The 72,089-nt window shown below is 34.5% G+C and overlaps 1 protein-coding gene and 1 long non-coding RNA gene across 4 annotated transcripts; one reads left to right on the top strand and one right to left on the bottom strand.

The window, feature by feature from the left end:
* Nucleotides 1-13,753: 13,753 nt before the first annotated feature.
* LOC129003951 (uncharacterized) lies at nt 13,754-49,820 on the bottom strand. 3 transcript variants are annotated; one of them, XM_054432303.1, is made up of 6 exons: nt 49,599-49,820; nt 27,854-28,008; nt 24,588-24,804; nt 22,509-22,611; nt 21,432-21,598; nt 13,754-19,426 (listed from the first exon to the last, which is right to left on the bottom strand). In XM_054432303.1, the coding sequence occupies exons 3-6, from the start codon at nt 24,767-24,769 to the stop codon at nt 19,222-19,224; spliced, it is 657 nt and encodes a 218-aa protein (XP_054288278.1). In that variant the 5' UTR covers nt 24,770-24,804; nt 27,854-28,008; nt 49,599-49,820; the 3' UTR covers nt 13,754-19,221. The 3 variants fall into 3 exon arrangements, with proteins under 3 accessions (XP_054288278.1, XP_054288276.1, XP_054288277.1); XM_054432301.1 differs by having other exon boundaries at nt 27,918-28,008; nt 49,599-49,818; XM_054432302.1 differs by having other exon boundaries at nt 22,509-22,599; nt 27,918-28,008; nt 49,599-49,809.
* Nucleotides 49,821-53,979: 4,159 nt separating this feature from the next.
* On the top strand, nt 53,980-60,407 carry LOC129003955 (uncharacterized). Its single transcript, XR_008491661.1, has 4 exons — nt 53,980-54,182; nt 55,367-55,595; nt 57,547-57,685; nt 59,993-60,407. It is a non-coding gene; the product is annotated as an uncharacterized LOC129003955 (long non-coding RNA).
* Nucleotides 60,408-72,089: the final 11,682 nt, after the last annotated feature.

The raw sequence follows: 72,089 nt of genomic DNA, 5'->3' as shown, positions 1-72,089 counted from the left end.
CAGATGGAGAAAGGTTTGATGTGAAATCTTGAAATCTGTCATTGTTTAATTTAAACAGTAACCTTTTTAGTTGTTGAGTGGCCCTGTTTAGATTTCTTTTATCCGTCTGGTCTCTAGAGTTTTGCCATATTCTACGGAGTCGGCGTTTTTCGGCAATTTTCCTATTAATTTCAATTGGATAGTGTATTCCTGATTTTAAATTATGTTTATTCTGGTCTGGAGTTGCTCTCCAAGCGGAGTCTTGAACTGTTTTGTTGAAATGTTCAACAGCAAGATTCAAATCTTCTTCGCTCTTCAAACACACAGAAATCTTTAAATTTTGATCCATTAATTCACGAAAATAATTCCAATCTGTATTTTTGTTGCATAAATGTGGTGGAATAGGTTTGAATATAACATTTGAAGCGATCGTTAAAATTACAGGTGAGTGGTCTGAGGAAAGGTCCAGAGATTGCTCGATTGTCACAAAATCTCGGGATACACCTTTTGTAACAAAAAAATCAAGAAGGTCTGGTATTTTTTGACGATCAGAGGGCCAATATGTCGGCTCGCCTGTCGATAGAGTATCAAGGTTCCGTTCTTGGATTGACTGCAATAGTTGTCGACCCCTAGGAGTTGCCAGACGGGAGCCCCATGTAGGATGTTTGGCATTGTAGTCTCCTCCTGACAAAAATTTACAGCCTAAAGTGCAGAAGAAATCATTAAACTGTTGGCGTGTAATGTTGTGTCTAGGTGGGCAGTAAATAGAACTTATAGTAAGTGGGCCTGTCTCAAACTCCACTACAACAGATGAACTTTGGATGAAATCGAACTGATATTTTGGCAATTCATGGTGCTTGATATGACTTTTAATCAAGATAGCACAACCTCCATGAGCTCTATTGCTAGGATGGTTAGTGTTGTATAGACTGAAATTTGGAATTTTACAAAAGTTTAAATCAGTAAAGTGAGTTTCAGAAATAAGAATAATGTCCAACTTATGTTTAGCAATGAACAGTTTTAATTCTTGGCATCGCTGTGCCAAGCCGTTAGCATTCCACAAGGCTATCTTCAAGGTTTTCACCATTAATTGAGCTTTTAAGAACAGTTGTAAGTAGGTCAAGTAAGGAACCTATTTGTTGAGATTGTTGCATAAACAGTTTTTCAAACCGATCAAAGAATGAAGTTATTGTATTTGATAACTTTTCTGTGGATGCATCACTAGAAGCATTACTTGACGTGCGTTCATTCACATTATCAGAACTTGTGCTGGGTTTAGTTTTGTTACTTACTCGTGAGTTGCTAACTGCCTCCGCATACGAAACGTCAGGACGTGTTAGATTGTCAGAAGAAGCAGAATGTGATGATTGAGCAACTTCAGCTTGTTTTGGTACGGTAGTTCTTCCTCGAGCCTGGGGATGTGTTCAACTCTGGATATTTTTGAAGACCATGCATCCCCTGTAATTTGCTGGATGATCTCCTCCGCACAAGGCGCATATTGCAGGAGTAGAATTGTCTTTAGTGCATTTGATTGTATCGTGTTCTTTTCCACATTTAACACATCTAAATGGATGCCTACAGTAGGTTTTTGTGTGACCATATTGTTGACATCTTTTACATTGAACAATTTCCCTCTTCCTATAAGGGGGTTCAAAAGTTATCTTAGCATGTAACAAATACTGAATATTGAAGACGTCTTTGTTATTTGAACTCGGCTCTAAATCAACAAAGAACATTGACAGTGGCTGTTTGGTGGTTGAATGAAGTACATTAGAAATATTTCTTACCTCATGACCCATCTGTCGTAGTGCTTCTTTTAGTTCTTCTGTATCAACTGAATAGTGCATATTCTTCAATACAACTCTGTATGCTCGATCTTGTTTAAGCTGAAATGTATGGAAGCTGACATTACTCTCGTTAAGTTTTCTCACTATTTTTCTATAAATATCAGCAGATGTTGGAAGAATCTTAACTGAATTGTTATTTATGCATTTGTAGGCAAAAGCAGTAGTGTCAACGACAGATTCAAATGTTTGAATCATTGCCTTCACATTACCCACATCAGGAATAAAAATAGGTGGAGGCTTAGGTTCTGATGATTTTTTAGAAAAATTTGTTGGGATGTTAGAGTCCATGTCTTCATTATCTACATTTAATACTTCAAAACTGTTGCTAACTTCAATAGGCGTGTTCATGTCTTGTTTGGCTTTTTTTTTGTTTCTATTAGAAACTTCTCCAACGTTTCTGCGTTTGGGAATCGTTTGCCAGTTGTCTGTATCGTCTTCTGACGTGTTTATCTTGCTAGGAGAATCAATCATAGCATCGATGATTTCAGATGAAAGAGAACCCTCGGTATTGGAGTAGTTGTGGTCAGAGAGGTGCGAGTTGGTGTAATTCACACCTTCGTCGGCCATTTCAAAAGAGAAATGATAGATAAACGTAAACAAATCAAACGGTACAGGTTATGAAATTTCAAAAGTCTAAATAGTTACCACGTTACACATCAAATCAAGTCTGAAAGTAACTGAGCATAACGGAATACTAACGCACATTCATTTATGACTATAAAAACAAAAACTAACTATAAAAACCGAGCTTTTTTTGAAAAATAATCAAGAGAAAAATAATTTACAACTATGGTGTAAAACAATACACAGCTGACTACTTCCCCTTCTTAAGTGAGCTTCATAAATTGAGTCTATCCACGGGTTTATGTGTCCTTTTTGAACGTCTCACTGTAATAGCGGGAGTTGGTGCCACTGGAACATCTGATATGTTGTGATCGTTGGCCTCTGGAACATCTGGTATGTTGTGATCATTTGTTATGTGGTTTTCGGTTGGTATGTTGTGATCATTTGTTGCGTGGTTTTCGGTTGGTTCCTCTCTGACTCCTCCAAAATGGACTCCTCCAAAATTTGTTGGCATGAATACTTGATTTTGCTCATTCCTTAATGAAAACTCACACAAGTTTCGCCCTGAACGTCTAATTTGGTCTTGATGACGTCTGATTGTGCCACTGCTTGTGGATATTTCATAATTTCTTGGTCCTTCTTTTCTATTGATCTTTCCAAAGCCCCATTTGTTGCAGGTCCCATATAGGCGGTAAGCAACAGGGTCTTGAGCTTTAAATGATTTTTGCCTGTCAGAATATGATTTTGAGTCAAAATTTTGGTTCATTTTTTGTGACAAATCAGGATACAATAAGTCAAGTCTTGATCGAATTTGACGTCCAATAAAGAGATGTGAAGGAGACTGTCCTTCACATAGTACTATGTGGAGCTCTTCGATAGGCCATTAAATATCTCTGTAATTTCAACTCAATTGAGCCTTCCTCAAAGTGCATGGCTCTGATAGTATCTTTCAAGTCTTGTACATAGCGTTCTACTTGGCCATTAGTAGCAGGATGGTAAGGTGCTGATCTCTTGTGTCTAATTCCGTTAGATTTAAGAAATTTTTCAAACTCTAACGAAACAAATTGCCTTCCGTTGTCTGACACTAATATGTCAGGGATTCCAAAAGAGCAAAAGCATTTCCGCAAAGCCTCAATGGTTTTATGTGAATTTATAGAGTTTGAACTAATTCAGCATAGGATTTAGTTATAGGTGATACAGGATGCAATATATCCCTAAGTTTACTGTAAGTGTCTGATCCAATACAGTGAAGTAACGTAATTTTCTTTTTATCTTCCGAAATGTTGTTATAATTGAATGATATCTCTAGTCTTTCCATATACATTTCCCATGTTTCATATCTTTCATTAAAGGGTCCAATCAATGCTGAGTTAATCATTTGAATGTTTTGAGAGGTATTTGAATTACTTGTACTCACCTCCATCGTCGCCAAATTGTTCTGTATGTAATTAGAACAATAATAATAAAGGTATTTGTAAAAGTACAATAATTTTAACCAACTTTATTCAACACAAATTAAAAACAAAGTGAAGAAGTAAACATTATAACCAGCTGGTAATAGTTATAAAATAAATAATCAATAAGTAAAGATAAAAATTTAGGATGTAACAGGTTATAGTAGAGTGAACATTTAAAAACGTACGTTTTCAGGAGAAGCACTTTTTATTTCATTGACATTTGAAGTTTCATAAAATTGTACCGTTTTACTTAAAATGTCTTTTAAACCAGTACAAATTTTTGTTAGTGTTCTTGTATAGTTGTATTCACACAGAAATTTAACTATTCAGGTTTTGGTTCTTGTAAATAATCAATAGTCTTTTAATTTCATTCCCATTTATTGACATTTTGCTCTCTGGTAGTTGAACCCCACAAAGGGGACTATGTGCACTAAGCAATTCACATTATACATAACTACTACACTGACCAAATGAGACCGGGCCACGTGGTCCGACCCCTTTTATAAGCTCGGTTGTGACGTAGGCACTCTGACTATCTTTTCATAGGATCGAACCCTGAACAGCCAATCAGAGAGCACACGGTGGTTGCAGGCTTACATCACGTTTTGACAAAACTAATAAGTTAACTGCTTTACTAAATGACAAAATTTTAAAATACAAATTTCTTAAAATTGTTACAAATTTCCCCCCAAAAAACAAAATTTTGGCATTTCTTTACAAGTTTAACATTTCAAATTCAAACTCACATACCAAGAAATTAAATTACATATCAAAATAAATCAAAAAACTTTTACATCATAAGTAATAAAATGTTAACAATAACAATGTGAACAATTGCTCATTCTTCGCCAGACTTGGTTTAGGACACGGGATCATCCTTCAGTGTGCAGTCTTTACTCTTGGCGATAACAGAGATAAGCGGTCGAGATTAGGGAGAACTGGAACGGTCCTTGCAAACCCTGGCCCAGGTCAACTTATTGGAAGTACATGCAACAAAATTCCAAATATTTTTTAATAATGAGGTCTAGTACTATAAATATAGATAACAGCTGCAAGACAAATCAGGATACCCAAATTTCTTGTTTTTTGTCAAAAGTTTGTAGTGACAGTCGTGCGCGCATTGAGTTATGTTCTAGTGAAAAAGTCTCGTAAAAAGTAAAGTAAGTGCAAGTGTGAGGGAAGTGTTTAGTGAAGTGCAAAGTGTCAAAGTGCAGTGTAAAGTGTTGTGTAGTATTTGGATATCCATAACAAGGTATTACTCAATTTAAGCAGGTGATTGTTATCTTAAACCATTTATTGACCTAATAAAATTTCATTATCTCTCTTCAATGATCTTACTTTTTCTTGTTTTATTGCAAACCAACATTCTCACATCGTTACTTTAAAATGTTACAGTAAAATATTAAAACTTTGCACTGTAACGTAAAATAAAACACATTATTCAAAGCTCTAAATATAAATAATGAATTGCAGCTTACTTGACAGCAAAATTACTCCATTAAACAAAATACAAACCATTTTTTTACTTTAACAAAACAAAATAACCATTTCAAAAGATATAATCAGACACAAAGTCAATCATCAATTTCTATTAAAATTGATTACCATAATCTTTTTTCATTACCACCATACTTACGACTTACACCTCTTGTCGTTTAGTATACATACTAATAATCATTTTTCCCATTGGACATCATTCATAAATCCTTTTAACTTCAGGTTTATTACGGTTAAGCAATTATTTAAAAACCTGTACCTAGAAAGGATTAGTTGCAACATTCTGAAAATACACATAAATGATAGCATATAAAATCATGAATTTCAATTCTTAAGTCTAACAAGTTTTAATAAAATCTTATACTAACTTATTTACATATTTACAAACTCAGCTATACAATAACAGACATGGTTTTGATCATTGATTTACTCATCCCTGCAAACTTCATTTCTTTAACTTCAACTGTGAAATATGACACCTCTTAACAATACTTAAATCATTGAGCTTTTGAACCAAACAAGTAACTTCGGTTATGAAGTATATTATTCTATACGGTCCATCAAACCTTAAAGCCATTTTCTGCATGAAGTTTTTACTTTTGTCACTTAAATGATAGGTTTTGACAAATACAATACTGCCCTTTTTAAAAGGATGTTGTGAATTCTTATCATTATACATTTCACGAGCAAGATTTTTATTTACAGACTTTTTAAGATTATCTACTACTTTTGTAAGCTTGGTAGCAATGTCATTAGATTTGATTTGTTTGTCATCAATCAAATCGTTTAACTTCCACATGTTAGTTAGTGTTAAATTAGGAGGCCTGTTGAACATAATCTCAAAAGGTGTACAGTTTGTAGACTCATTAACAGCTGAATTAACTGCTAATTGTATTTCAGAAAGATTTCTATCCCAACTACTCTGTCTATCATGAAAATAGATTTGAAAAATATAGATTTTAAATTTCTCAAATACCTTTCTGATTTGTTGCTCCTAGGTACATAAGGCGTAATTGTTTTTTGCAATATACCCTTATTAAATAAATAGTTTTTGATTTGATTACTAGTAAAATACTTAGCATTGTCCGTCACTATTTCCTTGCACAAAGAAAAGTTTTTGAAAACAACATTTTCTAATGCGTTTATAATAGTTGAGGATGTTGCATCTCTAATGGGTACAATCCACACATACTTACTGAAGTCATCAACAATTATGAGCACATTTTTATTCATTGCCTTACCCCTAACAAGTGGTCCATTGTAAACCTTCTGAGCTGGTTTACCTTGGTAACACATGTCACAATCTGCAACTCGTTGTCGTATTTCTTTAACCAAATTCGGTCTGTAAAAATACTGAGTAACTCGTTGAATAGTTTTTAAGCTACCCATGTGGCTTCCTGCTAAAGAGTTATGGAAATATTTAAACACCATGTCTATTAGAGTTTTAGGCAAATAAACTTTTGGTGAACTACAGTCCCTCTTTTTATACATTAAAACTCCTTTGTTTAAATAAAAACACAGTTTGTTTTCACCCTTTTCAATGCTCTCAATTATTTGTTTAAGTTCACAGTCTGCTTCTTGGTGCACTTTAAAGTCGGTATACGCTACTGGGAAGTCACTAATAGCATTTATTGACTTTATAATGCCTAAGTCTCGGATTGAACTCTCATTACTCTCATTACGCTTATTTACAGGTTTCTTTAGCCTAGAATCATTATTTACAACACTACTAAACTCAACTTTCTCAGACTCATTGACAGTACTAAAGATTCTCGACAAATAATCTGCTATGGCGTTATCTTTACCCTTGATATGTTCTATAGTAAAAGGAAGACTAAGCATTACTTCACACCAACGCCCGATTTTTCCTAGTTTCCTAAAGTTTGACAATACCCATGCTAAAGCACTATTATCTGTTTTGAGAGTAAAAGGCTGAATTTCTAGATAAGATCTAAACTTATTTATCGCACACACAACCGATAAAGCTTCTTTCTCGTATACAGATAAACATCTCTCTGCATCATTAAACTTTTTTGAATAGTAAGCTATAGGTTTCATTTTATCACCAAAGTTTTGAAGCAAACAGGCTCCACAGGCTTTATCGCTTGCGTCACAATGTAGCGTGAAAGGCTTACTATAATCAGGTATACCTAATACAGGTGGATTTGCAACACTATCTTTAAGCTTATGAAAACTAGCATCACATTCGTCAGACCATATGAACTGTTTGTTTTTCTTTCTTAATTCATTAAGTGGACTTGCAATCTCAGAAAAGTTAGGTATAAAAGATGAAAAGTAAGATACCATTCCAATAAACCTAGAAACTTCTTTAGCATCTTTAGGAGCAGGACAATCTCTAATTGCTTGCGTTCTATCTGGATCAATCGACATAGTATCCTTAGAGATTAAAAATCCTAAATACTTAATCTCCTTAAATACAAACTTTACTTTCTGTGGGTTGACAGTTAGATTGTGTTTACTAAGCCTAGACAAAACTTCGTCTAAGTGTTTGACATGTTCCTCATATGTTTTAGAAAACACAATGACATCATCTACAAAATTAATTACATAAGAGTACTGAATTCCATCAAACACTTTGTTCAAATATGAACTCAATAAACCAGACCCTAAATGTAATCCATAAGGGATTCTGTTCCATTCATAGCTTGAGAAAGGTGTTGTGAATGCAGTTATATGCTTACTCTCTTCACACAACTTGATCTGATGAAAGCTATTACATAAATCAAGTACTGTAAAATACGTACAACCCTGTAAATACTGACATATCTGATTACAATCTCCAATAGGATAGTTGACTCTTTCTATTTTGTTATTTAACTGACTGTAGTTAATTACAAGTCTAAATTTCTCAGAATTAGGCTTTTTTACTAAGAAGGTAGGACTTGCATAGGGAGATAGTGAAGGTCTTATTATGTTTTGGGAAAGTAGGTCATCTAGGATTTCTTTCATAGCAATCATACGAGGAGGGGATAATGGATAAGTTTTCAGGGATACTGGTATATCATCTTTAAGCTTAAGCTTGAATTCAAAGTCTAAACCTTCTCCAATCTTGTTTGTAAATACATTAGGATATTTAGCAATTAGCTTAGCTACATCCTCCTTAGCTTTATACAACCCTACTTGTACATTTTCATTGATATTACACACAACCTTGTTTGAATTACAAACAAACTCGACTTTACACTCTTTATCAAACTTAAAATGACAGCAATCATTGTTTAGATCTATAATCATACCAGACTTCTTGATAAACTCACTCCCTAGTATTACATTCCAAGTTAGATTTTGACCTACAAAGAATTTTACATTCCAAGAATATCTGTGTATTCTTATTTTTACTTCACAATAACCCAGAATATTTACATTTGTGTTATTAGCTGACCTACACTCGACTTCAGAATTGTAAACTCTTTTAACTAACCCTTTTGATTGTAAGTTACTAAGCATTCTGTCACTTATTAAGTTAATACTACTACCCGTATCAATCAAAGCATTTTCTATACAGTTATAAGAAAATTCAGCCTTTAGTGTAGGTAACCCATTACTACAGTTAGTGTCAATCTTTAAGTTTAACCAATCATTATTGTTTAGCTCAAATTGATTTGCTTTAAATTTAGATTGTTTCTTAAACTTGCGTCTTTCAAGTAAGTTCAAACTTCTACCAATCTTTTTATTACTGTTCCCGGTGTGAATGTTTCCATGGGATGGAGCCCTGATTGGAGCCTTAACGGGTCCATCCCTCATCACGCGTTTTTTGGCGGACCATTTTTGGAATAGTGAGTTTGATTTGAATGAGTATTTTGATCTTGAGTGCGTGATGGGTTATTAATGCGTTTCCTACACTCCCTCGCCATGTGACCATAAATACCACAATAGTAACATTTTCTAGTAGCATTAGTATTATGTGTCCAAACCGGTTTACCATGATTACCTGGACTAGATGATTAAACTGCCTCTTCGCGTATCCTCATAGGCAACATTCTGCTCATGTACACACAATAACTCTAGTTCCTTAAAACTAGTGGGAGTTTCTGTTAATGCAAGACGGCTTCTAGTTGATTGATTCAAACCAATTATAATCAGTTTGACAATATCAAGTTCAGAATACAAACAATTCAACAGTTTAGAATTTTCTCTGATTTCTAAAATGTAACAACTTAGAGGCTCGTTATGTTTTTGTGGTCTATTTACTAGTTCTCGTTTCAGGTTTTCTCTTAACCCTAGAGGTACAAAATAGTTTAACAATAGGTTATGTACTTCTTCAATTGAGTGGCCTAACTGCTTAAATTCTACAACTTTACTGTACAGCGGTCCTGTTGTGTAACCTAGTATTACATCTAATATTTGGAAGTCTGAGAGCTCGGATTCTTTTTTAAGTTTCAGCATGACTTTAACAAAGTTTAGAAGTTCCCTAGCTTCGAGACCATCACAAGATTTTACATTTTTCAAATGTCTCTCAACAGGATTGGGGAGTTTAGCGTACACATTCAACTGTTCATTACAATGGGGCCTCTCATTAGCTTCATTAGAAATATTCAATTTAGACATTATATTCTGTTCAATTTCTTCGTCCTCGGCAAAAGAATCGCTTAATCTACGTTCTATCCTAGATTCAAGGTCTTTATCTACTTCAACTAAACCAAACATTGTTTCACATTCTGATAAGACTACTTCCAACTGCTGAATATCCTTCTTTTGTTCATCGTTAACTTTGAAACTAGATAACACAGTTAACCTTAGTTTGTAATGATTAATCTTGGCTTTACGTCTCAAAGAATCTACTACCCTCTTCTCTTTTCCACATTCTTCTATTTTTAACTTTAACTCTTCTAAAGCTACTTTAATTGTCTTTATTTCATCGTTTATAACTACCTTTTTAGCTATATTATACGCACTTGGTTCAATATTTAATTTTAAAACAGAACGTAATCGCTTTCTTAGGTCTGCAACAGTTTGATTAGTTTCTAGTTTAACATTCCTAATTGTAAGTTCATATTCAAGTTCTGTTTTAATTAATAGGTCCACATGTGCACCCATTTTGGACACAAAATACACTTAGTCCAGTTTATGCACTTTAAAACACATCTTCATTTGAAATAACTAGATATACTAGGTAGTTAGCAGAGTGGCGCATTTAATTTGTACCGTTTTACTTAAAATGTCTTTTAAACCAGTACAAATTTTTGTTAGTGTTCTTGTATAGTTGTATTCACACAGAAATTTAACTATTCAGGTTTTGGTTCTTGTAAATAATCAATAGTCTTTTAATTTCATTCCCATTTATTGACATTTTGCTCTCTGGTAGTTGAACCCCACAAAGGGGACTATGTGCACTAAGCAATTCACATTATACATAACTACTACACTGACCAAATGAGACCGGGCCACGTGGTCCGACCCCTTTTATAAGCTCGGTTGTGACGTAGGCACTCTGACTATCTTTTCATAGGATCGAACCCTGAACAGCCAATCAGAGAGCACACGGTGGTTGCAGGCTTACATCACGTTTTGACAAAACTAATAAGTTAACTGCTTTACTAAATGACAAAATTTTAAAATACAAATTTCTTAAAATTGTTACAAAATGTCCATGGTAACGCAATATCTTTGGTGATTTTTACTTTCTCCCCCTATACCATAGTATATGGAGAAAGTATTGTTTTGTCAAAATTTTCGAGTTTGAGTTTTGAGTGGATATATTCGTTTTGGGTCCCCCTGGACCCAAAAAAGTGGTTTTCGAAGTGATGTCTGTGTGTGTGTGTGTGTCTGTGGGTGTGTGTGTCTGTGTGTCTGGATGTGTACAGAGCTAGAGACTACACCTGTGGTCCGATTTCGATGAAATTTGGTATGTAGGTTCTAATCCATGGTATCTCCAGGCATTTTTTTCATTTTTTTGAAATTTTGATTTTTAATGGGGATTTTCCCATAAAAACCCATAAAAAACCGGAAAAATCGGATTTTCTCAAAAATGGCCCGAACGATTTTGATACAAATTTAGTATGTTGTAGCCCTTTAAATTCTGAACAAAATGGTACAAATCCCATTTCTGTAAAAATTACGGTTCAAAAGTTATGGTAAATTATGTTATTTTCCCATAAAAACCCCATAAAATAACGAAAAAATAGGATTTTAGACAAAAATCCGATTTTGATTTAACATTGTATGTTAAGGTCCTTACAATTGTGATAGTTTTTTCATTTTTTAGAAATTTTTATTTTTAATGGGGATTTTCCCATAAAACCCCATAAAATAACGGAAAAATAGGATTTTCCCAAAAATGGCCTGAACAATTTTGATAAAAATTTAGTATATTATAGTCCTTTATATTCTGAAGAAAATTGTACAAATCCCATTTCTGTCAAAATTACGATTCAAAAGTTATTGTAAATTATGTTATTTTCCCATAAAAACCCCATAAAATAACGGAAAATCAGATTTTTCCAAAATTGGCTCGAACGATTTTGATAAAAATTTAGTATGTTATAGTCCTTTAAATTCTGAAGAAAATTGTACAAATCCCATTTCCGTATATTTACTCTCACCGCTTACTTACGATAAAGGTTGTTGACAAGCTTATGGGAGAAAGTATGTGTCAGAATGCTGATACCGTTTATTTATTAATAGTGCATCTTTGATGGAAAAACACAAAATTTTGACAAACCATTACAGACATAAAACTGAATATTAAAAATAGTTAATATTATTTTTCTAACTGTGTTTTATATTGCTATAAATTAATTTACTTTTATGGCCATATTATACAATAAACTGCTCACTAAGCTCTTGGTATATTTGATCTTTCTAGAAAAAAAAAAACTAAAAAAATTGAAAAAAGCCAATAAAATCTTTTAAGTTTGTATAACTCTAATAAAAAAACTTACCTGAGACCCGAAAAATCGTTATGTTTTTATGGAGGTGTGCTTCTTTTGCGTACAAAACATTGAAATATGATGATATTTTAATTTTTTAAATTTTTATGATAGAAATCATAAACGTGATGGTCAGGGACAAGCGGTACGGTCGAGAATTGTCTGGAATAATCTAAATCTTTCTAAACAATCCTTCAATTGTACTGATTTTATTAGGTTTTTCGTGTTAAACCGACATCCCCAAAAACTCGTTAAAACGGACCACTTAAATGCATGCAACCCAAATATTTGACTTAAATTTAGGAGAGCATTGTGTTTATACATGTTATCGCTGGTCTCAAATCTTTCCCACGAGAACAGTCGTTTCAGTACCGTCCACCTCATACCGATCAAGTCGGGTTAAACAGATGTGCTGATAAAGTTGTCCGGTTAAAGAGATGACATTTCCGCCGAGTATAGTCCGGTTAAACCGATGTCCGGATAAGAGGGAGTCTACTGTATATCTATTCAAGAAGTTGTAGAATATTGATAAATCAGTGTAGCTTTGACTTTTATACGTTTAAACATTAGACTGGCAGTTTTGCCTTCTACGTTTGGTAAACTTTCAAATAGTGAAATTAATTAATCTCCTGAGAGAGAAATATAGCTTTGAAAATTGGGAATAATTATTGGATGATGGAAATAAACTTCCACTTGACTTGTTCTAGCACTTTATAGAAGACTTAACACGTTCACTGCTGAAAACCTTTACACAGGCGCTTCTAAACTGCCGTGAGGCCCGGGCGGAGCCCCGGCACGCTAACTGAATAAGCGATCGCTATTGGCATTGAAATATCCCAGTAAGACGAATCACAAAAGAGCAGTGGTGATTGTTCTGCGTTACCCTGAAAGTGGACGTAGTTCACTGAAACACCCAAAGGTAACATCACTGCCTGGATCAATAACCAGAGTCTTTGTAATACGGCTCGAATAGAGATAATCCCCAAAAACGGGACAAAAGCATTGCCGGTCTGGATTTGACAGGAATGTTTAGTACCAACCTACACCAAAATAAAGCTTGAATTCTAAGCTACAGGCTGGCAACAATTACAATGTTCCCCGGCAATGGTGAAGGACGACATTTCCCGCCCCTCGCACTGAACGTGTTAAGCTAAAAAAAACTTATTTTCTCCTAAACAAAGTAATCTTGAAACCAGTGTGTTATTTCAATGATCTGTTAAAAAAAATTAATCTCAGGCTTTATGTAGGGATTCGAGCCGCTTATCAAAATGGTTAAGGTTCTTACCTGCTGCTGCAACATAACCACTACAGCTACGTACACATGGAATCTTTGCAATGCACAACAGTATTAAATAAATGACTGAGTACACATCTAGTGGCGTGATTTGGCCAATGTGTGTCTCATAGGTCTCATAGACTTACAGAATATAAAGGGACAGCAAAATCTTACCAACAAATATTTCAAAACTATTTTTATTTTATAAATACTAATTGTTAATAATTACTATACATACACACATTTTATTTACAAAAAACTTTAACAATCATTACTTTTGAAAAGATAATGCAAAGTGCTTAAAATTGTATATATAGTGTTACATAACAAAATTATACAACATTTAGTTTAATTGATTGAAAAATTACAATGTAACATAAGATAATTTAGTTTCTTATCCTTAGACAGTCCTATTTAAAAAAATACTGGATATTTGTAATTGTGTCGACTAAACAATCTTCATAAATTAAAATAGTTTGGGTGTAGCTTCAGACCTACTTAGTTTAGGGCTCAATTAATTGTGTTAATGGTAAATAAATATATTCAATACACTTGATCGGTCTGTATAAAAATCCTAAAATTGGAAACAAATATCAGTGAAAGTAGAATATAGCACCAAATAAACTATAGATTGATTCTAATATATGTCATCTCTAAACTATACTGTAAATAAACATTAGAAATGCAATTTACAAATCTTGAAACTTTAAATGCAAACGTTTGAAAAATAATTAACAAAATGTACATTGAAGATTATTAAAACGTAGCACAATATCTACAAAACCACTACAAAACTGAATATAAGTATCTAAGGGTACATCACAGATGTTTAAGAGCACCAAATATGAGAAGATTGATCCAGAAAATTTGATAAACCCAGCTACACTTTGACTGTGTAAAATCGAGACACAAGTTATTTGAATTTATTTATATAAGCCTAAGTGTTTCCTAAAGGTAAGTTTGGGAAATGTATCTCTAACTGTTCAGTCTAATCATTTAATGTTTTGTAAATTAAGGGATGGTATTTAGGTGGGAGTAAATAATGATATTCGTTTTAATATCTATTTCCAACTTCACCGTGTAGCTGGGGTTGTCAAAAACAGTCATGTAATTGTTAAAATCTATTAAAACAATTAAATACACAAAAATAATTTGACTTATCTTTATTCCATTATTAATGAATAGTTATTTGTGTAATTAGTGTGCGTAGTGGTACTTTGCTGCCCATGTGTGGACAGTTTCTTGAGTCCAGCAAAGGCACTTTGCACTCGCGTTACACTTACACATTATATTTTTCCTACAGTTACTATATAAAGCATATAAATAATTATAGTCTTTCAAACACTAAACAACACGTTTTTAGGTTAGCAATAAAAGCACAATGTTTTGTGTTGTTTGGTTTGAATACTAGAGTGTGAAAAAAATGAGTGCGGTAAAAATTAAAATGAGTGGGGCAAAAGTAAGTAGGTACATGCAGCAATTAGCTACCTACTTTGTGTTTTATTTGATGCAGGGCTGTGCGAATAGTTCGAAAAACGAATCGAATCCGAATCTTTTTAGAGATTCGATTCGGATTCGAGAACGAATCTACTGTTTCTAACTGGATTCGGATTCGGAATCGATATTCGAATTTACTGGTAAGAGATCCGGGTTCGGATTTGATATTCGAATTTCTTGGAAATAGATCCGAGTTGGGATTCAATATTCAAATTTACTAGATTTTGATTGAATATAATTTTCAATATAATTTTTTAGACACTAAAAAACTACTTGTGCACTCCGATTTGCTTTTGACTGGTTCATGTTAGGAACCTGACCAACTTGGTGTTAGGTTTTAGGCACATTAGTGTAGGTCGCATTTGAACCCTATCTTGGCTATCAGTAAACTTAACCTCACAGTGTTAGTTGTTACTTGTAATAGTAATGCAGACATAGGCTTGTGTGGAGGATTAACACCGAGGTGTATAATAGGCTGGGCCTATGTTTTAGACTACACAAATTGGTAGTCCATCACTTTTAGCGAGTAACTTAGGCCTAGGTGGTATGCCTAACTTATGCCCAATTTTTTAGTTTCAAAACTTCAAATAGGTAGGCCTAAATTTTATAACTATTTTTATTTGGCCCATTTCAAGAATTTTTTTAAGCAATTCCCTAAGTTATTTCAGCCCCAGAAAATGTGGTCTAAAAATGTGAAAATTGGTACTGCTGACTTTCCTCGGATTTGGATTTGAATCTGAACAGGTTTAAATATTCGGATTCGATAACAGCTTTAAATTTCAGATTCGGATTCGATCCAGGTTCGATAATGGCTGTAAATTTGAGATTCGGATTCGACCCAGATTCGACACGGGATTAATTAAAATATTCGGATTCGATCCGGATTCGATAAAATCTGTACAGCTATGATTCGGATTCGGATTCGAACCAAAATTTCTGGATTCGCACAGCCCTGATTTGATGCAATGAAGGCACCTTAGCCCACTTTGTACGCTAACTGTAGGAAAAAAACATTATGAAAGTACAGTATACTTTATAAGGTAATTGACAGTTGTACCACAGTTGATTCCTTGCTTTGCTATAAACTGAAGTATTTTTCACAAGATATAGAGAAGAATCAGGTAGACCCAACAAATTATACTATAAGGAAACACTGGGCTGTGAAACCGAGACAAATCCCATTGTTGGCTGTATAGTTTTGCAAGACAAAAAGAATTTCAGTGTAAACAGTGATGTGTTGTAAATACACTGTAATATAATTTTTTTCGTCTTACTGCAGCAAAAACAGCCGTTTTTAATGTATGCGTTGCGGTTTTAAAAGTATCATTTTTACGCTCTAGGGAGTAAAAATCAGCTGTTGTAAACGGTAGTAAATTTCGATTGTGGCAATCGTATCGATCAAAATTATTTATCAATTGATTAATTATTAGGTAAGGTTTTAGGCTATTGTTGTCGATTGCTCGACATATCAATGGTATAATTTACTGTAACACAATCATAATTGTCTAAATGATGGAATCACTTACTAAACAACTACTTATTTGCATTAGCAGAATTGAAAACAAGCTGGAAGATGTTTTGAGAGGTTATCTTTACATAAAAATTATTTTGTTTTCTAGCTTTGTTTGGATGCAATATAACAAAAAATATAGTTCACCACACCGGAAAAAGTGTCTTTTTAACCCTCGATCGTAAAACATTACCTCGGGTCAAAAAGAGTCACCCCTCCTACTATTTAGTCACACTACAGCAAAAACAGAGGTTTTGAATGCATGCGTTGTGGGTCTAAAGTGGCATATTTACTCTTAAAGGAGTAAAAATCTGCTGTTGTCAACTAAGTTGTAAATTTTGATTTTAGTTAGTCGTTACATTACAAAAAAGTGACTTTTTAACCCTCGCTCATTTTCCGACCTCGGGTCAAAAAGAGTCACTTTAGGCCCTAGTGGTGAAATATACTATTAATGCTCTATAGACTTGTAACTAAAAGTAGTGGCAGGTATTTTAAACCTTTGATTTGTTTTCTTGTAGTTGATGTACAATGAGTATTTTAATTGGGCCATTTTTCTGCTGTGTACATTTTATCCATTAGTTTTAACACTGCAATAGTTGTATTCATTTGGGCAGTTTCGTGATGTTAAGGGATTACTTTTTTGTTGTTGTAGAACATTAAACGAAATATTAATCATGAAAAAGCTGTCTTACGTCAAATGAACAAATAATTTACGACCAACCAATGACAAGTCATAGTTTCTTCTCCAATATAAAACTTCAACAAAAATTAACAATTGTTATGGCATTATATTTGAAAATAAGACATGAGGTTTAAAACATTAACCAAATATTAGACATAACTAACCCGTTATCTAGAGTTTGAACATCAAATAAGAGATTAACTCAAAACTCCTCTATCATTAAATGTGCACATTCAATTCTGTTGCATTGTTGAATAATTGCAAGATTGTAAGAAACAAAAACATCTTTATTTTTGTTAATTTGGTCTTACCTCCATAGTTGTCAATGCATAAGGAAACATATGAGATTACCAAGAACTTAAGAAATCCTGAATATTAAGCTTGAAATGTTAATTAACTTAACATTGGTTTTTTACCTTTTTTCTAGTGCAATTAGATATTTTACAACAATACCTTTATGTTCCACAAGGATTGTCAGGACTGGACTGTAAAATCTCACAATGATTGTATTAACATGGCAGTGAAATGTTTAAAGTCTACAGTATCTATTGCTGAACTTGTTGTTAGCTCTGTAGCATATCTCAGGCAGATACATGGGCAGATCCAGATAGGGGGCTGTATACCTCACCCCATTTTTGGGGTAATAAATATTAAAAATGATCAAAACTATGAAGTGGACATGGTGAGGTTTGAATTTTACTCCTTGTATGCCTCCTTACTGTCCCAAAATGCAAGTTTAAAGTTACTTTGTTCAACATTTTCGGCTGCAGCCCCCAAAGATATTTGAAAGCAGCCCAATGACCGTTTAAAATCTGGATTTGCCCATGGCATACAGTAGAATCCCGCAAACTCGGCACTCGATAACCCGGCAGTCTGAATAACTCGGCCATCATCTGGCTCAGAAAATTTGTGATTTTTTGAGTCTGAGTTAAACATGGACTCAAGCCAGCTCAAGTCAAATCATTCACAACTCATACCAAGGGTTTGTTGTACTATATCTGATGACTTAATACTGACTTGTAATATAAATATAAATAAAAAAGGCGGTTAAAAAGCTTAAAAATGTTATTGTTCTTATTTTTAACCCTAGTTCCTGATAACCCGGCATTTCACAAACTCGGCACCCTTCCAGTCCACATTACGCCGAGTTTGCGGGACTCTACTGTAGTATAAAAATATGTTGTCAAAAATAGTTTATAATACCAGAATATAGTTAGTAGTCCTTGGTTGCTGTAGTGTCAACTAGTTTCAGTTTAGGTTGGACCATCATCAGGCTTTCAAGGAGTCAAACCTCCAATCTACAAGTTTAGTTTTAGGTTTCTTTCTTCTTTTCCACAATCAATAATTTTAACCGTTGGTGCCCCCAACAATAATTCACAGTCACTGCGCCTCAGTGCTGGTTTTGGTTGATTCCTGAAAAGTCCCCCATCTGATACACAACCATCTGGAAACTCTAAAAAATCTAAAAAACTAAAAAATAGGCATGGAGAAGTTTAATTGTACTCTACGTTGAACTCCCAAACAAAAATTTTGCTCAAAAAACATCTATTTGGCTATAGCATCTAATGAAATTATTTAAAAGTAGCCCCCCCATTCAAATTCCTGGATCCGCCAAGGGACAGTTACAAATGTTTTGCTTAAAGTGGTTTACAATACCGACATATAGTAAGTTAACCTTGGTTGCTGGTTTAACTAGTGCGAGTGGTCTGAACCACGAGTGTATTGTGACTTAAGGTAATTTGAATTACAATCAGTATTCAGTATTCAGTATTCATCACATTTTTTCCAGATGGTCGTGTGGAGACTCTTTTGAAATGGGCCAAAACCAGAACTGCGACACAGTGGGAATGACGTGTTGAAGGCACCATTGGGTATGAAGTGTTGGAGGCACTATCGGTTAAAATTATTGATTGTGGAAAAGATGAAGGAAACCTAAAATGTACAGCGCACAACAAAACTTGGAGGTCTGTTAGATCAACCTGATAACCGAAAACAGTTTAAACTCTTAATCAATGTTTAGGTCTAATATCTATCGCTGAACTTGTCATCAGCTCTGTAGTGTATCTCGGGCGGAAAGCCGATGTTTTTGGACCAGTGCCTCGTCCAGTAATGGTCCTCGGCAGCTACTTGTGCTGGCGTTTTGGCGTCCCTGCAGATAGCGACACAGTAGATCAGACTCCCAACTAGCGTCAAGAAACCGAAAATCAGGAACACTATCCCCAGGATCCTAAAACATAAATGCTCAAGTTAGTTGGTTATAAGTTATAACTATGACTCCTAGTTTGAGAATATCTGAAGACGATTTTAAAATATGTCTCTGTCAGGTTTATAAATGTCGTTTGATTTTATGCTATTTTTCATACAAATTTACCAAAATTTAAAGCATTCTAACCAAAATATAAAACAATATGCTACAACAGTCATCACCTGTGCAATTTGCTCAATCCTAGACAAATTTAAAAGCTTTTGTTTTTTTCTAAAATAATTTTGCCAGGTTTTGTTAGTTGAGTAACTTTTTAATGTCTGTTAGACAAACACATTTGTCGTCCTCATAGAACAGTTCCAGATGATATAAAATAGGGGTGTGCAAGTACTCATTTAATTTTCATGCAAGTATTTCAGCTCGACTCGAGCTTTACAAAATAAACTCAAAGAGTCAAGCTTTTTGATGAGTTTGCTGGAAGCATTCATATTTGCACAGCATAGAAAAACCAAAGAAAGATATTAAAACGTTTACATTAGCTCGCTTTCTTGTACGGTACAAATTTTGCAATCAATTTTAACTAACTTCCTCATGAGCTAGAGACTTGAAACTTGAAACATAGCTCACAAATGGATGACAATGCAATATTAAATCATTTCATTTTCATATTTCTCTTGGATATAGGCTCCCTAAAAAGAAATTATTGTTTACATTTTGGAAGAATGTAAATATATCAATTGAAGTCAGCTGTAAATACTTTAATTTTACAGTTTTTTCAAAGAGCAGAGGTTAAGAGGTACAGGTTCTGCTCCCGAGAGATTCTAAAGTTTTATGATTATGAGAGTAGTAGCAACAGCATCTGTTTACAGTTAAAAAGGTTTTGGTTGTGTATTAACAGGCCATTTATAAAATAGATTTACACATTAATGACAAGGGAAGAAAATAATTTGGAGAGATTAAATACTTGTAAGATTTAAAACGAAAAACGTGAGGCACATGCAATAGCTAATTTACAATTATCTTCACCTATTAAACTAGTATTATCTATTGCATGCATCCCACGTTTTTCGTTTTACCACCTCCCCCCTGGTAAGTTGGATAGTTGGAGGGAAAAAGCAGGGTCCAAGAACACCATCAAAAATACCTCAAAAAAGGTGTGAAGTACAATTTTGAGGTTAGGTTCCCCACACAATGCTACACTACAGTCATTATCGTTATTCTATTCCATGTCACTAAATCCAAGCCAAAACCCCACAGTACACTGTTCAAAGAGCACTTATACAGTAATAAGATACAAATATAACTCATTCAAAAACAAATTGTACCTACTAAAATTACATACAAAACTGGCACTACACGCGGCGTGGATAACAACGTTCCCCGCCGAATGCTGGGAGCGCAGTGCTTCATTTATAGTAGGCCACGTGCAGTACTAGTGTTAAGGTACTACAATTATAGAAGCCACAGCGTGTTAACAATTATTTCCTAAGGTATGTGTCTCAGACATAACAATTTTGTTGTACGTATTTCAAAACTAACTTACTTATATGATATGACTATATATCTTATCAATACCATTTTTAGTCTTTCCAGGGCCAAAACAGCTTGCAGAGACCTGATACTATATTCAAGGTAGGTGGAATGAACCTCCCACCCAAACAGTGGACACTGAGGTGTGTACATATCAAGTAGATCTCTCATATATTATATATGAAATTTTCAGTTATATAGATCATGATTAACATAATTTAATGATCACCCTTTATTAAAATCTCTTCCTAATGGATTGCCCAGTCTTCATAGTTTAAGCTTTGACTACAATAGTCAATGGTTTAAGTAAAGGTCTTCCACGGCTTAGAACCTTATTGGATTCCTCGTCAAGGTGAATAAATTTTTGTTATTATTTCGGACAAATAATTAAAATAATGAATTTACTTAAACTATCTTTTGCCTCTGACTGAGCCACCAACTCACCAAAGTACACAAAACTTACCACGACAAAAAAACTAGCCTTAAAAACAAAACCTACCAAACAAAAACTGGTTGGAAGAACTGCACCACTATGACGATGCCTAGTGTGACGAGGATGAGGCCAAGGTTCAGCAGCAGCATGAGGCAGCACATCCCTCGAGTGTGAGGACAGAACGGGTTGGGAGCAGACATCGTCTCAATCACCAAACCCCGCTTGTGGTCCACCTGAGGAAACATTTGTGTTCAGCTAATGCTGTAAGTTAAAAAAAAAAACAAAGCAAATGTCCAGCATTGTATGTGTGACCGCAGGAAACGAGATGTCTACAAGTCCGAGGAAGATATTAAAGATTTGGCCACAATCACGGAAAACGATGATGAGTTTCCATGACAGCAAGTGACAATGATGATTTCTGCAAGACCGTGGAAGGTGTGCAAGATTTTGCCACACCGACCATTAGATATATTTGTCTGCGATTACAGAAGACAATAATGATGTTTCCGTGACCGCAGGTGACGATGATGATTTCTACAAGACCTTAGAGGGGTGCAGAATTTAACTGCTATCGCAAAAAACAATGACGATGTTTTTGTGAGCGTGGGAGACAATGAAAAAACAACCCCACGAGAGTTTTTGGCTTTTGCCCCGATCACGGCTCCTGCCTTCTTTAACAACAATTCGTATTACTGAGCTTTTAGGTTTTTTTATTCATTATTTATGAGATTTGGGTAATCAGCGATTCTAGTAGTGAAAATCGGATGACTATTTCAATTTTTCTTTTTCCAACAAATTGTATTGTATACTAAAAGGTTTGGTAATGTATGTGGTACTAAATTTACCACAATTTAGGCAAGGCTTCTCTTACCATTTGAAAGCCATCAAGTTGGTTTTCCTAATTTTATTGCCTTCAAAGCAAAAAGGGAGGGAGATAAAAACGTCATACAACTACAATATAAACTGCAGCTTCCTATCAGTAACATAATCATTACTTATGTTTGGTTTAATCTCCAAAAGCATTGTATATTTTGGTCTTAATAATGATTTCTACTAATTTTATAGAGGTTTTAGTTTTTAATGAGATGTGATAGTTTTCCAATTAAGAGGGTTTTATAAAAAGGAAAAAATATGCTACTATACCTTGGTTTTGATGGTAGAAACTTCTGATGGAGCTCGGTAGGAGTAATGACTTGGCGCATGTCTGCTGTAACGGCTGTGACGGGATCCGCGACTGAAAGAGACACTGACATCGTAATTATATAGTCATTGGCTTGACTGCCACTGAAACTTGTTTCTTCAGATTAAATTAAAGTTTTTATGAACATAATTTCACAGATTTAACTCTATCATGAACTCAATAAATGTTTGTAAAATTGTATAATGTTTGTTTTACATTTCTTCTGGACTATAAGAATCAATTTGAGTTTCATCATAGCATAGACTCAATTGTCTTTTTGTAAAGTTTGGTAGTGATATTTCTTTTATGCGTACTGTACTTAAATTTTTAACTAAACTTGAACAATTCCCCTTATTTCATTTACACGATCAAATAAAAGCTTAATAAAAACTTCTATGAATAATTGGCAGCTTTATCCTTTCTGCCCTGAGGTAAAGCAGAAATTATGAGGAAAAAACATTTGAGTTTCAAAGTAAAAAGAGGGTATCATAGAGAGCTAGGGATAGCACTATCCCACTAGTATCTTAGATGATGCACTATGATGCACTAGTATCATAGATTGCAGATCAACACTAAGAATGGACTAACATAGTTTGAGTGCTTCACTTATTGTATCTGTAATAATTACTGATTCCAAGAAAAACAGAATCTATCTATCTATATTATTAATACGCTACATGAAACTTTGTAAACGATAAGGCTTTTTCGTTTTAAGATTTAACACCATATACCAAAATGCTCCTCTAGGTGTGTAGATTTGCAAACTGACCTTAATTTTTTTTTAAAGTCCCTTGGGCTCTGCCCCAGTGGCTTTTAAAGTCCCCATGTTATCCTTTAAGAAGAACATATTTTCTGTTTAAATTATGATCAGCTGGATAATTTAATTGCTATTACTGTAATATTTTACTTGCAATTTAAGCAAACGTTTGCTACAAACATTTACTGACCGGGTTAAAATGAAATATTTACTATTTTAATTTGGGTTGTAAATATTCCAATGGAAAAAAGCCTGGACAATTTGATATACTAAAGTGGAAACTAAATTAACACTGTGCTGCATTTCTTGAGCAATCATTGAAACAGCCGATTTGCAAACTATGAAAACATAGGAAAGTCATAGAACACCACCAAGTAGAAGAAATAGAAAAATATTGTTTAAAAAATTTTTAATCATTATTATGGACAACCTAATGCGGCTATGAGTGGGAAACATTTGTAGAAAACACTAAAAAACAAGATCACCTTTTGAAAAATTTAAAGATATTTACAAGATGTTGATTATATTGTTATGTACATTGTGAGTATTTCCATAATCTTTGAGTCGACTCTTTTAAAGTAAATTATGACTGCCATTTGTTTTAAAATAACAACTGTAATACATCGCAATTGCTCGAATTCGAGCAACAGGTACTCTAGTCTATATTATTGAAAGAATTTGTTGAATTTTTGTGTGCAGAAAATCGACCCCTAAATATTTTTAAGAGGGATACCGGTATTGGGTATCATTTTAAAGCTCTTATCCTCTAGATGTGCCTTGCGGGTTTGGATGATATCCCGTCAAAGCCCTTCATCCTATAGGCTTTTAGAATTTAATAGTTTGTGCTGAATTCTGTTGTCAATCATCTGAACTTTTTCCAGTATGATACTATTTTGTTTTTACCATACAAAAATGGTGTTATCTGTAGTTGGTGATGTTTCAGTGAATTCTAGTAAAATGTTGTAATGTATTTGTATAAAATGTAAAGAAGAAAATGACTTACGTAAGATATTGTGTTGTGAGAGGATTTTGTGTCTTCATAGTATGATTTATTGATGTTTTAGAGAATTTAAGTAAAATATGATAATGTTAGTTGTGTAAAATGTAAAGAAGAAAATGACGAAGGCCTACATTAGATTTTGTGTTTTCATTAGTATATTAGGTCAAAATTAGATTTTTTGACAGAATAAAATAACCACTTCCAAAACATTCCCTCTCTGGAGTTTAGCCTTTTGACTCCCCAATGGATATGTTGACTATGATGAGTTGAGTGCAGAATATCTACCTGATCTCAGAGGGTGGTCTATAGGCAGCACTAGTGACATAGATGTCTGAACCTTCCTCAGGGTAGTAACGCTCCTCACTCCGCGTGCGCCGATCCCTCTCTCTGGAGCGTGATCGAGGCCGGTGTTTGCGCGGTGGAGGAACCACTCGCGCACGCTCGTTGGTCACCGTGTACTCGGACATCGTCCTCTCTGAGGCTGCTCTCTGGCTGTCTTCTCCTGAAGAAACAAAAGCTTTTAATTACAACATCAACTCACTGGGGTGCGTATGTTTAGGCCAAGATGGTTGAATGGAGTTTTTACAGCTTATATAGTCAGTTTAGCTTATGGAAAATCAGCTATATAGTCCTTTGGACAGGACCATTTTTATTAAAAGGAGGGCAGTTTTAAAACCACCAAAAAGCTTCAGACCTTTCTTATGGTCACACCGGTGATATTCTGATCACCAAACTAGCACCATAGCTACTCAGCTACGAGTACCCAATTTTATAGAGGCAAAGGGTTTAAGTTTTCATAGGCTAACAACTTTTTTAATTTTCAACAATTAATTTACACTCTTACTCCCTATAATCATAATCCTATCCTATACTCTAATATGAGCAACGTTTGCTTGTATGTATGTATGCTTGCACCAAGATCTCAAAAACTGCTCCGACGATTTTCTTTAAATTTTGTAAATAGTTTATTTTTGGCCTAAAAACGAGTTTACTGCAGTTAGAACTGCCGACAAAAATTTAATTACGTCGAAAAATTAAACAGAAAGTCACATTTTTTTACATTAGTCTTATGGGTTGCTAAGTAACCATCTTGGCTGGATTAAATAACAAGGAAAAAGTAAACAAAAGACTTGTAAGTAGTCTATCCACAGTATACTAGCAAATTACAAAATATACAGTACAAAAGGAAAAGCATCAGTTGTTACGATTGAGAAAAGATTATACTGAAGATTACTCAATACATTGTAGCAGGACTTTTTCTATCGATGATTGTAGTAAAGGCTAGCAGTGTGGAGTGTGGGAACTGCTTATGACGATTAGATTAAGGTTTCTGCAATCCTAAAATGCTGCGGGAAGGGAGGTAAACAAGTCCGCGAGTTAGGAAGTGGTAAAGGAAGTAGTAAAGGTGAGCAGTCCGGAGTGTGGGAACTGTTTAAGACGATTAGATTAAGGTATCTGCAATCCTAATATGCTATGGGAAGGGTGGGAATCAGGTCCGCGACGTAGGAAGTTGTGAAGGGAGTAGTCAAGGCGAGCCGTCTGGAGTGTGGGAACTGTTTACAGTATAACAATTAGAGTAAGGTATCTGAAGTGGTTTTAGCTCGTCTTCAAATCTGATGGATTCTGTTCGATTCCAAGAGCGGTCGATTCTGGACAAAGATGTCACTTATCACTGGGCTGTCAATTAATTGTGCTATCTAACAAAAGGTTGATGATAGAGTTGGATGGTAAAAAGATCAGGGCTCAGATTGTTTGTGTCTTATAATAAACGTAAAAAATTCTAATTAAGAAAATAAACTGATAATTACTTGTGGAAAGAACCAGACAACTCAATTTCTCGTTTGTTTCTGAACACTCTCTACATAGCTTACGGGCTTAACAAGTCAGTTTTGTTTTGTAAACTAGAAACTAGAGTAAAGAAATTTTGTTTTACTAGATGCTACTAAATTGTTAAGGAGGGTAAAAGTAATTTGGCTGTAATTACGGTGTTTGTGTGTGTGTGTTGTGTAGTTGTTCCATAGATAGAAAAATAGAGACACGTTTTGACATTGTAATGCAAACTGTTTTCCCCTTATCACCAAACTACTTGAAAGTACAAATAATATCAATATAAAAAACAAACAGATAGGGAATACAAATAATGAAGTAGTGTAGATTAGGTACTAATTTACAGACGGCTTTCCCAACCACAATTATTTCAAACCAATTTTCAAACATTGTTTAGTCTACCTACATAAAAATAATCTATAATAATTTAAATACTGGTAAACAAATGGTGGGCTTGTAAAAGGAATTATGTTAAAACATAGGAATAGACATTAAGAGGAGAAGCCTTTTTTACACAGAGTTTCCAAGCTAAAGGTCAAATTATACCTGAGGCGTTCTTTTACATTCTTAACTAAATAACAAGTTAAATATATATGTTCACTGATGAAGACACACTTTACAACCTGTTGGCATTTCTGTAAAATTCCATTAAAAATCACTGAAACTGACAATTAGAATACATATGGTACAAAATATATGCAAATTATCAAATTTATTATTCATCACTTGAGTTTAAAATTATTGATAAAATACTTCTATTAATTAATTGTAACAACTTAAACAAAAAATGTATAAGAAAATAAAGATAAAAGTCTTCTTTTTCAGCTGTTAAATTTAGCCCAACAAAAATGTGTTAAATTAAGGCAAGAGTTACCAAGGCCCAACTAGAAAAAACAGGCCATGCTGCAGCACGGACAGCGCAACACGTCACAGTGGTGGATAGTTGTACTAAACTCTTACCATTAAAATCTTACAAACAGCCATTGAGATTAGCTCAGTGCAAACAGCCAGCTAGTTTATTTACCTAAAACATATGGGAATGGTGATGGCAATTAATTTATCAATGAAATATATCCGCTAGTGTGATGTCATGGATCCTGCAGCATGGCCTGTTTTTCTCGTGGGGCCTTGGAGTTACACATTTGCCTGGTTTTGATCGCTATTGAGCAATTTAATTTGTTTTTTCGTTATGGTAAACTGTTTACTGATATAATTATGTTCATATGTTGTGTGTGATTACTGCAACCTTTGGAGTGATCCAGATGACTTACAGCCACAGCACACAACTCATTTACAATGTGTGTTATTACACCACTGAATACAAACCCTTTGTATTCATTGGTTATACACATTCCAAAAACGCCTGTAACCCTTCAACAAATGACTTACCTGCCAGTGTTGAACTTAATTAGGTACTTAATTATTCGTTACCAAGTTGCCCTCAAATTGCAGATTGCAGTGAAATAGGAAATAGAAATTTAAAATGCTAGTTTAAAAAAGCGTGTAAAACCCATACAAAAACTCTTCAACAATAAACACTTCTCAAACCTTCAAAACCCTGAACCAGACTATTTAAAACAAACTCCAACAACACCTTATCCCAAAAGTATTGAAAACTAATACCACCCTGGATGTCATATAACCCAAAGTCATGCTGACACACACACAAGTTGTTAGTGTTGAAATAACTGTGGGTTAGTGTCCAACAGATAATAGTAACCTACAAAGATTCAAGTGCCGGAGTAGAGGTGCAGAAGTAAAACTAATAGAGAGAGATGGATATGGTACCATCTGTGTAGTATCCCCTCTCGTGGTAGTGAGGCGAGGGTACATGAGTGGCCACGTAGTGATGCTTGCCGACCTTACGGACCATGGCATCCTGCAACAAGCATTGCCGTAAATTTCACTTCACTTAATCCCGTGGTTAAGACAATTACGTAGTTAGTGTATGTATATTTTTAGCTGAATTAAAGTAAGGATTGTACAGATGATTGCAAAGAAGGAGTCAAATGATGGCTGTGTGACATTGTTGCTGACTTAAGATCAGCTGCTATGTTCTAGGACCATAAAAAAAGACCAATGAATGACCCAAGAAAGCGTGGTCCAGGTTTGAACCATCAAAAAGTTAAATTGGTTACCTTCTGATTTTAAGTGGAGCACTACAACATAGAACCACTCAGCTGCCCTGCAAGTAGGCAGTAGACTTATCATCGTAATGCAAAAATCTGCTCACCTGCCAATCTAAATGTGTTGATCTATACCAAACAGAAAAATTGCATTCCTTAAAATTGTCTTCAACTGATCAATTAGAATGTTTAAAAGGGAGTATTTTATGTATATGCTAATGCTATATCCTACCACCAGTACTATCTAGCATTTATTATCTGTTTTATGGACTTGACCAACATAGCAAATGACAGAACATCAAAGTTTTGAGGCAGTTTTGATGCAGCAGTGACTGACAGCTGTGAAGCTGACTCGGTGACCCGTGATGTCACACTTGGTTGGTTTCCCTCTCCAACAACCAATGTACCTGTTCTGTTATATCCCAGTGCAGCTATAAAGCCTAAGATGAGTCTTTTTAACTAAAATCCTATAACGACAATACGACAACTTATATGGAAGGTAAATGTGTCGCTAGTCTTAAGAGAGTACGCTTATGACTTACTAGCTGTTGTACCTGTACTTTGCAATGGGAAGAGGACACAAAATGGAATCATTTTGATCTTTACATCTATTGTATAAAATATACACATCCACCAACGCTTTTAGAAACAAAATTCAACCTTAATTGCCTTTATAGAAACGTTTGTGGATTTTAATACTGGCAAATAGTGATATCCGTCATTTTGCTTTTAATTTGCAATCTTGTGTAGGCTCTATAAAGGTTTTTAAATAACCTACCACCATTAATAGTCAAATCTACCACATAGTTGTGTAAAATATTGTATTTAATTTCTTTGGATCAGCTGTCTGAAACTGTGAAATATGCAATTTGGCAGTTCTTTTTGTTTACATTGAAATGTCAAAGCAAATGTAAACAAACATATAAGTGTTCTCATTGCAGCCATGGTGACAAATCAAAATTGACTTTTTTAAATCCTCACCTCAGAACTTTTAAAGCCAAAGGGGCAAAGTCCATGGTCTCAAGGTCAGTATCAAAGTGTGAATAGTCCTATTACCATTCTTGGTATGGTAGCTATATTTTTGTAAAATTAAACTGCAGTCTAATTAGCCCAGTTGGTTCAGTAGTTGTTGTACCTAATAAGTATTACCATTGACTATGTATTAATAGTCAAAGGTATTACACATACAGACAGATACCATTAGATTTTTATAATAGTATAGATATAAATATAGAAGTATAGATAGATGTAGTAAAAAATAAACTATCAATTAAAATACATGTGCTTTAAGAAGATGTAAAAATGAAATCATTTCCCTACTTCTCCAAAGTTTAAAAAAAAATTATGTAAATTAATTATGTGAAATAAAAATTAATGTACAGATAGTCAGGAGTCACTACACCAACCAAATTGCCATTTCATTAAACCACTTCCTGATTTACCCTGAGCTCACCATCACAACTTTGTTGTATTGCGCCAACACTAAAATTACTGTATAACAAAACTAACAAGAACTCAATGCGAAAATGTTTGATCTATATATTTCAACAACCAATCCTGCTGGAAAACAACCACAAGTCGGCCGCAAATAACAAATATGTCCCCAAATGCCCGCAAATCGGGTAATTGGTTGTAGATTGGCAACACAGAACACAGGTCTGCGCACCGCTTAGTCACGCAGGCGCAGTCGACCTTGACCGCGCGCTCGGCGCAGGCGTCAAAAGAGCACTACTGTTGTGTTGAGTTTGGTTTGTTGCTCAAGCCAAAACGATAAAAAGGTCTACCGATGATTGCTTACTGCCAATCGCATTTCAGTCATCAAAGCGTTGTCTAAACTATGATCTAAACAAGAGTCACTCAACTCATTTACGTCGTTTGAGTATCGGTTCGTTTCGCTGGCTAAACTCAGGCGTCAAAATCAAAGGATACTGTTGAGGTTTGTTTGGTTAGCTGCTCAAATTCAAATCAAGCGTCGTTGTGACACTACTGTTGTGGTTTGTTTGGATGGTTGCTCAGCTCAAGCGTCGATGGTGTGTGTTTTACTTGTTGGTCTGCTCATGCAGGCGTTATAAGACTCTACTGTTAGTGTTGGGGTGTGTGTACGTGTTTTTCCCCTTTTTTACTGGCCAGCTCAAACTTTAAAGCAGCACTACACTACGGGGAGGATTGAATTTTTTATCAGCTCAGCCATAGCCGTCTCTAGTCAGCTCAAATTAAGGAAGTATTACTGTTGTGTTGTGTTGTGTTTGTGTAATCAGCACAATTACACAAGCTCCAAAGAAGCACTACTGCTAGGATGTGTTCGGTTGGGTGCTCTGCTGTTGAGGGTATATTACTACTAGAATATCAGTTGGCTTCCTATCCAATAGTCAATGCTAATACTTATTAGAGTTTGAATTGCCGCGTTCACGTTTTATGCACACCGCTGTTTGGAAATAATTACTTGTCAGAGTTGACATTAGTTAAAGGCTTGTTGATAATTGGATTTTTTATAACACGATGAAAGGAAAATTTTTTCAGTTGGTCAGCAAATTTTTAAATTACCAAGGCACGAACGTTTGTTATGAACAAAATATAATAAAAGTCAAATTAACTTAATAAAACACAAAATGACAGCTGCAAATGACCAACTGCAGCGCGGGTAGCGCAACACTACGTCACAGTGGTGGATAGTTGTACTAAACTCTTACCATTTAACATCTTACAAACAGCCAGCTTGTTTATTTACCTAAAACATATGGGTATGGTGATGGCAATGAATTTATCAATGAAATCTATCCACTAGTGTGACGTCATGGATCCTGCAGCATGGCCTGATATGTATCATCTGTTGGCTAATTAACATGATTAAACAACAAGCAGTAAAGATAAGTTCTGCAACGCGTCCATAAGAATGAATGTGCTCACACGCATAGCTAGCATGTCTAAAGCTTAAAACCGTTTTAAAATAGTATGATGTCCAACAATGGTATAATTTTGACTGGTATATTTTAGTATATTGACTGGTTAATTTCTAAGAACAAGGAAACATAAACCTCGTAAATTAGAACATTCGCCGGCAAACATTATATACCACGAGGAGGACTGCAGGTTCATCATGTTTTATTCACATCGACCTCGAGTTCTGGACATTAGCACAGTTCTTTCCCACCTCAAATGTCCTTGTTTACCTTATCATTATTTCATGACCTTGTACCCTTACAGTTTGGTTGCAATCTTCTTGAATGTGATATGTTAGTGTGATTAAGTCCGTTATGCAGATTTGTTTCTCCAAAGTCTTTTACCAATGGTTTGCCATCGATTCACAATATTAGAAATATTATCTTCTCGCCATAAGGCAAAAACGGCAATCGGGTAAAAATTGACATGTTTAAATACGTCAATTATAATAATATACAATAAATGCCGCGATTAAAGATTTTAGCTTGTGTTTGAAGACTTCATTTAAATACGTTTTTTGAAGGGTATTGAATAAGTTATTTTTTAACGGGTAAAAGAAAAAACATATTTTGGACTCAGTTACGATTATGCCTAATTAATTTAAAAAGAATTAATTATTACAGTTTATTTCATTTCCTGAGAATTTAATAAAGTATCATGATTTGTTATTGAACTGGGGTAATTTTTATTATTTGGTCGTCTTTACAAAACTGAGAATAAAAAATGGAATATATAACTTCTGAGCTCTACCTTAGAACGGCTCGCTCCCCGAAAAAGAAAATCACAGATCTCTTATAATTTTAATACCAAACCTAGATATGATAAGTACAACAGTATAGCTTAGGACAAATTGATGTTTTTTACGCCTTTGTCTCGTCTTAACTCTTGTCCTCTGCTTGATCACCCATCTAACCAGTTCGCTGAATATTTAACATTACAATTTTGTTTCTCAATAATTTATAATTATTATATTTACATAAACATTCAGTGTTGACTTGTAATTTCTACAGGCATTGTTTACAACGCAGCATAAACAACATGAAATTGGCATGTTTTTGGCGGCAATTCGTAAACGAACAACTTTAACTCCATTTTTATGTACTGTAGTTAGGATCATGACCAATTATTATGGAAAATAATTGGTTTGGCGTAATAGTACATTATTTTGCGATCGTAGTGTTCTCACTTAATACGTGTTATTGGGCGGAGCGAGCGAAGCGAGCGTAGCTCTTTGGGATCAACTTCAATGCAACAAATAAAGCAACATCACTCAATAACGGCAGAACACATTTCAGCTAAACTTAACAAGATTACTTTTAGACTAATAGTGAGATGGTTAATAAACAAACAAATTTCAGTTAGATAATGCTAATGCAATTTAAAACGAACTTAAAATTTCCAAATTTTAACATTAGGCTTATGGGACTAAAGTAGCCATATGAAAGTTTTTTGTTTACAAGAAAAATGTAAACAAGAGAATCATAACGTATTTCTGAAGTTTCTAGACTTTTCTTTTAAACGTTTTTAAACCATTCCAATGATTTTAATAAACAAGAAAATGCCGTTAAAACATTTTTTAAGGCACGGAATTCACTGAAAATCGAGAAAATATACGGAACTACTTTCTCAATGCGCGGAGCATAAACAAGGAGCGGAGGGATACGGGCCAGTGACTACTTTCTTAGGAACCTATATTTGTGTTGCCAGCTGATTAGAAACAGCCAATGTTAGAAATCAGGATTTAAATAAGCGATATATCGAACCGCATCGAAATCGATATTTAATCCGATAATACATCACAGGTTATATTATGTTGAATTACATCAACGGTGCAGTAAGTTATTATACTTATTAATAAAACGCAGATTGAACACTGATCTAATTTAGGCATGTGGGGAAGGTAGGTCGGGGTTTATGAGTATTCGTGACTACTACGTGTTTTGAAGTAAGGTTAGATTAGGGAGGTAAAGTGTAGGTTATAGGTAGGTGATCGAGTTGTTTACAGTATTTGTGTTGCACCATATAAATTTTATCTTTTGGAATAGTTGGTTAAACGGGGAAACGATTTCAAAAATGTTTGCATATGGTCTTAACAAACCATTTACTGTATTCTAGCATTGACTTTATATAAAGTCAATGATTCTAGCAAATTACTACATAAAAACCAAATGAAAAGAAAATTTGGATTTAGACCTTTGACCATAGCAAAACTAACATATAATTTATTAAATGTGAAAAGTTGTATATCATTAAATACTATTCTGTAATATTAATAATTGTTCGGCAAATCCTCATTTTAGTGGCTCGGCTGAAAATGGAATCTGCGTTTTGTGAAACAGTAATTTGGTAACAATTCAGTAATTTCAAATGTTGACAACAGTAGCCTATCCTATATAAATACTGTTATTTTATTGCCAAGCCACTGACTATACATACGTCCAGTTACAACCGTAATAAGTAAATAATTAATTACCTGGACTTATAGAAGTACACTTTTAACCAAGGTATGGATAATCGTCTAGGCCTGTCCAGAAGTATGTAGATAATATAATTTCTAATTATATTATCTACATTGTATTTTTAAGGCATGACTTCCCTTCTTATTATTATTCTGTTTTCACTTAAATCAGCTGAATCACAAACACCTCTAATACAGTATTAGAGGTGGCTGTGGCTGAATGCGATGTTTACTTATTACTTATGTTTAGGCCTACATTTCAGCCATCTTATTTTATTGTTCAATAAGTAAGTCTTTTTGCAGTTTTTACACATTGAAATACATGATTGATAATTCAGTTCATTTTAGTCTTTTAAAGGTGTTTTACTTTTGAGTCTTACATTAAAATAGCCCTACATTTTTCGTAGGCCTATGTTTTATCTTTGACTATCAATACAACTAAACATTCCATCCCCATGTTAAATTTGTAACCAGCTTTTTCATCAAAATCTTCTGTATCCAATGGCCAATGGTATTATTAAGGACAGTATTAAAATGCCGTCCTAATAATGGTAGAAGACCTACATTCCAGTTACATTACAATCATATCCTCCATCAAGAATAGTTGGTATTAACAATCATAAATTATTTCCAGCAAAGAAAGCTGAGTTTAACCGATTGCAGGGGTTGAAATGATGACCAATGTTTATGTTGCACCAGTTGAATTTAAATGTCAAATTTCCCCTCCTGTTGTAATACTTTTAATACTCGTTTTTTTAATGGTTGCTGTTTTTTTATACTTTAATATAGCCTACTTTAACCGATTGTAAGGGTGAAAAATGAAGTCCAATGTTTTTGTTGTACGCTACAGTTGAATTTGAATGTTAAATTTCCTTTCTCTTTTTTATACTTTAATGCCCTTTTTGGATGTTAATACCAGATTCCAACTACTGTAATATTTTCCTGGTCAAAACTACCATAATGCACTTTTGGAAGAGGTATCTGAATAACAATATGTAGTAAAAACAAATCTGAATTATTATAATTTTAATCAATAAAACCAGCATTAGTACATCTATTGACTTTTTTTACATTTAGTTACTTATACAAATATCAAATCACGTTTGTTCCGCTCAACTGGCTTTCACCTCTCTGAAAGCAACCCTAGTAAATGTACTGTATACATACGTAATAACTTTTGAACATTATCTACACATTATTGTCTTTTGACCCAATGAACCTTCGCTTCATATTGACCTATCGTTCAAGTCTCTCGAGATGTCGTTGTTGTCGTTCTTTCAAAAATGGAGTTTATTGTTTTTTGTTTTAGGCTGTTTTTATTTAAGTTTATAATATCTGACAAAACGCTTGGTTTAGTAAAGTGGTATACAATATCGGGACTTATTCATACAACGTTGCGTTATCAGCTTTAGTGTTACAAATGAACGACAACTTCATTGAGATCACAAAGAAAATGATATGATACAACATTATACAATTTAATTTAAATCTACATAATACACTAGTTGATAAACAAGATAATTTAAAACAATTTTACTAAACCGGTCAGACCAGTTTGATGTTTTGATACAGTGTGTAGACAGACCGTTATATTGTTGACGGTGGTCTGTGATGGTCAGAAGAAAGTGAGTTTTCCACCGTCCTAGTGAAAGCTGTAGGTCGTCGACCTTCGACAAAGACCAACAAACACTACATACACATGAAACATGGCCACTATCACAGACGTTCGGTGTAACAATGTCAACTGAATACAAAGACCGCGAAAACATACATACACATGTTCGGGGTACAGCAACAACGCCGACACAACAAAAGATATATTAGTAGTGACTTTGAATAGTGCAAGTTTACATCATACTGAAAAATCTGTGGAACGTTTTGATGTGTATACCATGTTGGTAATGTTTGGCGTCGATGTCGTCTTAAGTCTTCTTCTCTTGTTTAAGGGTTGATAGTTTGTTAGATATATGTTGTATATGTGTTGTTACTGTATCTTAGGAGACGGAAAGCGTTCCAGGACTTTGTCTTGGACAATCACCTGATTTATGGCCTAAAGGGTAGTAAACGCTGGAGAGTGAGAGGAAGAGAGAGACAATGAGAGTGAGAGGGGGTGAGAGATACTTAAGCTAACTACTGTAAGCCTATCTGCACATTTCATAATCCAGTACTAAAAACATTATTTATACGATAGAGTTTATTAGTTTTGGATTCCGTTGCTGGCCACTATTCCTGCTATTGTTATTCAAACGTCTGTGAAGAGCTTAGTTGTGGTACGACACCCTAGTCCTTAGGGAAGGTAGACTATAACGCTTTGTACTCTTCCGCCTTGGACGACACGCTATCTCTCTCTCTCTCTCTCACCCTCCCCCGACTAGCCTTCTCACTTTCTCACCCCTCCTCTAATCAACCTAGAACTGAAGGTCAACCGACCTCCGTCTGGAACACATCCCTACACTCTTGCGCCTTCTTCGTGTGAGGCACCTGACGCGCTCACTACAATCTAAACTAACAGATAATCATCAAACCAACCCAAACTCAAGGGGCATGCACATGAAACACACATGAAAACAAGCTTCAGCTTTGCTATGACAATAGGATGGGAAGTTTACTTGTATGATGAAAAGGCCTACTTGAATGATTTGAGTCTCAAGTTGAGTATAAATCAACGGGGCTGTGAATACAGATTCTATAGGTTTTGATGTAGACTATCAATCCATCGTTGATTAACTATACCGTTGGTCTATATCCTATTAAAGTTAATCCTTCAATAATCAATGTGATTCTTATATTGCACTGTATACTAAATACGTTGAATTGCGGATCTAAAAGAATAGATAATCTTGGTCGTAACCCCTTTAATTTAAATATTCTCAACATAAGGCGAGAGTATGTGCTGTCCGTGAGCCCGTGGGCTCGGCGGCCTCGAGCCAAGGTGTGATGACGTCAACCTCTCCCAGTGACGTCACTCATTGTAGGCTTCGCCTCGCCTTGAGTCTTGGGTCATCGTGCCTGTAGAGGTGTAATATTGCGGAATAATGTAGACTGCATAGGTAAGTTATAGGGTTGGAAAAAAATTAAAGCGTTAACACTTCAACGGACCAATCTTCGATATGCCGCGAAATATTTTGCGGTCAAATCCTTTTTTATGCGTACGTGAAACCCCAGGTCTGGCCAACAAATATAACAAACATAGGAAACAATGACCCCTCAGTAAACAGGTTAACCTGATCGTCCCAACATTACTGTTATATTCCCTGTATTAGTTGTCACAGTGATGTTTTCATTATCTGCCTACTTTAATCTTTATAAATGCCGCAGCTCAAAGGGGACTGGACTGTAAAATTAAACGCCTTAAACCTCTGGAATGTCCTTTACTTTAGAAAACATTACGATTGATTGGAAAATTAAACACATCTTACTGTATTTGTACTGTATCATTTTTTATGTAATTGTCATTGGTTTAGTAATACCATTGACTAATAGTCAAAGGTAACGATTTTCGACAGAGAACAATCAATAACTTTATCAAAATGTAAACAAAGTTAAGCATAAATAGATAGACCATTTCTGACCAGCATTTATTCCAAAAAATAAACCTTCCACTGCCGGACTTAAGCTCGAGGAAAATCATATACAGTATGCCACGTGATAGCCGGGTTCATCTGCGCGAATATAATTTTAAAACAGTATCTTTTGCGTTCACCTGAACAGAAAAAAACTACTACGCTAGAAAGCATCGCTATTTTAATCTACAATAGCCCCTACGTTGTATAATTGATTCAAAATTGATTCAGTGAAGGACAAATTAAAAGCTTGAACATTTTACACACAGGTCAGGTTGGAGCCATTATACATTACATATTTATGTAGAGTAATACACACCTCACGGCTACGCTACTGGCCAATAATTCTGGACAGTTCCAAAGATGACAAGAGTGACGAATTACTGAGTATACAACCAAGACAATGAGAGGCCAGTCAGGAGCTGCGAGCTGCTTATGTGGGACGCGATGAGCGCTCGTCTGTGACGGACGGAAAATGGAGCACACAAACACGAGAAATAGTAACGGTAACGGGGAACGCTATGGCGCCGTAGCTGAAACACTGGAACTGACGACGTTCTCACGGAACGACGGAAACGGAAATAATCGATCACATACTTGCTCTCCGTAAACGGCCTCTCAACGCTTGTCTACGATGGATTGATGGACTAGTTTTCTAGGAGTTCGGATATAACCTGACATCACAATGAAAATCTCGTTTTATGTGCTGTTATCATGAAAAATTGGCCCATTATTTAAATAAGTATGTGATAAATGGAATAAAGTAGACTTTAAGGCGCTACCAATCATCAATACATTAACTGCACAACTAACACTTTGCAAACTGTATAACTACGCTAATGGTGTCAACGAGAAAGAAATATTATAACATTCGTCTATTGTACAACAAAGTTTAGTCCTTTTTTTGAAGATTTGCGACATAATCTTGTGGGGCCGAGAGGATAGCTTCGTTCGTGTGCTGAAGTCGTGTGGGGCCTGAATATGGTATTCAGGTTGGGGAGATGGGATAGATGGCTCAGGTCGTTAAGAATGATCAAAAGGGACCATACAGTTCTGGCTAATATTATCTAATCAGCTCAATATACGTTCATCGTCGCCATCAAATAAGGGAGGCCCCGGATTGCTCTTGCACTCGCCTCGCGCGGCACGCCACTTTTTCATGAGTTCCAGCTCCTTGATGGAGCATAAACGCATGGTCAGCTGTGGTTCCAAGGCCTGGTAGCTCAGATGAGCTGGTTGATCTGTAGACGTCAACGTCGATGGATGTTCAGAGGTCGATCTGGGGGTGAAGCTGAGGGACATCCTCAGCTCTATCCGATCAATCCGGCTCTATCAGAGGAGCGGACTGTTTGGATTTGTCTAGCAGGCGAGCGAATTTAGAGTGCTTGGCTTTATTTTAGCGTGTTTGTAAGTTATATTATGTCCCTTTAGATTGTCCCGCACTTTTTAATTTACATTTATGTTTTAGAGGTTAAGTGGTAGAGAGGACTTGTAAGTTCTAACTTGACCGTTTAAATAAAGAATTTTTTTATTTATTTAAAAGTCAATGGACGTATTCAATTACAATTCTTAGTCTTTAAAATACAATTTTCAGTAATATGAATCAAGTAAATTATAAATGTTGGTTATTAACACAACTACATCTAGACTATTATAACCGTTATTGTCGGCAAACTTACATAAACTAAACAAAATGAAACGCCGACTGTGCAATCTTTAGTAGGTTTAATTAAAGTAGATTATTACTCTATGCCCCAGCTGTGGCAACGTTCATTACTCTATGCGGTCCCACGTTGTCTAACGGTTGCCACACGATGAAGTAATTAGTGCACGTAACAGAATCTGATGGGGAAAATGTCTGAAACTCGTCGTTATAGGCCTACGTCCTTAACAACAAATATCACCACATATGAATGGTGGTTGAAAACAAGAATAACAGTAAATACAGCTTATTTTATTTGTTCTTCACATTCTAGGCCTCTAAGCTCAAGGCTCTAGCATGTACAAAATTATAAAATCCATTGGTGATTGGCAGGATTTGAACCTGTATCCACGGGAACCGAAGCCCCGCACGCACTCTACCACTAGGACAGCGCTCTCTCCTACAGAGTAATGAAAACGTAGATCTATTCACAAGGAAACTATGAAGGTCTTACTAGAGAATTCATTTCAATTTGACTTAGCTTGGTCAGGTTGCAGTGTTTTCCAACAAAATTATGCTAGGTTTCAAAAGAAATCATGCAGCGATGACTCAATTCTACAATTATTGAGTCTGTGAACTAACCTTGAACAACGGGGAGAGCTCAGTTAAACTCATTGACTGCCAAAGGTTAAACTACAGATGGTATTGAGATAAGTGAGGCTACATCACGTTTGTGGAATTTTAAAACCATTTTAGTTGCCCTTGGAGAAGATACTGAGCGGAACATCGGTCGTGATGGTGCAACGAGTTTGAAGATCACAGAATGCAAAATATAACTACACCACGAAGCGGTGGCTTCAGATGAGGTGGTTGTTAATCATAAACTTTCTCAACAACAAATTTATTATGTAGGCCATATTTCTGTTGAACACCAATACTATTAATGTCTGAGAACAAGCATAATGAACGGGTATATATAAAAATGGTAAACGATACGAAAAGTACCCGCATTCACACCTGAAGGTTGCCGGATAGAACCCGGGTGGGATTGATATTGCATCCAGATGTAATTTGTCATTGGAGTATCTATTAATTATGCTCTCAATTCCATTCCCATGTTAAATCTGTAGTCAGTTTTAGAATGACCGTAGTTGAATTGAACCACCGAAAGTGTGTGCTGTGTCAATTACAATTTCTGCAGAATACTTAGTTAACAAAGCTAAACTGAAAGATCAACTGACTATTAACTATTTTTCGTCATACTGCAACAAAAACAGTCGTTTTTGATGCATGCGTTGCGGGTCTTAAGTGACATATTTACTCTTTAGGGAGTAAAAAACCAGCTGTTGTCAGCTCAGTTGTAAATTTCGATTTTAAACAACATTGCATGTATCAAAGGAAGTATTGATTGTTTAATCGATTGTAGTTTTCGTTGCCTTATTGAAAATGTTTCCACACATCAATAGTATTATGCATACTACCGGCACCACAATCTTAATCAACGAAACGATTGAATCACTCACTAAACAGCTGATTGTTTCCATTAGAAAATTAAATAGAAAAAAGTTAGAAGTAGTTTTTATAGATTATGTTCAAATGAAAACTATTTTAGTTTTGATACATAGTTTGTTCAAATAATGATGCAATATGAAATAATATAGTCAATCTCACGCTCATTTCCCAACCTCGGCTTCGCCTCGATCGTAAAACTTGAGCTCGAGCGAAAAAGAGTCACTTTAGGCCCTAGTGATGAAATATACTATTTCGCATCTGTTCAAGTCACAACAAACCATCATTGTATTAAAAACTTGCAGGGACAGTATTAAAGAGACTATGGTAGTGTCCTCTGTTAGTACAATGAAACTATGCACTATGATATTACACAATGATCTTTCTAATAAAAAATTTCCACAACTTGTCCTTTGAAGGATATCTACTTCCGTATACAAAAGTCAATGGTACACTAATTCTCTAAATTTGCCATGCATTTGAATGCTTCTGTCTGGATGATTTTGAATGCTTCTGAATGCTTTTGACTCTTCAATGTATAATAAAATGTAGCTTTCAAAGGTACACTGATCTATATAAATACAACTCTTTTCAAATTTAACTTATGTCTAGGAAACTTTGGAGACAATACTCCTGTCCATTTAGAAAAAACGTATGCACGTAGCCTACATTTAAAACTTTATCTCAGTTTGGGTGCAGTTAGTTTGACCGTTATGGTATAACTACTGTATATTCCAAGCTCGAATGAAAGCTTCATTGCTCGCCAACTAGGCCAGTCCCTTCAGTCAGCCTAGTATTGTCTAGAGTGGGTGAGGTGAAAGACTATTTCCATTTTACTTTCACAACTCAATGTGAACTGTGTGGAACGCGTTGATAGTACCAAAACACACGCTTCTCCTATCTATCGATCCCAACAGTGAATACTGACATTAAAATGTATTAAAAAGTTTGCTATCTTTGAATTAAACTAAAATTGTTGTAACCTGGTATTCGACAACATAAGCAAGTAAAAATAAAGAGTAGTAAAATGAGAATGTTTAATAATATTGATTGGCCAGAAGATTGGAAGAAGGATCGAACGGAGACCTCAGGATAAAGTTTTCATTTCGGTTTCAAATAAATTTGGTACTTTGCTTGGCGTTTGTAAACGGCTACGACAAATTTACTACTGTGACCTACGACATAATTTCTTTAAAAAATCTCCATTTATGATATTGTAATTTGTTGATTAAAATCAAAATATCAGTTCAATGACCGTATAATGATTGGTTCATAACATCATACCCAATGACGTTGTTATAATGCATTTTTAATGAGGAACCATTAACGATTTGTCCATATTATAAAAATAAAACATATACCCTATCACGTTTTGACAACGAATTTATAATGTGAACACAAGGAAGTACAGAAGTACCCCACAAGCTTTGTTTCTAGGCGTATTTATATGTAACATATTTCTAACAGATGAATATGTAAAGAGTTTTCAAGTCAAAGAACACATCAATGGTAACAAATCGACCGCAAAACGCTTGTCGAATGCCAATCATCGGTGTATTTATATTTCAAAAGGATTGAATTATTTTGGAAACACAGAAAAATGAACCTTGTAGCGACAGCATGACACAACAGCCAGGTTCATAATCGCTCGCCAGCGAAAGGAAAAGTCACGACCCAAAAGTAAGTTATTGCGACAGGGCCGTGGGCACGACGCTCTGTTATAGGCGTGTCAAGTTGTTCCACCTCGTCAACCCGAATATTCAAACGTAAACGTATCTGATTGTCGTGATACTGAAGTGGAGAGATTGATTCAGTATCTTCTACAAAAAAATCTTGAGTTTCCATTTTCTTCTCTTTAGTTCAGACCACTTTATCGGTTAGAAATTGTAGTTCTTAAAACCACAAACTAAAACATAAGTTTGAATCGAAGAAATCCATGAGTAAAGAATGCGACAAGAAATTAAACGTGTGATTTAAAGTAAAATAATGTGCAATTCATTATCTATCGACGAGTTATGAACTGTTTTGACTTCGAGTACGTTCTAAAAACAAATTATTTTATCGAGGCAAGTGATCAGGTTAAGTTGTTGGGATTGGTGCTCGATAGAAACCTGCGCTTTCATCGTGTGTAGAAGGATTTCTTCGGGAATCTTTCTTCTCCGCCAACTTTCTAAGTTTGCAAAATGTGATGTTCTAATTACCGCATATTATGGAGTGATTTTCCCGCACCTGATATACGCAGTGCCGGTGTGGGGGTGTGAGTGTGGGAAAACGTCTTTCGTTTTCCGACTCCAGAAGAGGGCAGTTAGGGCAGTCTTTGGTTTGAAAAGAAGAACATCTTGCAGGCAATACTTTATTTCATCACAAATTTTAACATTTACCTCAATATACATTTTGGAAACTTTGATTCTCATTAAAAAAATACCAATCTTCACTTACACATTCCTATTCACTACGTAACAATTCTCATCTTAAATTGCCATCTCATTCAACCACATTTTTCAAGAGACACTTTCATTACAATGGCATTAAACTTTTTAATCTCCTCCCTCCCTCCCTTCAGCTGGAGTCGGACTTGAACAGCTTTAAAAAGCAAATCAAAAAAATACTCTTGGCCAAGGGTTACTACAGTTTTCGAGATTTTGTCGCTGATGGGTTTAGTTAGTTAGTTTTTTTTTTTGTTGTAAGAAGTAATTGGTATTGTTTTATTGAAGCAACATTGTCTATTGTTTATTTTAATTTTAGTTCTATTAATTGACATGGCCAATGCAAATTTTGTATTTGTTATTTTGGTTCAATAAATGAGTTATGAGTTATTACTTGGATTCTTCCGTAGTCTATTTTAGCCATTCCTCAATACTGTACAAACCTAAGCAAGCACGCCTAATCCCGAGTATGTAACATTTGTTTTCCACACCTCGGAGGTGGAGGCAGGCATACAAGGACGTCTGGTTGGTCAATCGCGTCGTCTGCCCACTTTCGCGCTCTACGTCGCCTAATATGTCACTGGTGCTGCTTCCGCTCAAGAATTGCACACCGCCAGGTGTTGCACACAGGGAGTGATATTAATTTTAAATTCAAACTCGTATTGCTAAATTTGTACATAATAGATCCAGCTGTACTTGTTCATCGGGCTTAAAATGGTCTTTACCACACACGATAGAATAATAAAAGTACGTTCGTAACTGTTCAGGAGAGGTTCACAAGCTCGGAATTTCATCATAGTCCGCGGTTATCGATAAACGCGGACTTAACCGAGGGCTAAAAATACTTCATTAGACTGAGCGTTAACTAGTGAAAGCCAAGATTATTTTCACTGAAGTTTATAAGTGTAGTGATAAATGACTTATATCATACGTCAACAGGTACCGTTGCAAGCAACTAGTTAGTTCACTCACATAAGCACTAGAAACTATTGTTGTTTAAAGTTTTGTTACTCTTTGACAAACTGTTGTATGGATGTAGAATTTAAATGTAAAATTTAGATAAGATTAAACATGTTTGTGGAACTCGTGAAATAAAAAAAACACTCTTGAGTCATTTAATTCCTAGTTTCTAGTTTTAAAATGATACACATCCTCGGAGGTGCATAGAAAAAAGTAAGGAAAGAAGTATCCACGAAACATGATCCTATGGATATGCCACACACATCGTCGTATCACGCACTGTCGATCTTTACTACAACGAGGTTGATGATAATAGCCTACGCACTGATGATTGGCTACTAGACGCATTTTTACGATGCATACTGAATCAATAGAACTTTATTTTATATTGTTTTGCTAGTTGTAATGTTAAGTTAATTAACTACGGCATCTAAATTCAAAGTGCTTAAAAAGAAATTTGTCAAACGAATAATGATAGGTACTTTGAATCTCCCCTAATCAATTTTTAGCTAATAACATCCACTGGTGTCTGCAATTACAATACTTTTACTCTATTTAAAGAAATACATAAATTATAATATTCGGGAATCATTTATTGTTTCATTCAGATCAATAGGTAGGTCTAATAATAAATACCATCGCCGCAACAAAACTGCAGACTAAACGAATTTTCATTTACCTGGCTGGATTTCTACTAAAATATTTTCTAAAATCTTTTTCCTATTTAACTAACATTAATTTTAGGTTTGCTGCTACAGGAAAATATTTACATGTGTTTTTTAGCGAATTTCCCTAAAGGGAAGTAGCTATTACCGTAGTACTCATGGTAAGACCTGGACCCGGGACCGATTTAATTTTTCATTTTGAGGTCCCTAGAGGCCAAAAACACCATCCGTTCAAATTCATATATATATATATATTTATTTATATATATATATATATATATATATATATTAATAAATAATACACCATAGTACCATTTTTTAATTATTTTTAATGACTGATGCATTTCAACACTAAGGTCATGGTCACAGTCTTTCACAATGTTATTAAATCTAATATGTAAACAAAGAAAATAAATACAATCATATGTTTAAATTTTATCTTGACTTGGAAAATTATATAATTAAGAATATCGTTATACCAATGGTTTTACTTATAAATTTTGTCTTAATTCTTGGATCTTATCATAAATTGGGTTTAAATTTTGTGTTAAATCATTATGTTAAGGATGTTGCTTTCATTTTTTCTTGTTGCTAGATATATATATATACTAGCTGTAACCCGCGGGCTTTGCCCCGTTTAACTTCTTAATAATTTTCAAGATGACCTCGTTCGCATGGCTCAATCACGTCCTGGTTGAAGTTCGTTCGCTACGCTCACTCACCTTTAGGTTGGAGCTCGTTCGTTACGCTCACTCACCTTTAGGTTGGAGCTCGTTCGCTGCGCTCACTTTCCTTCAGGTTAGCTCGTTCGCTACGCTCACTTGCCTCCGGGTTGAAGTTCGTTCGCTACGCTCACTCACCTTTTGGTTGCAAATTAGCTGTTGTCATAAATGTAAAAGAAATAATAGTGCTGCACCCTGTTGGTAATCCTTGTAACTTTAATGCTATTGAACATCATAGAACAGAACCAACTTGTTTAATTGAAACAGCTGTTAAGATTCATTAATTCCATTTCTCATAAGGTTAACATGGGAAACTCCAGAGCCACTGGGGCGGAGCCCGGAAGGATTTTTGGGATAAAATGCCTATATGTTAATCGGGAATATCTTGTCACAAACATACATCCATACGATACATCCATCCATACATCCAAACTTTCACATTTATAATATTAGTAAGATATATATGTCCGTTAGCGCGATAACTCGAGCAAAAATGATCCGATTTTGATGAAATTTGGTACAAACGTGTAAACCTACGTTTATTCGAACGAGTTCGCGATCCAGCATAATTGGACCATGGGAACGGGGGTTTATGGGGGGTTTTATGGGGTAAAAAGGGGTTTTCCAATTTTTGACCCTAATAAAAACAAAAAAATTTGCAATTTCTTTTTATACCGTTTTGTAGAGCTTAAAAAAATAAATAATTTTGTTTATTGAAGCGATGTTGCAGGCCTATGCCCAAAGGTTACGGAGAAAATTCAAAAATAGTGTAATTTAAAATTCCCATGTTATTCTTATGGAGAATATGAAAATTGTTGTAGTTTACTTGTTTATAGATATATATTGATAAAATTTGGCAAATTTATTTATTTCTTCCTATACTATTGACGTATAGTCAAAAACACCTTTATCTTCCCCATAGCAGCAAACCTAAGCACTCGTTAAATCTAATGTTATTTAAATAGGGAAAAATATGTCTTATTTATGGAAATATTTTAGTAAAAATGTAATCAGACAAGTTGAAATTCGCTTAGCGTGCAGGTTTGCTGCGGCGGGGGTATTTTTTACTACAATGTAAAATTCATTTGACAGTTAGTTCTGCTTGTTTACATTTTCAAACTTTGTAGGTTTGTTCTTTGTTACCATGGATACCATCAATCAATATTTACTTTTAAATCTCTCACCTCAAATTTTTGAAAGCACACGGGGCTGAGCCCTAGGACAATATCGAAGCGGGAATAGTTCTATATGTATCCTCAGAGCTGTAGCTTCATTTGTGTGCAATTTGAGACCATCGATGTATAATAACTCCCGTAGAGTTATTATACATCGATGTTTGAGACCAGTCGGTTCAGTAGTTTTTGAGATTATCTCATACAAACACACACACACACACAGACACCACCTCTTCTTTATAATAGTATAGATAGATAGATAGATAGATAGATTCCAACCCCGTACGAAGGACGGGTACTCTGCTAGTAGATATATATATCTATAAAATATAGGAAGTATGTGTGTATATATGTTTGTATGTATGTATATACCCTATGGACTCCGAAACCACTCGACACATTGTAATGAAACTTTCAGGCATTATTAATATTCAAGGATTGTTTGTGTGAAGTTTGGTGCAGATCCGTCAAAAGAGCCCCGCCCCAGAGGGTTTTAACATCGATGGGTTTTAAGGGGTCCAATGTCAGACTTTTGGAAATACAATGTTTACAAAAATATTTTATTGAAAAGCAAATGTTTACTTTCACCAACTGTTTTGTAGGTTTGAATATGTTTGAATCACAACATTCTGTATAAGTAATGATTTGAAATAGCGCCACAATGTTTCCACAGAATGCACCACAGAAAAGTATTTTAATTTTGGATAAGTCCAAATATATTAAACCCCAATCGCAGTACACCTGTACACTCAAATTCTCCACTACTGTATTAAATATGTTAACATAAAAAGTAAAAACCTGTGTCAAAGTATTATTTATATATATAAAATCCAATGTATGTTTGTATATTTGTATGTTTGTCCTTTATGGATTCCAAAACCACTCGACAGATTGTAATGAAACTTTCAGGCATTATTAAGCATTATTCAAGGATGGTTTGTGTGAAGTTTGGTGCAGATCCGTCAATAGGGCCCCAGTGGCTCTGGAGTTTCCTATGTTAACCTTATTAGTACTCATATTTAAATGGAATTAAAGAATCTTAACAGCTGGTGCAACTAAACAATTTGATTCTGTGATGTTCAATAGCATTAAAAAGTTAATAGGTTTACCAACAGGGTGCAGCACTATATTTATTTATTTTATTTATGAGAACAGCTAATTTGCAACCAAAAGGTGAGTGAGCGTAGCGAACGAACTTCAACCTAGAGGCGAGTTAGCGTAGCGAACGAGCTAACCTGAAGGCAAGTGAGCGCAGCGAACGAGCTCCAACCTAAAGGTGAGTAGCCTAAGCGTAGCGAAAGAACTTTGGGCCTGTTTCATAAAAGTACTAATATTATAAGCTAGTAATATAAGCTTATAAATTTTTATTTTATAAGTTGGTAATTTTCTGTTTCATAAAAAAATGTACAAACTTATAAAATATGACACTGATAATATAAGTTATAAGACAGCTGTTGCATTATTTTACTTGATTATTTTATAAAGTGTTTGATTTTTAAGTTTAATTTTTACTGCAATATTTTGACTTTAACTTGATCAAAATATCAAGCAAACCTGAAATGAAGAATTAAAAAAAAAATTTGAACAAGTAAGAGGCATGCCAGCGATATTACTGAATGCATTGATTGTTTCTCCTACATCTTCTGGCCAGCAAACGGTGTCAATCAATAAGTTTTCATTAATAGTTGGATTTAATTTAGTTTTATTTTATTTTTTATGACGCGGTAAACTGTCTCTTTTGACACGGCGCGCGGCGTGCCGCGCCAAAAAAACCAATGAGTGCAATTTGTAACAATTATTGTTCTTTGGTTGTTAATGAATGGTTCCTATTTGTTGGGTGCTGTAACACAGGCTTGATTGTATTTAATATAATATTGAAATTTGCATAAATTTAATGAATATAATTGATAGTAAAACCTTTCATTAAACTCATAAGTTTATTGAATTTGAAAGTAAGAAATCCTTCGTGTAAATGTTCTTGGTCTTCTAACCATCACTATGTCTCTTTCATCACTTGATCCGCTTGATTGCATCTCTATTTTGATAAAATTGTTAATATATTTTTACTTTACTACATCTTACTAGAAGATACACGTCACAAGTAAAAATTCTATGGGTCAAAAAAGGCTTATAATATATTACTCTAAATTTTTGGGTTATAATATAAGTTTTTATTGTTTTTGAAACAAGATTTGTGTAAACACTAGTATTATAACTGGTATTTTGGGGTGGTAAACTTATAACTTGTTTTACAAGCTTATATTTTTATGAAACACAATACTAGTATTATAATTTAATATTATCAGGTAAATACTTATATTACAAGCTTATATAATTTTATGAAACAGGCCTGGACGTGATTGAGCCATGCGAACGAGCTCATCTTGAAAATGAACGAGCATGTGACATAAAACCACAATAGGACAGGACGACGTCTGTCGGGCCAGCTAGTAAACAATAAAAGGGATGGCAATGTCATTTTTATCTTTTGTTCTATACCCACACAGTCTAACATAAGTGAATATTTGTATTGTTAATATTTTTGTTACTATTGATATTGTTACCACTATTGTTATTGTTCACTATTTGTTCACTATTTTGTTGTGAGTTGTTATGTTGTAAATGTTTTTCATTGTAAAGTGGCTATGCCGTTGGGAAATAAATAAATAAAAAATCGTGTGTGCTATCCCAAACTAGCTAAACTTGCAGATAGGCCTAGTTAAAAAAATCGAATGAAGATTTACTAATTGAATCGTTTATTTTCAATCGATAGGCCTACCGTAGCCCATTAATAAACTGTACACCCCAACAAAACAATGTTTGCAGGATAATCACCATATCATACATTTAGAGTAAAAAGATTTTCAATTTTTTTAAGCCTTAGTCTATGATATACGAAATTGAATTACGTATTTTTTATGTACCAGTATTTTTTGCAGTTATTTGATTTGTATGTTGTAAAGAACTTTGTGTAAATGTTTTTAATCAGTTTTGCTATTAAGTTAATAACATTATCATTATTCTTGTTATTAACAGCACAAATTACCTGAATTATTATTTAATCAAATACTAAGCGTGTAGAACATTCTTAGATAAGATTACTTTGGGTTATAATTTAATAATCAATTTCATCCAACAAGTAGCTCTCACACTGGGCACTGCTGACTGTACTAAATAAAATCAATGCTTGGGTAGTAATGCTGTATGAAAAGAAATCAAATGTACAATCGGCAATGTGACTTATAAATAAACAAAATCACATCCATAATCGCTGTAAACTCACCGGAGACGGCACTGAAAGTCAAAGGGTCGATTTAATCCATTCACAAATATTGTATAGGAACTTTTTGTCACTAAACACCTCACACTTCACAACGCACGCGCAGACACTGACTTGCGTTCTACACTGGGCGTGCAGCGTCCATCTCTCTCTCTCTGGTCCTGGTCCGTCTGAGATGGTGGCACAGTCAGGCGGAGATTCAGTTAACTGTTTAAACAAGTCGGCTCGGCAATTTCCCGCCGTTCCCTGCAGGTTGCAGCACTTTGTATTGCATTGATTAGTGCTCATTACGTTCCGGTTTCCAAAATGCCTCTTCTTCTTCTAGCTAGCCAACAGGTGGTAGTACCTTGCAGCAGTTAGGCGCTGCGGCCACACGGGCGTTTTTTCACGCAAGAACGCAGCGTGAAAAATTGCAAGAAATATGAGCAGCATTAAATGTAATGAGGTATGCCCATCGATCTCTATTATTAGTAATAATAGAGATCGATGGGTATGCCATGCCACACGCAGTGTGTTTTCCCACAGTAGCGGGCACCCATTTGTTTCAATGTTACTCTAATTTTTCGCGTGTTTTCACGCTGCGTTTGTGCGTGAAAAAAACGCCCGTGTGGCCACAGCCTTAGGAGATTTTGTTGGATATTTCCTGTTCTTCAATATAGGTTGAGCAAATGGTTGAAAAGTACAGTAAATCAATAAAAATAATGATTCTACGACGCATATTTTTTGTTCAGGCTGTGGGATAAGACTGGAAATTTTCACCCATAAACAAGTACATAGGTTTAACAAGCTACTTACTTGTTGGGAGTGTAAGATCATTGAGAAAACCTGCGATCATATTAGAAAATAATCATTGCCAGTGTAATATTATTTTGATTTATTTATTACGATAAACTAGTAATATTGGTTCTTGTTCTAATCAACGAAGTAATACCATAGATAAAACATACTCCTCGACATTAGCCACTATAGATATGACGTCACCAAACCTTTAGCCATCGTCCCTCCCGTATGCTGCGTATATCCATTCCGCCACAGGATACAAACAAGCAAATACAATACAAGTGACAGATCTCCGTTTTACCTTTTACTTTCTCCCCCTATACCATAGTATATGGAGAAAGTATTGTTTTCGTCAAAATTTTCGAGTTTGAGTTTTGAGTGGATATATTCGTTTTGGGTCCCCCTGGACCTAAAAAAGTGGTTTTCGAAGTGATGTCTGTGTGTGTGTGTGTGTGTGTGTGTGTGTGTGTGTGTGTGTGTGTGTCTGTGTGTCTGGATGTGTACAGAGCTAGAGACCACACCTGTGGTCCGATTTCGATGAAATTTGGTATGTAGGTTCTAATCCATGGTATCTCCAGGCGTTTTTTTCATTTTTTTGAAATTTTGATTTTTAATGGGAATTTTCCCATAAAAACCCATAAAAAACCGGAAAAAACAGATTTTCTCGAAAACGGCCCGAACGATTTTGATAAAAATTTAGTATGGTGTAGCCCTTTAAATCCTGAATAAAATGGTGCAAACCCCATATCTGTAAAAATTACGGTTCAAAAGTTATGGTCAAATATGTTATTTTCCCATAAAAACCCCATAAAACAAAAAAAATAGGATTTTAGAAAAACATCCGGTTTTGATTTAACATAGTATGTTATACTCCTTACAGTTTTGATAGTTTTTTTTAATTTTTTGGAAATTTTTATTTTTAATGGGGATTTTCCTATAAAAACCCCATAAAATAACGAAAAAATATGATTTTCCCAAAAATGGCCCGAACGATTTTGATAAAAATTTAGTATGTTATAGTCCTTTATATTCTGAACAAAATGGTACAAATCACATTTCTGTAAAAATTACGGTTCAAAAGTTATTGTAAATTATGTCATTTTACCATAAAACCCCCTTAAAATAACAGAAAAATCGGATTACCTCAAAATTGGCCCGAACGATTTTGAAAAAAAATTTAGCATGTTATAATCCTCTAAATTCTGAACAAAATTTTACAAATCTCATTTGCGTATACAGTTATCTACTCTCAACACTTACACATGATAAAGGTTTTTGACAATTTCATGATGTTTAATAAGTTTTTGACAAACTTATGGGAGAAAGTATGTGTCAGAATGCTGATACCGTTTATTGTTTATGTTTGGTTTTAAGTTGTCCCTGATAATATAATCTAATATAAATTAATATCTTTATAACAAGTCATTTAGAAAGGCTTGTTTTGAAGGTAAGATTTTAAAATCATAAAAATGGGAAAAATTTAATTGGACCGTAAAAACAGTTTGTTCTTTAAATAATAAGCCAAGCCAACATGCCACACCTTCTTATCGAATGCCTGGCTAACATCCATGATGAGTAAAATATGAGTAAAAAGTTGTATTCAGAATACCATTTCCCATTGATTGGCAGGATGAGCCCTCAAGGATTTGAAGATCAAGATAGGGATGAGCATCGATAGGTCAACCGTCCATGAGTAAAAACAAAACAATCGGATTTGAGATGGGGCCTATTATGATTGGTTTCTTTTGATTAGGCCTAATTTAATTCGCATGTTTTAGATGACGAGCCCAAATCGCTTACAAAATGATACATAACTTAGATAGTTTTTACAAAAAAAACAAAACTAGCCTACTGAAAAAAATAGTACGGTAATAAGTTATGTACTGTATATTTTCCCCGTGAAGTAGCCTAGGTAGGCCTAAACAAAACCTTCCAATGACACCTCATTTATGAAAATTGATGAAGAAATAAGTAAGTACATAACTTAAGTAACTTAATGGCATACCGACAAAAAAAGCACTTTAGAAATTATATAGATAGACAAGGAGACGGCTGCACTTTAGTTTACGTCCTACATTTACTCACATACCGCCGTCCTACATTTACTCACATACCGCCACCGGTACTGCTGTTTGGTTAAGGCTAGGCTTAGTTTAGAACAGTTTCATTTTTCAATCAGCTGGTAGTTAATGTATAGGCCAGGCCTAATGTTTAATAATAGTAAATGTAGGATGTAAACTAAAGTGCAACCAAGGGGACTTGTCACAATCCACTCCTAAGCCTTTGGACCGCAGCTGTCCTGCAAATTACTCCACAGTCCGATATATCGGACGCTCGCTAAATGCTATTTTTCTGGCTTATTTTACACAAATGGATTTAGTATTGATTGGGCTTCATCGATAAACTAAGTTACCTACATTTTTTTTTAGCATTCTAATGGATTTGATTTTCTGCAGTAGGCCTACTTGTCTCGTAAACATTGAGATAAGTATATTATTACTTAGCTCAGTGCTCAGTGCTCGTAAGCAACGTGAAACAACAAGGAGATTGCGTCAGCGTCATCTGTTGTTTTGAAACAGGTTATACTTAGGTTAGTGGCAGTGTTTTCGTTAAGTTTTTTTTATTATATATTTTACAACAGTTTGGCCTAACCTTGGTTTGAAAAAAAATCTGTCATTTTCGACATTGCTAACTTAAGCAGAGTTACCTAGATCATATTTAGTTTGGTAGAGGAGTGAGCCGGGCATTTTGGCACGTTGCAGTGTTTTTTATTAATGATTTTTCAAACCTGATTTTCTGGGTAAAAAAGTACCAGTGAATGTCCTAAGTAGGCCTCATAGTAAAAACACATTAAAAGTGATAGAAAATATAAAAAAAAAACGCTGATTTTTAGCAGTTTTTGCAATTTTTAGGGTGAAATAGGCGTTTGCCCCAAAAGTGGCAAATGTAACGAGTGTTCTAAATAGGCCAAATAATGAGAAATTTTTTTTAAAATTCATTAGAAGACCCAAAAGTAGCCTAAACAAATAGCCTACCGTGGTTTGTGTAGCCTAATTAATTCAACATGCAAATTGAAGACAAATATAGAAAATATATTTAATGCTGTAACAAACTAACATTCACTACACATCAGAACAATAAAAAATCACTAGTAAATATTGTTTTCTCCATGACAACAAGAATCAATAAAAATCATCCAAAGATAAACAAGTAAAAATGTCCACAATATCAAACAGCTGATGATAACTAATTTATATCACAAGCACACGCCCCTGTGGTGTCAACACCAGGGGTGGGTTCCATAATATCGACAACCGTAGAAATTGATCGAAACTGAATTATTCCCAGTTTGTCGACACTGGAATATTCCCACTTAACCGACATCCCAAATAACCGACGTCGCAAATGATCGACACCACAAATTGTCGACATCCCATATTGTCGACAATGAAATAGTTTCACTTTGTCGACACTGAAATAGTCCCAGTATATCGACAAGCTCCCGTTCTTCGGAGCTACTCTTGAAAAGGAGTTGTTCTAAAAATTCATCGTTCAGTTCCTCAACTCACGAGTCGCAATATTTGATTCCGAATTCCGACGGGCATCTACAAGCTGGCCATTTATTGACAAAAAACTTTTATATTGTAAATATTTATCTTTTTTATTTCTTTCCTTGTTTACAAGAAAATAGATGACTCGAGTGTTACAAACAATAGTTTTTAAGGAATAATGAGAAATAAGTTAATTTTTATAGGATAAAAAACTTAATCAACATGATAACATTAGTCCTACCAGACACTAACTTAGGTAAGTCACCAACAAGAACCTAAGATACAGCTTATTCGTAGGCTAATTCTGGATCATCAAGCAATATTGTAGCAAATGTTTGAATAGGCATTATCTCTAGGCTATTATGATCCCCATAGTTTCAATCGATATTAGCATAGCCCAGTTAAGAAACTGTACCCCATTCCTTTAGTTAGGTTAGGTTTTACCCTAACTAGCCAAACTTGATATAGGCTTAGGCCTAAGTTTAAGTTTATCAAATGAAATAATCAATATGACTGGGACGGGTGGCGTCGTCCTGTAATCCAGCTACTAGGAGGTCACGAATTGTGGATATTTAGGCATGCACTGTGGATTCAACAGTCCCTGGTGTGGATTAACGTCCGCACGGTGAGTACTTACTACGACTCTCCCCAGTACTATCCTGGTAATTAGACCAATTCGTATAGGCCTATACCTACCAAGGCAATAATGTGGTTCGGATTCCACTATAAACTGTATGTCCCTTAGTTGCCATTAGCTGTTTGGGCTATTAACAGCTATGTCTAAGGCATGTCGGTCTTAGTCACTAACAAGACTACAAGATGGCTCCACTCATCCTACACTCATCTCCATTCATACTAGTGGTTGGAATCACCGAATGAAAATAACCGAATCAATCGGTTATTGATGCTGAATAGACTAATTCGGTTATTTTATCCTGGTTCGGTTAAATTAGTCTTACTGTGCGATTCGGTGATTTAGTTGATTTAGTTTGTCACATCATCAGGTAATGTAACTAAAATTTATTCGGCGATTCGTTCGACTAAAAATCAACGATTGACGCTGAAAGACTAAATGCCATTCAGTTTCCCTTAGGATAAAAATTATTTGTGATTTGTGATAGTGAATACTTAATGACTAAAATTGATTCGGTGATTCATTCAACTAAAAATAACCGATTGACGCAAAAAATAACTGATTGATTATTCGGTCATGGAAACCATTCGGTTATCCCATAACTAATTCATACTTGGCTTAAAATACCTAGACCTACTTTGTATGGTTGCCAAGTAATAAGAAAGAAAGTAGGCCTATTAAAGAAATAGAAATGGAATGAGTGTAGGACGTAAACTTAAGTGCTGTCAAATATTCTAGAGCTGTTTGTATTTGGTGTAAGACTAGACTTGGATTATATCATTCATTGCTGATGACTTCAATGTTAGTTTTATAGATGATCCTGGAGCAAAGGCTGTAATTTAACCTGAACCCAAATTGGTCTCTTTTTTAAATATTGTCTTGAACCAATAAGTTAAGAGGACTAACTTTTCTGGACGACATTGCCATCGACATCACTGCAGATGAGAGAGAAAGAGAGACCAGAGTTGTGTACCCTGGAGGCAATTACCATACTGCTGTGATAATGTTCCTTGGTCTAACCATAACTTAAGTGAGGTGAGTCAATATTCTTTCTCCTTTGGGATAGATTCTAGGCTGTTTGTTAACTGAGTAATTCAAAGTTCAAATCGGTACTTTGGTAAGTATTATCCGGAGGCTACAGAAATACAGCGCTTTGTGGCGGTTAAGTTATGTTAGGTTGGGTTATCATGGAAAGAACATTTTTATGTCCTAGGCCTACTGTCCATATTTGGGTGGGTTTATTCTTAACTGTACAATATCTTTTGTTTGAATTTTTCGTGTTTATAAATTTATTTTATGGACAGAATTTAACCTTCATTCGATTTTTTTCATTATCAGCAAGTTTGGTTGGTTAGGTTAGGTTATGACAGTAACTGCCGGATGCCTAATCCACGTCAGGTTACCGGACCCGTATCCTCTGCGTAGAATTTTACGTACTGAATCCAAAGACCACTATTTTTCACTGCAGATGAATATTACTGAAACGGAATAAATCACCGCTCAAAATGTTTGAATAGTCAAGGTAGAGTGGATTACATTAACAAGTGGAATGAACTGTGGGTGAAGTAACTTAAGCCTACACAGCTGATTGTTTTCAACACCAAGCAATTGGAAGTGACAACTTTATTTAATAAATATGATTCTGTCTTCGCTCATAGGCCTATTGACGTCACATCAATTGGCCACGATTAATATTAATGGCTGATCATATTTATCGGTGTTCCAATGCTCTAAGTCATAGCCTCCTCTACGTATTTTATAGGCCTGCCTAATGCATACAATTGACTAAATTCTTTACCCTAGGGGAGCGAGCAGAACTTCAGTACCGGGCTCAAATCCTGCCAGATGACCAATGGATTTTATTTATTATTTTTATTATTATTTTTTTGTGAACACCACAGCCCTAGACCTAGGCTGAAGTGTGAAATGTGAATTAAAATTCCGGACTAGTGCCTGTAGCGTCCTAGGACAAAAAAATGTGTGTATACAGTTATCACATTAGTTATAAACTAATAACTAGGCGGCCTGTGCGCAAAATTACACATTTTAACATGATAACAGTAATAATAAAAAGGTTGTTTAAGTCAGTCATTCACAGTTTTCAAAATGAAGCGCATGTGAATTATTTTTCCAACTGTCACCTGAGAAAGTGGCCTTCCTTGCACTTATTATAGCACAGAAAGTTGCTAATTGCTGCATTTACTTACTTTTACCGCGCTCTTTTTTTGCCGCACTCCTGTATTCCAACCAAACAACACAAAACAGCGTGGTTTTATTAGACACGTATAATACATACGTACACTTGATAATAAGTTGGCTACCCATTCAAGATATTACAACTACGATCAACTGGTACAGCTTACCATTTCACCAATGTTTGGATTTAACCTAACCTATAAACGTGTTGAACAGAGTTTGAAAGACTAATTATTTATATGTTTTATAATAACTGTAAGAAAAATATAATTTGTAACACAAGTGCAAACTGCCTTTGCTGCACTCGAGATACTTTCCACACTCGCCTACGGCTCGTGCTTTTAAACATTTCTCTCATGTGTAGCAAAGTGCCACTTCGCCCACTAGTTACTATAGTTTTTGGTGGAACATGAGGATAATATATAATCTGTATGCAAATTTATAGTTTTTTATAACAATTTAAATCTAGGCCCCTACTTAAAATTTATTTGGATTACATCTCGAAACATGTTGTGTTGGAAATTACTTAATTATAGGCTATAGCTTGCATTTTTGCAAATTGGGAAATAACAATGAATTAATATTTGAAGCAATTTATTTTGTCTCAACCAAATTATTGTTACAAATTCTAATATTTGTACTAACTTGACCCAGATTTGCTCAAACATTTTCCTATTAGCTGTGTACCTATTTGAATGTCGCAAATATAGAAATGAGTGTACACACTTGTATTATTTGTTAGACTAAAATTATTTGTAAAACACTATTTTTTTGCAATATTTCTGTACAGAGCTGAAGCCTACCAGTAAAATGGGGGTGTTGTAATTAATATCCTCCGACACTGGAGGATACAGGGGAGAGGTGTCAGTGGAAGAGGAGATGGAGGATGGGGCCAGTTTAAGACTAAGATTGAAGAAAACTAACTTATGGTAAGTTTTGCCATTCACTTAAATTTAATACTTATAAATCCAGGGCCGTGTCCATTGCCCCGAAGCCTATGTCGCATAACCCTCCTGAATTACTAGTATTTAACCAGCATTTTAACTGGAGAGGTGCCCAAAAATTTGCTTTTGTTTTTTAGAAAATGTAGGCTATATTTTTTGACACCATACAGTAATTATAATTATTTTGAATATGTCATTGTGTTTACATTTGGTTAGTACTGAAACAGCAATAATTTTAAGACAAATGGAAAAGCCCTGTCAACAGAAGCAGTTGAAACAAGTAGAAAAATTCTCATACATCAATAAGGTATTTAGTACGAGCGTGGTTCAATAAGACCTTAGAAAAATATATAATAACACAATTTTTTGTGATAAATTCGATTTATTTTGTTATAATCTCCTTTTATTTAGCTCTATACACTTTCTTAAAGTTTCGCAAAACCCCCTTCAAATGCTGTCCAAATAAATAGCACCCTACAAACATGAAAAGCCTTCAAAATACTCTTCTTTTTCAGTGATGACCTCATCATTTGACATAAAACGTTGCCCACCAGGTCAATTTGTTATCTTAAGAAATAAAAAAGGTCATTCAGGGCGTTTGACAAACAAAATTATTTGACGGTTTTCTTTGCCACCCTGTCAAGCGAGTGAGTGTTGGAGGGTGGTGGGAATGGTGTCGTCCCGTTTGCAAACAAATTTTTGGCTGTGGGGTGAGGTACCTGGGAAGGAGTCCCGTTTGCGAACAAGTTTCGTTCTACCCTCAGTCAGGTAGTCTCCCGCACGTTAATTGTTTTCTTTCTGCTTGTAGAATACAAAGCTAATATTCAAAGACATTATCAGAATATCTGCTTTTTAGGCCTACTTTTGAATATTGATTGTATAAATATTGGTTATTTCATCGGCAGTAAACAAGTACAATGAATCAATACGAGCAGGGACTATTCTTTTGATTAGATTCATTAACTGTCTGTAACGAATATAAATAAAATGTGACATGTTTATTTATTCTTATATTTGATGGTTCATTGATTATTGATTTTATGAAATAAGTGAGATTGTATATCTGTTGTTGTATCTAACCCTAATTAATTTTTAAAAATTTTGCTAATGTGAATAATTGTATTGAAAGATTTTGGTGTAAAAAATAATGAAATTATAAAGTTCACATTTACTTGAATCATTTTAAAATTTTTGAACAATTAACATGTGTTAAGAGTAGGGTACACACCCTAAAAATTGAAACTTTTTCTCAAGGAGATAATTAATTGTATATTTTTGCCATTTTGAGAGAAATATTGTTTACACCATTTGCCTTTTCACAAATTTTAAAATCCTAATTTCATATTACTACCCATAGATTAGTTATGATTTTTTCTAATCCAGAGGTAGCTACTACCTATCTATATTATAACTTTTGACACTTTCTGTAGATTTCACATTCTATTCAATGAATAACTTTTTATGAGCGTTTCATGGTCATGATATGTATATTTTCAACCAAGTTCCTCTTAACTTAACCTACCCTCGACATAAACATTGTTTGATGATGTTAAATTTCCTAATTCTAAGCAGATATACAAATATTTCAATTTAAAAACAACAATAAAATACCCCCACCGCAGCAAACCTGCAGACTAAGCGAATTTCCATTTGACTGATTTGATTTACACTGAAATGTCTACTTACAAATATAACATTTATTCCCGATTTAAATAGAATTAGTTTAACAAGTACTTATGTTTGCTGCATCAGGGAGGGTAAAACTGTTTTTTGTAAAACGTTAATAGTTAGTAAAAAATAAAAACATTTTCCAAATTTGATAAAAATATGTTCATAAACAAGCAAACTACAACAGTTTACTTATTCTCCATAAAAATAACATGAGAATTTTAAATTTACAATTTTTTGGAATTTTCTCTGTAACCATTAGGCGCATAATAACGCTTCAATATACTAAATTATTTGTTTTTTTAAGCTCTACAAAATGGTTTGGAAAGAAATTGCTAAGTTTTATGTTTTTTGGGTCAAAAATGGGAAAAACCTATTTTTACCCCATAAAACCCCCCGTAAACCCCCGTTCCCATGGTCCGATCATGCTGGATCGCGAACTCGTTCAAATAAACGTAGGTTTACACGTTTGTACCAAATTTCAACAAAATCGTTGTCGTTGTTATGGTTTGTTCGTTATGTAGAGGTAAAAGATACATTGTGTCTTATGGAGAGTTCTAGGGGATAAAAAAAAATTCGTTATATCAAGGAATTTGTTAAAATTTTTGTTCTGTTATATTCCAGGCCTGATGACAGGGTGGATGGCGATGGAGGCATGGAGGTTAGGGGAGAGAAGGCTGAAGAAGTGAAGACAAATCAGTTTAGATTCATTATAATAATTAGTTTAATATTTATTTTGAATACCAGTATACTTTTATTTACATTTTTTTCTCATTTAGATTATTTAATTAAGAAAATTTTATTATTTTTATAAAGATGTTTTCTTAAATTTTTAATATTTGTTTGTACTTCTGCCTGGTAAAAAACAAAACTGTTTATTATGCTGGTTAAAATGATTACTTCCACTAATGGACCTTGTCTTGGGTGAAAAGAGATATCTTGATATTTAACTAGCAGGGTGCCTGTTCTATCTATGGGCGGGGATCGTATAAGTCAGTTGAAACCTTCTTATATTTCGATATTTGGTAAATTAATCATTTCCAACTTAATATAGTATAGATCGCTATTTCTGTATTGAATATTGATGTACTGAAATGAATAAAATTATATGAAATTAAATGTTGTTTTTTTATATATTCTGATGAAACACTATTGATAAGGCATAACAATATTCTAAAGTTTATAACAGCTGATGTTTGTGTTTTTATTAATGATTTATTGTATTGTGACTTTTGAGAGGTTGAAGGATTTGTCGTGATTTGGTTTTAAGGAGATTGATGTTCCTAATTTTTTAAAGTCTATCTATATCTATCTATCTATATATACTTATTTAATACGCAAGCAGATCTTTTGTGACAATTACTCCTCCAAAGCTACTGAACCGATTGTCATGTTTTTGGTGTCATTGGAAAGAGCGTAGCGTGAAGTTGTGCAGGAAACTTTGTTTTTAGGGAAATAATGAGAGAGTGAGGCCCTGGATCCCTTTAAAGTTTCTTATATCTCCATAAGATTAACATGGGAAACAAAAATTGTTATAAAACTCCAGTTGTTGTCAGAAATCAAAAGTGAGAAGAAGAGCATAGGTTAATTGTAAACAGTCAATAAGTTTGCTAATAAAACAGTTTGCTACAAATATTTGCTGACTTGGTTGAAGTTTGTTTTAAAATAACGCCTGTAATACTTAGCAATTGCTCGAATTCGAGCAACAGGGACACTAGTACTTATTTAATACGCAAGCAGGTTTTTTGTGACAATAGTTTTGTTTGATTATTGAACGTTTGTTACCTTATAGCCTTTGTTCTTGTAGAAAGATGTTAAATCCTCCAATATATTTCGCCACAGTAAGTGGCATCATCAAGGAGACGAGAAGATCTATAAATAGATCTATAAATAGATCTTCTCGTCTCCCTGATGATGCCACACACTGTGGCGAAATATATTGGAGGATTTACTACAAGAACAAAGGCTATAAGGTAACAAACGTTCAATAATCAAATATTCTAGTACTTGTCACGCTGGGAAATACATCAAATAGTTTTGTATTTCTCCATAAGATTAACATGGGAAACAAATATTGTTATGAAACTCTAGCCGTTGTCAAAAATTAAAAGTGAGAAGAACATATGATAATTGTAAACAGGCAATTAAGTTTGCTAGTTTAACAGTTTGCTACAAACATTTACTGACTTGGTTGAAATGAAATATTTACAATTTGAATTTAATAATACAACATACTCTTATTTTATCTTAGCATAGCTTTCAGCTCATATTTACTTTATTTGATACATTTATTATTATTGTTTTGCAACAACACTGATTAAATTAAACCAAGGAAAATACCGGTATCATAAAACTGCAGTACACAGTGTTCTTTTGTTTCTAAAATCTATGAAATATCTGTTACTATGTTTACTTAATGGTAAGTGTGAAAATGTAAAGGCAATGGATGATGGAACTGATTAAAAGAACTGTTTGTATATTAAGTTGGTTTTTGATATTTTTAGAGTAGAATCAGAGATGCAATGAAACATATACTGTATTTGCTATTACATTTTTTAGTCCTTGATGCTTTGATAATCATATTAATTTGTCTGCTGTCTTTAACACTAAATTATTTGTTTAATATTTTTTATAGTACATATAGATATAGTTTCTTTAATATTTCAAAAGACTGTATTGATGAGGCACAGCAATATTTCTAAAGTTTATAACAGCTTACTTAGTTTTGCTAATGATTTATTGTGAGAGAAGAAACTGAAGATGGAAGGATTTGTGATTTAATATAAAGAAGAGTTAAATTTTAAAAAATTGTCATTTAAATCTAATAATTAGTTTTTTTGGAACTTCAAAGTTGAAATTGAAAATGTCAATAATAAATTAAAAGATATATGTAACTAAGGGAGATGAAGGTAAATAATGTATGTAAAAGTTTTATTCGAGGATTTGGTCAGTTTTCCGCATATCAGCCAACACAAGATTTAAAATTAATCAAAACCAAAATGGTGGTATCCACTACTTACCAGATTTAAAAGTCATAACTTAAATGTTTCTAAACGTTGAATTTTGTTTCTAAAAGCGTTGGGGGATGTGTAACTATTATATGCAACAGACGTAAAGATTAAAATGTTTCTGTTCTGTATCCTCTCCCCGTTGCAAAGCACGGGTACAACAGCTAGTAGTCTATAGAATAATATGGAATAGTAATATATAAATTTTATAAATATTACTCATGAGCTACTTTACAAAAGAAGATTCTCCACACTTCCAGTTTGTTTAGAAGAATCCTTATAAATAAATCAGCTGATTGAATTACTTAAAATGTGAAGAATATTTGTTGGAGACCGCTCGGGGAAAATCATTAGTTTACTCTAAAAGCAGTCTTAGTATTGCAGATATGAATCCATTCCCAGACACTCTGCACTGCTAGCCTTTACTAATTCTTTCACCATTTCCTGTGTCCATCCCTTCTTATAGCATTTCAGTACCTATTGCAAATACATTATTCTAACTGCTACAAACTGTTTCCAGTTCCCACACTCCACACTGCTCACCTTTTCTACATAGCATTTTAGGATTGCAGATACCTTAATATAATCGTCATAAACGGTTCCCACACTCCGGACTGCTCACCTAGACTACTTCCTTCACCACTTCCTACGTCGCGGACCTGTTTCCCTCCCTTACCATAGCATTTGAGGATTGAAGATACCTTAATCTAATCGTCATAAACAGTTCCCACACTCCAGACTGCTCGCCTTTACTATTTCCTTCACCACTTCCTAGTCGCTGACCTGTTTCCCTCCCTTTCCATAGCATTTAATGATTGCAGATACCGCAATCTAATCGTCATAAACAGATCTCACACTCCACACTGCTACCCTTGACTACAATGTATTGAGTTATCTTCAGTATAATCTTTGCTTAATAGTAACAACTGATGTTTTTCCTTTTTTACTGTATTTTGTAATTGCTAGTACTGTGGATAGACTACTTACAAGTCTTTTGTTTACTTTTTCCTTGTTATTTAATTCAGCCAAGATGGTTCCTAAGCAACCCATAAGACTAATGTTACAAAAAATGTGACTTTCAGTTTCATTTTTCTACGTAGTTAGATTTTTGTTGGCAGTTCTAACTACAGTAAACTCGTTTTTAGGCCAGTAATAAACTATTTACAACATTTGAAGAAAATCGTCGGAGCCGTTTTTGAGATCTTGGTGCAAGCATACATCATACATGCATACATACATACAAGCAAACATTGTTCATATTAGAGTATAGGATAGGATATTGGTAAGAAACCTTGTACCATTCTCTTATTTTAGTTTTTATTTTAGCTGTAGTTGTACTGACGTTTTCCAGTAATATAACTGCATTTTCAAAATGCCATTTTGTGGAAATAAAAGTTCTTGATTGCGGTTATAGACGAATCTAAACAGTCAATCAGTTTTGCTGGAAGAACAGAAAATTTCTGGAGTTTAAAGGAGAAATATTGAAAACAGGAGGAGGAGACAATTAATAGGAAATATTATACGTATTAGCTGAGTAGAGGAGATGCCTGGTCTCACAGTAAATCCAATCAATACTTCGGGAGATGAATCATTTTTGCCAGATATATTAAGCAACTTAAAAAAAACCATGAAGAATATACACATCATGTTGTCACAGTGGTAACAATCTGTCACCAAGGTAATCTTTAGTCAGATCAAATAAATACGCGCAAGAAATGTTTACTGGTAACAGCTTTAATTCGGGAAACATTTGTGGAAAACACAAAAAAATAAGGCCGGGTCCAAAAAATGCAAGAAGCGCTTATTATTTCAAAGCACTATTAAATATCGTGAGTCAAAGGTAATAGAGTATGCCTAAACAAACAAACAATAAATCTTCATAAATAAAATTAGAGTTTAGTCTGTACATTGCTCAGAATTATATATTTTTTATTATTTTTACATTTTATACATTAGAGAAGCCGAAACAACTCAAACAAGCCTTATCTCAATTGCTGTCTATCTCTCCAGCACTACACAATGCCCGAGCGGAAATACCATTGATATCATAAAAGCTCACCCAACGATGTGAGCGTGAGCCTCCCAACGGCGTACTGTACTTTTCTGTACTATTCAGTATATTATGTATATTCAGTACTGTACTATTCAAATTGTCTAGGTCTAGTAAGGACCGTTTCCCGACTGTACGCAGGATATGAGCATGTATTGTCATTGACTAGTCAATTGTATTGTATATATACAGGGTGTCCCGTAACTCTCTGGACACTTGTATATAGCGTTATTCCTTAGGTCAAGACAAACACATTTCACCATAGGAACATGGGTCTGTGGTGTCTAGTTTACTGACTGTCGGTATTTATGTGTTTTTTTACAAAAAAACTAATAACTCCTAAACTGTTTGAGATACAGCTTTGATATTTTGCAAAACTGTTAATCTTATTAAGACCTATTATTGTTAGAAATTATACTAAAAAATCATTAACAGTTTCAAAATGGCGGCCATTTAAAATATTTGATGCCAAATTTCACGAAAACCGTTAACTTTACAAAGAAATTGCAAGAGACAAAAAAGTTTGTAAATTTTATGTAGTTTTCAATGATACCTGATTTGTTAAGATTGGATAAATAATAACAGAGAAACGTGTTGTTTTCTAAATGTATGACCACTTTTCTCCATTTAAACAATGCTAATACTCCTTTTACGTTGTTTAGCATTGTTTAAATGGAGAAAAGTGGTCATACATTTAGAAAACATTAGTCATGATTTGAAATAGTGCCACAGTGTTTCTACAGATTGCAGCACAGAAAACTATTTTACTTTTGAATAAGTCCAAATGTATTAAACCCCAATCGCAGCACACCTGTGCACTTAACAACGTTTAAATTCTCCAATGTTAAATATTAAAACATAAAACCTTTATAAAAGTACTGTATTATAAACAATAAAAGGGATGACTTTTTTAAATGTATGACAACAGCTAATTCGCAACCAAAAGGTGAGTGAGCGTAGCGAACGAACATCAACCTGGAGGCGAGTAAGCGTAGCGAACGAGCTAACCTGAAAACAAGTGAGCGCAGCGAACGATTTCCAACCTGAAGCACAGAAAACGTACTACTATAACCCAGAATGCCAACCGAATGGTAAAAAGCATTAAGCGTTTTGAGAGAGCTTTGCCTGTCAATCCGTAGGCAGCGCCACCAGCGTTGCCATGCATAGTACGTTTTCTGTGCCTGAAGGTGAGTGAGCGTAGCGAACGAACTTCAACCAGGACGTGATTGAGCCATGCGAATGAAGTTAAGCGGGACAAAGCCCGCGGGTACAGCTAGTCTCTTATATTTCTAAAACATTTTTTAATGAAACTAAATGTTTCATGCATATTTGTTAGGCTTATTATGGGTTAAACCAATCAAATCTATAATTTATTTGAGTATTTATAATAGAGCGTTAATGGAGTTGTGAAACTTGTAGCATTAATAAAATCGTACTATTTTAGCTTGTAGCATATGTTCCCTATTTCCGATTTTGCCAGCTCTATACTTCCTTGCACTTTCTTAATTTAATTTTTATTTTTATTTAAATTTGCTAGTTATTTTTCATAGTGTTAACGTTATCCGCTGTGGCTTCCTGGTAAAATTATTTTTCTCCTCCTTTTGTAAATGCAACTTGTCTATGTAACAATGTTTCGACTATAGAATATGGATGGACTGATGTACTCGTTCCTCACACACAGGCTTTGCCTATGTGGGGATCTTCCATTATTTTTAAGAATTATTGTAATTTCTGTAACCATTTAATTTTTATGGATTAGATGATATTTGATTTAATTTTATTTTGATTTGTAATACAAGGAGGCAAGCTTTGATAAATTGAAGACTGTTCTGAGCAAACGGATTCACTAATTATTATTAAATAAACTACTTAGCCATGAGAAATACCACTAATTATCAATGGATATATTTTGATAAACACATTAGCTATGTGAATGAATTTAATAGAGTTTTCCATTTTACCATACCATACCCTTTGCCAAAAATGGCTGCTCTGAGTTCTCAATGTGGTTTCTTTAAAAGATATTGTAAAAACATTTTGGTGACTGTTCCATATAGGTAATACGCTATTACCATATGCGAAAAAATCTCTCATGGTCTCATGGCAAAAATAATCCGATCTTGATGAAATTTGTACAAACGTGTCGTGAAAACCTACAACGAATGAGTCCGCGAACCAACACATTTGGAATACGTGAATGTGAACGGGAGTTTATGGAGGTAATAAGAATAAGAGGTAAAGATTTTTACATGAGCATAATGAGTGAATTTCCAAACAAAATGTAAAATGTTAACCAAATGTAAATAGCTTATGGCATGCAGGATAAGGAATTTTGTATATATTCGCGAATTTCCCTATAGGGAAGTAGCTATTACCTTAGGTCTCATGGTAAGACTTTTCATTTTGATTACCCCAGAGGCCAAAAACACCATTATTATACTGTATTATAGTGTACCTATTACTGTATTACTATATACCTATAGACTGGGACGGGTGGCGACTACGCACTATCCGCACTCCGCAGTACTATCCTGATAATTAGACCAATTCGTATATACCAAGGAAAAAAGTGGTTCGGATTCCACTATAAATCTGTAGGTCCCTCAGTCGCCATTAGCTGTTTAAGCTATTAATTAAGAGCTGTGTCTAAGGAATATGTCGACCTTAGTCACTAACAAGACTACAAGATCGCGCCACTCATCATACACTCATCTCCGATCTCCATTCATACTTGGCTTGAAATACCTTCGTTGTATGGTCGCCATTTCAAAGAAAAGTATAAAGTATATGTAAAAGTGGTTTATTTAAAGTTTCAATATTATCTATTATACTAATTCCGTAAGGAATTTCTTGTGCACAGCAAAACTCTTTTATTTATTAACCGATTTTGATGATTAAGGTGTCAAATTAAAGGGAATTCTCTGTAGAAGTCATGGAATAACTTTTGTCACGCTCAGTTCGATGTGCTTTGCCCCATTGGACTTTGAAGTTTTCATGTATTTTAAATATACAAGTCAAAATTTGCTAAGATTACCTAACATATGATTTATTTCTTAAAAGAAAACATCTGTCTTCATAAAAATAGCTTTTCCTTCTGTCATTTTAATATTTACTTTTTCTGTTTACCTATCAGTTTAATTTCAAATACAATGATAACTTATGAGATGGGATAGTTTATTTATGCAGTTTCATTCATAGGGAGTAAAACCCAGTCTATTTCATTATGTGATTGTATTTTATTTTCAGATAATGGTGTGTTTAACGTTTTCATAGATATTTTTATGTGTTGTGTTTTCCAATTTTTAATTTTGATTACGGTATCATAAAATTCTACCTAGAAAAAACAATCCCATGTTTGCGATTCGGCGACGTATAACGACAGAGATGTTATGATAATAAATTGTGAAAAGTTACCGGCTTGATTTTTTTTAATAGGCTAATGCACGGACAGATGTTGTCACAAAACAGACAATTTTGACTTAGGAGATCTTAGCGTACAGTACAAAACAGATTAAAATTGCAAATAAAATTAAATGAGCCAGTCTCAGTCTCCGGAATAAAATCCAATAGTAACGAAGCTAAATATTTGTAAAATAATATTATGGGATGAAGCTTCTATATCCAATAAGTATGCTTTATCGTCTGTAGAATGATTACTGCGAGATATCGCCAGAAGAGAAGGCCAAGCAAAGCCTTTGAAAGGTTTTGTAGATAATTTCCGGCAATGAGCTACCATAGTCTCAGGTGCGAGTCGCTGTGAAATGATAGAAAATTCAATAATTATATCACCTTTATGGTCAATGTTTAAAAATATTTCCCTTGCTAAAAACACGAGAGCAAATCCAAAGGAATTAATATTTGCTGAATATCTTTTACGAATAAGGAATGGCCAAAAGATAAGTCTTCCACCACAATGTATTGCGAATAAAAATATCATTGACGAAATCTTCAGTGAAGGATTTTTTGAAAATGCTTAAAAAAGACAAAATTCATGTAATAATTTAACCAAAGAATGAACATGGTGACCAAATTAATAATAAAATAGCTAAGCAACTAAATAATGACAGTATAGTTTACTACTGAGTGGACACTTTGATTCAAGAAGAGGAAGACCGGTTACATGTTCTTGATGAATTTCTCCACACTTTAGCACCAAGTGGTTATGTCTCACAAGTTATGTTTATAAAAAGGTGGAATTGTAATTTTACCAAGAAATTTAAATCCTTTAAAAGAACAGGTTAATGGAAGCAAAATAATGGTGAAAGAGATTAATGACAAAGTCTTAAATATGAAAATGATTACTGGAAGTTCGGCTGGAAACGAGTATTATTATTCCAATTAAGCTTAGAATCGTCAGAGGGAAATTTTCTCCTGAAATTCAAACATCTGCAAATCCAATGCCGAATTGCTTTCGCCATGACCATCTAAAAAATTCCCCAGCTTTGAGCATTGGGCTTGGGCATTGTACGTACCACGCCTTCGATTAACTAAAAATAATGGTGAAAAACAACAAAACCAATGTATTCTGGTTAAAGACGTTATTAGAGTGTTTGCGAAAAAAATTTTATGGAAAGAGTCACCATGTATGTTAAGATGTAAATGTTAACTGTTCTGTCAGGCAGTATGTGTACTCTGTTAAAACCTTTATTAAAACAGTAGCCTATTGAGTATTGATTTTTGATTTATTTTGTAGTGACAAGATAAAATTGTACTCGTATTTAAATTATTAAAATGACATTGAAATGTGGTTAATATTATTAACTGGAAACAACTAGTATTTAATAAGCTTCGATGGAATGCCATCCCATCCGGCAGCTTAATTGCCTCTTTATAGTTCTCACAACATCGCAGAGTTCTCGCTGACATGTCTCAGGGAGAAAACCTTATCTGTGGCGTAAATGGCGTCATCGACCTCGGCTGGCCCGTCCGTCTTAATTGTACTCGCAAGTTGCGCGCCAACTGAGGCAAAGTAGTTATTGAAATTATTGCTGACAATTTGTATTGCGTCAGGTCACAGAAAACAGGTGTAGCAGAGTCACCGTGCGCGCAGAAACCCTCAACTGGGAAATTTTCCTTTCTACTTGGGCGGCCCGCGACCTCATTCACAATGTTCCACAACTTTCTTGAGTCACCGTTAGCTTAATCAATTTTAGTGTTATATAACCTGTATTTAGCTTTCTTTATCAATTATATTAATATGTTCCGGTATCTTGTAAACCTTGTCCGCAATGCGTGTTGAAAGGATGATGTCGGAGCTGCTTACTTAACTTATCTCGATAGCGTACCGGTATTGACTTTAGGAGCCAATTTTTAGTTAAACCCATGGTTTTAATTTAGAGGCTTTGGCTGATTTATTTTCAATAATTGTATAATTATCTAAAATTTGCCCTATAATCTTATTAAACATTTCTGAAACTTCGTCCACGTCTACCGAATCTAATTCCTATTGTTCCAATTGGATGAATTTAATTCCACGCCAATGCTTTGCCAATTGATTGTCTTTGAAGTACAATTTTTTATTTCTATATTTTTCGACCTGGTGCTTTGTAATTCCAGATAGGTTGTAAAATGATCTGTTATTTCTGTCTCCAACACAGCCGAGAAAGCTGTGAAAGATGGTGGCAAAGTTATGAAAAAATGGTCAATGCATGTCTTACTAGCAGGACGTGTTACTTTATCAATGCAAGCAATGGATCCAAAGTCGGACAGGATATCGAGGTACCGCACTTCTTGTGAGTTAAAATTAGTTTGAATAATATCGCAATTCAAATCCCCTGCGTAGACATTTATCTGAGAACTTATTGTGTTAAGTTCTAAAAATTATTTCAAGTTGTCGTTAAAAAATCTGTAAAGATGTATTCGGACTACGGTATATACAAAGCAGGTTACATGTAGCTCCGGCCCAGTCGAAGGTCAAGGACAAGCTCGTAGCCACGCCAGCGAGCAGCAGCTGATTGCAGGACACTGATAACGAGTCATCGATGTAGACAACGATACCGTCACTTTGATTCAGATTGTTATAGGTTCTGAAAGTATTATAACCATGCATAAGATCACCCTGATGATTCAACCATGCTTCCGTTAGAATAATACAATTAAATCTACATTTAATACCTTGTAATAAAACTAGAAATTCGTCAATGTTTTTACCATAACTTCTTATGTTTTGGTGTAATATTTTAAAATCATATATAGCATTACAGTTGTTTGGTTTAAATTATAAGAGTTGAAACAATCAACGTTAGTAATTACATTGCAATGTATGAAGGGGGTGGTTGCTTCGTCCATCAAAGCTAATTTATTTACTAAATTTAATGGGTTATTGCCGTCCGACTAGCTTAAATTGTGTATTTAGTGTCAAAACATCAGCGTTAAGAGGAATTTAAACAATCTGTGTTTAGAGCGACATATAAGAGAGTGTGCCATGAGACATTAATCATCAATTATAACATAGTAAAAAATGAGAATCGAAAAAGTATTCTATGAGCTAGATTATTAGCTAAAATTTAAAAATTCGTTGTTGTTTATTGTCTAACTTAGCTTAGGCACTAAACAAACTTTGGTAAACGCAATCACATGATTATTACAATAAGTGTAAAAGTTAATAGGTAAACGGTTCAAATAAGACATTACGGCAATAACAACCTGTTTATGAATATGTACAAATGTTTCATACAACAGTTGATCGTTAGATTTTTAAATAAAATAATCGAAATAGATTAACACTTTTAATTAATTTACATTTCCTAACAGGAACTCATATAGCCTATTCTAAGTCATTTGACACACACTTTTTATTTTTCGTTAAACCGTATATCATTCAATTAGTCACTTAAACGAGATTATTGAAGTCATAATAGCTGTAAATGATTAAATTAGGAAGTTTTCCAGTTACTCTCAGTTACCAATGACAAAGGGACAGGATGAATGGTCCAAGATGAACTGACACAATTAAAAGTAGTTGATCAATTTGTAATTGATCCTACTACATCGTTAAGCAAATGCAATGTGTTTTATTAGACAACTAGTTATAATTTTACAATAGAAGATTGTGTTTTTCTACTGCAATTTTTACGGTAAGAGATAGAAAGAAAACTTTAATACGTAAAATGTTTATTTAAAAAGGACATTTCACATTATACAGGGTGTTCATTTGAAAACTTTCCATATCTGTTGTGTGCAAAGGTAAGGCTTTTAACACTTGTTTGTTCTCATTTCCCCCTAATTTGGACATGCCAAATCCAATAAAATTATTTTCAATTTTGAAAAATGCCCCAAAAGGGCCCAATTTGGGGGGTAGGGGTGCTTTTTGAGAAATTTTCAAATGTAAACATGGGTTGTGTGATACATCAATTTAAAGGTCTAATCACCCCGATCATTTTGGTGCAAAAAAAGTTTAATTATCTTTAACCGTATTTACAGGGTGGGTCAAAACGTTTTAAAAAAGGACTTTGAAAGTTAAGTACCGTATTACCCTAACTACTGAACGGAACAGCGCCAAATTTCTTTCCAAGCTTATTCTTGAGCTACTCTTTAAGATAACTTGTAGTAAGGGCATTTTCCAAGTTATTTTCTAATTTTTAAAAAATCTCAAATTTTAAGAATAAAAGAAAGCTGAAAACTCAAAATTCTTAAATAGCAAGGTATAACAAATTTCATACCA

This window comes from Macrosteles quadrilineatus, unplaced genomic scaffold, assembly GCF_028750875.1.
Source record: "Macrosteles quadrilineatus isolate MER2022 unplaced genomic scaffold, UCM_ALF_1.0 Scaffold_9__3_contigs__length_116548681, whole genome shotgun sequence".
Lineage (NCBI taxonomy): Eukaryota > Metazoa > Arthropoda > Insecta > Hemiptera > Cicadellidae > Macrosteles > Macrosteles quadrilineatus.
Note: the sequence above shows the minus strand (reverse complement) of the source record. Positions and strands in the feature narration are given on the sequence as shown.

Excerpts from the sequence above, each read along its gene's own strand:
- LOC129003951 (XM_054432301.1), bottom strand. The coding sequence starts at position 28,002 with ATGGTCCGTAAGGTCGGCAAGCATCACTACGTGGCCACTCATGTACCC. Across the intron at positions 24,805-27,917 it reads GAGGGGATACTACACAGATG|GAGAAGACAGCCAGAGAGCA; the intron begins GTACCATATCCA and ends TTGTTTCTTCAG. Across the intron at positions 19,427-21,431 it reads TTCCAACCAGTTTTTGTTTG|GATCCTGGGGATAGTGTTCC; the intron begins GTAGGTTTTGTT and ends TTTATGTTTTAG.